This window comes from Lissotriton vulgaris, chromosome 5 (assembly GCF_964263255.1).
Source record: "Lissotriton vulgaris chromosome 5, aLisVul1.2, whole genome shotgun sequence".
Classification (NCBI taxonomy): domain Eukaryota; kingdom Metazoa; phylum Chordata; class Amphibia; order Caudata; family Salamandridae; genus Lissotriton; species Lissotriton vulgaris.
The window spans coordinates 1,119,927,821-1,119,999,909 of NC_141693.1; positions in this window are offsets into that span (position 1 = coordinate 1,119,927,821).

Consider the following 72,089-nt stretch of genomic DNA (forward strand, 5'->3'; position numbering starts at 1 on the left):
GCACCAGTTGGGTTACAGATGACACATACATTTTTTGTTGGGCACGAGGAGATTACATGATTTGCCCAGAATCACAGGAAGTTGAGCTCCCCTGCCGAGACTCGAACCCGGTTTCCCAGCTTCAAGGTCGATCGCTCTATTCATTAGGCCACATCCTCTCCCCATTGATGTGAGGCTGCTTTTTAGGATGTGGATGAACTGTACTTTAAGTAAGACTAGCATTTCAAGAACAACCAAGCCCAACTGGGCCAACGTCATACCCCACTGTACCCCCCAACAGTCCCCCACCCCACACTTCCACCCCTAAATTATCAAAATGAGCACCCAAACTTTCTAAGAACTAAAAAGGTGTCACTCTAATAGGTCTCTTTGGACCTCAATGCCCAAATTGTCAGTTTAAGGATACATTGCTGCTGACATAGTTAAAGCGGTAGGATGCACAATCGACAGGAATAACAACTAAGGGCCATATTATCAAGAACGGCGATTTAATTATCGCCGCTTTCGCGGCAGGAAACTGCTGCTGAAGAGGCGATAAGGGGCTTGATAATATGCCCTTGTGAGTTCTCATAGAAGCACAAATTCTGGTGTGAACCTGGGCTTCTATGGGAATTCACAAGGGCATATTATCAAGCCCCTTATCGCCTCTTTAGCAGCAGTTTCCTGCAACTAAAGCGGCAATAATGTTATCACCTTTCTTGATAATATGGCCCTAAAGTAGTTTACAAACCCTGAGCTAAGCCAACAGAATGTAGGTTAGACAGAGTGCAGTATTTGGGGGTTTTCTTCCTGGCCATGGGTTTTGTAAATCTCTGTCTGATTGGTCTTGGCTTTCCAGGTCCCTGGTCTCATTGGCCTCAGTATCGGAGCCAGAGGACCCTGACATCCCCATAGGGGACCTTCTTCACCACTTGAACCCTTGTGTTTGTTCCATCTCGGGGAGCCTGACAGGCCCTGTCCTCCGCAGCTGCTCGCCCTTTTTGGCTGAAGCAGGTTACACGATAAAGATGTCCCTGCTTCATGACCCATTCCAAGGCCGCACCTGAGTTGTCAAAAAAAAAGAATTTGAACATGTGCAGTACATTGAGCTTTGCAAGCACATAAACTTGTATTCAAATTTCATGGCCCATAGTATTTGCTTGATGGGTCAAATAATTTGCCATGTTGCTCCACCTGTTTGGTGTAGTCTGGGAACACAATAATCCTGGCTGATTCATAAGAGAGTGACTGTTCTAAGGTTCACAGCTCTGTCCCGGTAGTTCAGCAGGTTATCAATCAGACGTCAGGGGGAGCATTGGGTGGCGGCTGCGATGCCCTTCTGACGGTATTGGCGGATGTGATGCATTACTCTAGAAAATTTTCAGTAGAGGTCTCTCCAGGAAGCCTATGAAACATAGGTCGCTCCACCTGGATCAGTTTTCAGCATACTACACATGGTTCTCCAAACCTGGGATGCGCTTGTTAGTAGTGCCACCGTGGTCACAAGCCTGTGGACCATGTACTCCAGCTCTGATATCCTTCTCTCCACTCTAGTGAGTCTGTCCACCACATTTTGAAGATGCGGGTGCAGAAGGGCTGTATTAACATCCACCTCCTCAATTTCAGGGGCAGATTTACGTTTGTGGCGCATCCCTGCAAATTAGCAGGGATGCCCCAGGAAAGATGCGTTTACCCTCGCGCCACCACAGATGTGCTGCACTTCCAACCCACACAGAACGAGGATACGTACCTGGCGGAGATATATAGATGACATCTTGGTTATCTGGGAAGGAGATATGGCCACGGTAACAGACTTTACTGTTTGGCTCCACAATCAGATTGCTTTCTTGAAATTTACCCACCAGGCATCCAACCAGAATATGGTATTCCTGGATTTAAACATTTATCATGAAGCAGGGACCCTAAAAACTGAAACACATTTCAAGTCAACAGCCAGGAACTGCCTCCTCAGATTTGACAGTTTTCATCCACGTCATCTGAGGGAGAACCTACCTTATGGACAGTTCCTGCGCCTGCGGCGCAACTGCAGTGACATTGAAAAATATAAATCTCAGGCCAAGGACCTGAGTGTAAAACTAAAACAGAGGAAGTACCCAGAACCTGTGATCAGAAAAGCTTCTAAAAGGGCCAGGAACAATAATCGTGAAGCACTCCTAGAGGATAATCCCCGTAGGGAGGAGGCAGAGAAAAGAACAGTATGTGTTACCACATACAGCCCGGTAACCAACCAGGTGACCAAGTTGGTAAACAAACACTGGCGGACTCTAACAAGTAGTGGTCTATCATTGGAAAAACCTTTGTTTGCACACAGGAGGGGTAGGAACTTGAGGGACATGCTTGTACATACAAGACCGCCCCCTACGAAAAATGATCAAACGAGACTCCAGGGCCTACATGGTCACTACCCATGTGGTAACTGTAACAACTGCCACCTCACTAAAAAAAGCCTAAACTTAACTTTCACAAATGGGACACAGTGGGAGCAACGTAAGTTTACAAATTGCAACAGCAAGAATGTTGTGTATTTAATCTCGTGCCCCTGTGGAAAAGAATACGTTGGTATGACAACAAGACCTGTCAAGACAAGAATCAACGAACACAAAAGTAACATTAGGTGTAAGAAACTCACCACCAAAATGTCTACCCATTTCATTGAACATCAACACTGCGTGAATGAACTGCAGTGGACAGTCATTGAACAATTACCTTCAGAGGTGGGCCTTTTGGAAAAGGAACAGCGGTGGGTGTTCAGGTTGGGTACTGACGTCACGGGACTGAATGATTCAATCCCGTGGAACCTCTTGAGATAAACTGTGTTTGAGCATAATCACCTAGGCGTTTTGTAGGCCTATGAACTATTCATAATAACATCTCTTTGGTTCCTTAGCCTCCCAATTGTCACCACCTATGTGTTTTGTATTGTGACCACCCAGCACTCCTGATCCATCAGTGCTGTGTAGCCAACTCACTCCGTTTTTCAAAAACTGAAGGATAAACATAAGCCTGGCAAATGTTCCATCTTATTGCATAATATACACTTAATATTAAGACCCACGGTCCCGCTTTTCCATGTTCGAGCTAGTTAAACTGCAGTGGAGACATCGCCTCCCTGTGAGCGTGATGTTTCTTTTTTAGGCATGCGCGATCGCTTTTCTGACCGCGCATGCGCAGAAGAGAGGCAGTCTGTTGTAGCGGAGACATCGCTTTCTAGCGAGCGTGGTGTCTCTTTCCTGAGGCATGCGCGATCGCTTCTCGGACCGCGCATGCGCGGAAGACAGGCATTCTGCGCATGCGTGCAGATAGTGTACAGCGAGAGCGCAGTACCGGATCATCGGCAATGGCGTCCGCTATATTTGGGCATATACCGACTCTCATTAACCAATTAGTCAACACTAATTATCTCGAGGGATAGTATATTTAAAGGGCGTTTACCCCAGAGAGGCTCACTTCATCGGAGCCGCGTTGAGGGAAGGCAGGCGATTGGCACATGCAGTAACCGTGAGTTAATGGGTGACAGCAGACAGATGTTTCTTTCTCCATAGTTATGGTAAACTTTATACTTTCCCTTTTTCCAACTGAACCCGGATTACCAATGTTGTTTTAGGTCTTTCTGAGCAGGAAGGAGGGATCCCCAATATACGCTTAGGCTCATGAGGTTTCACATATTAGAACTCTAAGTAAGATTTTCTCTTATTGACTAGCTGCTCTCTTTTTCCATCAGAGTTGAGAGTATATTTGTGTTTTGTATGTTTTTGTGTGTGTCAGTACAGTGATGTACGTTAGTGTGTTTTTTTCATCACAAAGGTCCCAGCATTTTTTAGGTTTGACCACGTGATATTTTGAGAAGGCCTGTTCCTTCTTTTTCAATGAATCTGTTGGTATGTATTCAAGTATGCATTTCTCTTTACAGGTTCTCTCGCCAACTGGGCGCAACGACATTCACTAACACTAAATAACATTGTTAGGAACATTACACATTGTGGTAATTTTTAATGAAACACTTTTACATTTTACATGTGAGTAAGGTGAGGGTAAGTGCATAACCCTCGTCCTGAAGAAGGAGGCTGTGCCCTCCGAAACATGTTGACACTTTCACAGTGGTTCCAGATACCTTAACTCGTATCTACCCAACCACGCTCTGCACTTTTTTAATAATACCAGCCGGGGACTAATAAAATTCTGTTTTTCTCCCACGTGCCAGGTATTTTTTAACTTTTTTCACTTTTTTCACCTCACCTCACTCACACTTTGGTTCTATATACACACACACCCCCACACATAGTTCACTTCCAAGTGCTCCTGCGCACTCGCTAGTCGTAGCACGCCGCATCCCGTAGAGAGGTGCGAAGGCCCCGATGATGAAGCATGACACCAAGGGGCCTGTTGGTGTGTGAGGGGCATTTAAACAACACTGTGTGTCTCCCCATCACTTTTGGGATCACCACCTTGAGTGGATTCCACTTTGTTTATTTGCACTTCCAATGCACCACATCATGGCACAAGGATAAACAGATGCGCGTCGCATCTGCCGTGGTAAGGTTGGCGCAGTGCTGGAGTTGTGTCGCGGGCGTGAAGCAACTCCAGCACTGTTCCAACCTGGCCTATCCTCAACATGGTGCGTCACGCCTTACGCCCGCTTCAAGCAGGTGCAAGGTTTTGACGCAGCGGCGTCGGAAAAGTGACTAAGTGAAATCTTGTAGATTTCACTCAGGCACTTTTACAAGGCATTCCTGCGACGGAACGCCCCTCCCTTGCGCCGGAACACCCACATGAAACCTGACGCAGGTTTCATGTGGCGCAGGGCTTTACAATGTGACGCAGCTCCCTGGATGCGTCACTTTGCAAATAGGGCGCAACATGGCACAAGGTGTACGCCGCCGCTGCGTCACAGAAGTGACGCAACGGTGGTGCAAATGTGGTGCGCGGGGCTCGTAAATCTGCCCCCTGGAGCAGATTTACAAGAAAGTGACACATCTGTGAAGAAACATCACTTTCCCTGCGCCACTTGGAGGAACCCTTGCGCCACTATGGATTCGCCGTATTTATAATACGGCGCGCCATGGTCCAAGGACTGACAGATGGGTCAGAAATTCTGACGCATCTGTTGACGCAAAAGTCAAGCATTGCTGGAGTTGTGTCACAAGCACGATGCAACTCCAGCAATTCAGGGGGAGGCCTATCCTCATTGTGCTACGTCACTCCTTATGTCTGCTTCAAGCAGGGGTAAGAATTTGACACAGTGGCATCCTAAAAGTGGAGCAGTGAAATCTTGTAGATTTCACTTCTTCACTTCTAGGAGGCTTTTTTGCACTGGTACGACCACCCTGTTTACATTATACCTGACGCAGGTATAATGTGACACAGGGCTTTACAATGTGATGCATTTCCCTAGAGGCCTTTAGGGTTCTGCCAGCAACAGGATTGGGCTTGATACAGACACCATGGCTGAGAGCTCAGAGAAGGGCATCGTCATCTTAACCATTCAGGCCATACCCCCAGGTTACTTTAATGTTCTAAAGCCACACCAAGCAAAAGTGGGTGCAAGTGGGTAAAATTTGATTGAGGTGCATGTCTATATAATTGCAGGAAGATATTTAGATACAAATATGTTATTCTTTTCTTTTGCATTCTTGATACTGTGGGAAAGCTTTACAAAGATGTCATGCAACACTGTGCAGCAACCAAAGTTTATGCAATGTGTCCCATGAAAATGGGAGCGAAAGAAAGAGCCATATCTACTCAGATATAGCACCGTCCTGCCCTCTACCTAGCATTAGAGCACAAATAGGCTGCGTAGAGAAATGCACGCACCTTTACTCCATAGTACAGGAGTGAGTGTATGATGTCTACGTTTTGCATAGGTTTTGCACTGGAAGGGCACCTTTGCAGTAGAAAATAGTATGCCTAAACAATCTGTAAAACTTTTTCCACTTTAGATGCATGCTGTACCGTGTAGCGCACATGTAACGTCGGAAAAGTTTAGAGAAATAAAAGCATCTCTCGAAGTTAACTGCACTCTGAAAAAGGTGTTATTATTTAAGCAAAGCCCTGACTATAATAGATAGGACGTTGTGTCAAAACCCATGGGTTGTTGCATGGGAATGCACAAATACCAGCAATTGAAAACCCCCTAATTCAAGGAAATTCAAAGAAGTGCAATGTGCTGCTTTGCGTTAGTTTAAGGCAACTTTTCAGCACTGGAAAGTAAATTCAAAATAAACATTTTGTGCTGGTGTGAGTCACATTTGTGAGACAAACCCAGCACAAAATGTTACTAAACCTTTCCCAGAGTTTTTATCTTCTTTGCGCCCTTACTGCGTCTCTGTTTTCACATGTACCCCTCCAATGCTATGCCTGTTTAAAGAGTGATCTTCAGATTGTTGTGACATTCTGACAGTGTGCATATTTTGTTGGACTCAACTTGTGTCAGTGTTTCCTGGCTCATTCGTTAAGCCAGTACTGTTTTGCTGCTGCCACACCTCTGTGGTTCTCATGATCCTTTTTTTCAGGAAGTTGTTTCTTGATTTATCACGCACATATTTAAAAGTATTTTTATTACAAATTGTATGCCCTTAATACTTTATATGCCATATTGAGAAGTTCAGTGACAGAGCCAATCAAACTAATTATATTGCGCTCACTTGTTATGTTATGTTGTTTGAATTTATAGAGCGCACTATAGCCTATGGTGTCAAAGAGCTAGTGGAGAGCACCAAATACCAGACAGAAAGCAAAGAACTCCACTGACTAAGGAAGATGGAGATAGAAAAGCCATGTTTTCAGCAGTTTTTTTTAAATGTAACAAATGTAATAGTTTCTGAGATGTAGGTGGGCAGGGTATTCCACAGTTTGGCAGCAGCCACCGAAATGGACCGGCCTCTCCATCTGGCCAAGTGGAATCTGGGAACTAACACCTCCTTGCAAGAGGAAGCTCTGAGAAACCGTGGGGCACATTTACAATAACTGGCGCATCCCTGCAAATCAGCAGGGATGCGCCAGTTATTGCGCGCCCCAGCTCCGCCATCATGGATGCGCCGCATTTACAATGTGGCGCACCATGGGGCAAAAACGGCACGCGTGACGCATCTGTGCCGTAAAAGTGGCATATTGCTGGAATTGCATCGCAAGCGCGACGCAGCTCCAGCAATGCTCTGGGGGCCCTAATTATGTTAATGCTGCGTCAATCCTTACGCCTGCTTCAGGCAGGCGCAGGGTTTTGACGCAGCATGGGCCTAAAAGTGACTGAGTGAAATCTTGTAGATTTCACTCAGCCACTTTTAGGAGGCATTCCTGGGCTGGAACGCCCACCCCTGCACAGGAACGCCTAGAGCAGAGCTTTACAACGTGACTCATCTCCCAGATGCGTCACGTTGTAAGTACCCCCGGACCATGGTGCAGGAGTGACGCAACGGCGGCGTAAATGAGGCGCAAGGTGCTTGTAAATCTGCCCCGTACACGGGGAATACCACTGAATAAGGGAATTAAGTTGGCTGGAGTTTTTCTGATGAAAACCTAAAAAAAACATTCCGGAGACTTAAAAAAAAAATCTTTTTTGACTAGAAGACAGTAGAGGGACCAAATCCCTTCTCTGACTGAGTGGTGCCTCGGGGTGTTCAAGATAAGTCGAGAAGCCATGTTCTGAACAACTTGCAGTATAATGCATGAAATCATTTATATTGAGGTACAAAGAGTTTCAATAATCTAATCATAAGGTGATAAGGGCGATAATGTCCGATTGGTGAAAACCCATTGGAATATAAGGAAAATCATTTCTCATGGCCCTCATAATCAGAAAACATGTATTAGTTGTATGGCTGACTTGAGACTCAAAGCTCAAGGTTTTGTCAAACAAAACATCCAGGTTTCTGGCTGATCTGACCTGGGTGGAAAGCAGACCATAGTCCTCCAGCCACTTGCTGTTTGACCAAACAGACTCCTGAGTGCCAAAGACCAATACCTCTGCCTTGTCAGCATTAAATTTAAGGGCGTTGTCTTTCATACACCTACTAATGCTAGACATCAACCTGGTGGTGAATGCTGTCAGCAGCGACCGCAAAAGCAGATTTTGTGCTGTAGTCGCTCCTGAAGCCATTCTGCAAGGATTTGAGTATATCATGAGCCTCAATGAATTAAACAAATTCCTGGTTGGTAGACAGATCTTTTACTACTTTAAAGCCCTAATTGTTTCTGTGAAAAAAGCAGCCTTGGTGGATTTAATCTTATAATGCAGCAACAGGGCCTTGTGGTTTTCTTTTTCACCTGGGCTAACCCAATTTGCTTGAAAGTATTGAAGCAGACCATGCTCAGCACTGGATTATGCGTTATTAGAGGTTGTTATGAGTGCAGCACTTGATGTTTTTTTTCCAGGAGGTTGAATGTGTTTGAAAAGAGATATCTCAAGGACTCGGTTGGGCGTGAAAACTTTAGTAAATGCCCACAGCCTCCTAATTGTCTGTTCGTTCCACGCACTAACAATTCACATACAATTATTTCTGAGTCAGGCAGGAGTAATTGTATTCCTAGTGTGGGAAAGAAAGGGAACACATAGAAGTGGTTTCTCCACAGCGAAGTGTGTCTTCGAGGAGATAAAAGGAAAGAAAATTTAATAGAGAAAGTTCATGTATGTAAATCTAGGATTTGCAATTAATTTTACATGTACACCTGGGGATTCATGTGAATCCCCAAAAGGTTCGAATTTTACAGAACTTGTAAACCATTTATATGCCAGGCTCAGCATTTTGGAGTGAGTGAGAATTCTAAAAGAGAGCTCACCTAATTGCAATGTAGGTAGCCCACCATAGGGCATAGGTGTTGCACCTTTTATGAAATCTTTGACATTCATGCTTCGAGATTCCTTTAAATTATGTTCCAAAGTCATTCTTTGTATGTTTTTCAACTTTTGTGTACAGAGTGGTAGTGTTTTTTTGCTGCTACATATTCTTTGTTGCCTTCCCTTGGGTATTTATCGTGCACTGTGGTCTCTGCTGAAGGCGGACATTGTCAGAACCGTGCACCTGTGGACATATATGGTAGCAAAGAAGTCTACTGGTACCTTACGATTCAAAGTCCTCACAAAGTCTACTCACACTCCTATCAGTGGTGACTGTTGACTTTTATAAGTGGTGGGACATAACCACTTATCCTGAATTACACGGAGGAGCAAATGACTTTAGCGCTTTGCTCAACTGTTCTCAAGGGTGGCTCGAATAGGTTCTGCACCGTAGAAAGTTTTGGAAAATATAGGGCTAATGGTGCATTTTAAAACGCATGTGCTAAAGGAATTGGTTAACCATATTAGGCCTCATTGAAGCTGAACCAGAAACAGTAAAATACACTTTTTCACTTTAAGACAAACACAGTTCCAAACAGAGAGCCATATGTACAAAGAGTGGCGGAGTGAGGCTTTAGCCATCATGGCTTAACGCCTCTCTCCGCCACTTCTGAAATGCAAGGCAACATCATATTTACAAGAATATGATGCTACTTTGCATTTCCTCCTGCGCTGGTGCTAAGTTTAGCTAACGCAGGCACCCCGTTCTGCCTCTAGGTAAAGATTGTTTATGTGTAGGAAGGTGCCCCTTCCTGCACATAAACAATTTTTAAATGTTTTTTTGTCACTTCTATGTAGCTGCTTAATGCAGCACACATGGAAGTTACAAAATTTCATTTTTTTTAAGGATTGTTTATGTGTAGGAAGGGACACCGTCCTACCCATAAACAATCCAAGGAGATATACTTTTTGCTTGTGTGTTGCACAAGGCAGCACACATGGAAAAAACAAAAACAAGGAGAAATAGAGCATTTCTTTTCGTTTCACCAAGTTAAGACCAGGATTTCCCTGGTCTTAATTTTGACCCTGTCTCCTATATACACCACCCTTGTAAATAGGGAGCAGTGTCAAAATCAATGGGTGTTGTGGTGGACGCCCTCCGCAACAACCTCTGCCATCCCTTTCACGATAAGCATAGCATGTTAAGTGGCTTAATGCTTGCTTGTAAATAAGGCGAAGCCACAGGAACATCAGAAAAAGTGATGTTCTCATGGCGATAGGGGTTTGTACATATGTCCCAGAGTGTATTTAGTTTGAAACTCATCCTTTGTAAGATATGGTGTTATTGGCTGGTGGCATGGGTGAAAAGCCTTCTTAAGCAACCACCACAATCCTTGTAAGGGTGAACCACAAAAGTCCCTAACTTAACCTGTGCTTAACTTTCTGGTAGCTTGTACAAAAACAGCCAGACTTAGCTTAGAAGCACTGTGTAAAGTATTGATGCAGAACACCAACAGAAATAATGTGAAAACACAACAGAAGAAAAATCTCAAACCAATTAATCAAAATAGAGAAACGTTTGATAAATAAAATTAGAACAAAATGACAAAAATCTAATCAGTAGAACTGGGTATATGCAATTTTAAAGTTTTAGTTACGTATTGTGCCTAAAAGCACAAAGTGCCAATCGCTGTCATCTGGTCATGCTAGACCAGGGGAAAGTCACAAGTTCAGGCCGACCAGGATGGCCGTTGTTAGTTCCACTGAAAATTTACCTTCTCAAAGTCCGGCATGAAGAGTGTAGAACTTCAGGATTTCTCCTTTTTGTGTAGAGGAGTGCACACTGATGCCAGCCAAGGTTCCAGGACCCATGAATGTGCCTTTTGGGGATCAGGGGCTAACTCTTGCAGAGGCCAGCAGGGCTAAGGCAGGTCAAGTTGCAGGTCCAGTAAGGTTCCGTTGCAGCAGATTAGCTGGGCAGTTGAAAGGAGGCCTCTGGAGCTTGTTGTCTCACTGTAGCTCAGAACAGGAGGTCATCCAACTGACCCTTGGAGTCACTCAGGCAGCCTGGGATGAAGAGAACAGGTTCAGTCTTCCTTTGCAGAGAGCTGGACAGGCCTCAAGTAGCAGGACACTTGTTGGACTTGGCCCTTTTGGCAGGTTCACCCCAAAACTTTTTGCGTTCTCCCAGCCTTTTTCTGTAACCTGGCTATTCGAGCAGTAGCAGCACTCCACCCCCCCCCCCCCACTAGCGCCTTGAGACCCTCCGGGTAAGTGGTGCGCTATATAAATGCCTGTGATTGATTGATTGGTGATTTTAGGCCTCTGAGCACTTTAGCACTGGGGTCCAGTGTAAAGTGCGTGCACTCTCTATGTATGTGTGGTGAGATGGGCCTGCCCTCCCATAGGATTGCATGGGGGATTTGTGTGTCCCTTGTAATTCCTGATTTGAGAGGAGTGCAGGGGCGAGTTTAATATGTGCGCACTCGTGAGAATAAATGCTGCGCAATGGTGTGCGCAGATTTATGGTGACTGGTGGAGAAATGCCACTTTTAGAAGTTGGCATTTCTGTTTACTGTGTGTCTGCCTGCATGATGTGAATTGCATGTCTGGCTGGTGATTGACATGTGCTGGATGATGTGGGTGGCTCCAGGAGCCAGGATGAGTCTGCCCAGTGTTGAATAGGGAGATCTGCATGTAGATGGGCGTGAGGAGTTGCACCTGGGACCTGAATTTGGCTGTGCCTTTCCTCCACAATGCTGGCTCCGCCCCCTATGGTGCGTCTGAGTACCGAGCCCTCACCTGACAATGGAGAGAGGAGCAGAGCACAACAAAGTGCTCCAAAGCTCCCCCAAACCAGATGCATCTGCTTTTTCCCACAGCCCTGTGCTGTGTCACAAAGGGAAAGTGTTGTATAAATATAGGGGCTGTGTCCCCATAAAATGATCAGTACTTGTTCATGTGCTTGAATCCGCGGGGCGTGCTACTGCTGGGGTCCAGGAGGTCTTGCCTCCCTGAGTCCAGCCTTGCCCCCTTGCTCCCTAGAGGACCTTTTGCTGGACTGGATACTCTTTATTCTTTTAAGGATTCTATGGATCACTGGCAACTCGTGTGCGCTTTCCTTCATTGCCCCTAGGTGCCTTGCAGTGTCAAGCTGCCCATCGCTCTCGAGGGAATTCTGCTTGGTTTTGTGTTTTTCTTGCAGGTGCCTACCCCACATGGACTCTTATTTTTATATTTTTATAGCAGGAGCCCACCCTGCTTTGTCTTTTGATTCGCGAGGGAGCCTGCTCCTCATTGCCGAGCCGAAGTTGCCACCGCGATCCGCGGCCCACCTAGTTGTGGGCAGGGCCTGCGGAAGGAAGCAGAAGAGTCCAGAGCATGACTGGCATTGGAAGACCTGGTCTGGAGCCTACCCCGCGCCGGGACGTACTGGAGAGGACGGGAGCCTACCCCGCCGCTACGTGCCCCATTAAGAAGTCCCAGGTCCCAGGGGGGGGCCCAGGTGAAGGGAGGAAGGTGGCGTCTCTTCAAGCAGGGCTCCTGTGTGCTGGTGGGAGCCCTGCATGTGCCCGTGAAGCCCACAGGGGTCTGTGTCAGCGAGTGGGCGTTGGTGGTGCTGCATGCCTGCAGCCTAGGCAGCCGGGAGCCTCGGAAGCTCCATGTCGAATTCCCAGTCCCAGGAGAGGGACCGGGCGAAGAACAGAGCAGAGTCCAGCCTCCAGAACAGCCCTGGTGAGTGGGGGCTGCAGAGGGCGCACAAGGGGGAGAGTGTATTGTGCTCAGGAGGAGCCTGTTGAACGGGGCCCCTCAGGCACACATGGTTCAATTGCCTATTTCTCGAGCGGCCCGCCTGATAGAGGGCCGCTCCAACATGGGGGCAAAGTTTATTTAGAAGACCGTGGGGGCCAGAGGGTACCGGGTGCCAACCCCCTACTTTAACTTACAGCTGCCCCACTGGCTAGAGGGCAGCTGCCACGTTTTGCGGGCACATGTGGTTTTGAGCGCCAGTGTGCTCCAAATATGGGCTATGTGTTTTTAAGAAGCCCTAGTGAGGCCCCGAGGGCACAGCCGTGCCAGAGCCCGTTTGGCCTAATTGGTCAGAGGGCACAGTGAGTGCCAGGTCTTCAGGTGTGACCCACAGATGCGCCATTGGCGTCCCTCCCTGTCATTTTCTCTCTTCTGCCACTAAACATAAAAGTGCAGAAAACACCATTTAAAAATGACACTCTTGAGGAGAAAACACAATCATCAACAATAATCCCCAACATGTGACTATCTAAAACGCAGAGTTTTGTAGTGCAGCTAGTTGTCACTGTAGTACTGCGCAAACCAAGTCCTATCCTCACCTCTGACAACCAATGTTAGAAATTGGATTTCTGGTTGGCTAAGGCTTGCGCCAAAGCCATACAGAAACCACCACTCTAGTCAGGGCAAGGGAGATACATGCCAAAGATACCCCCTGCTCACCCCCTTGGTAGCTTGGCACGAGCAGTCAGGCTTATCCCGGTGGCATGTGTAAAGCATTTGTGCATGCACACAGCAACAACATCCCAGGCACACCATCTGCTCCGTTTAGGTCCTCGTTTGATATCCCAATTATTGGGCAGCTGCAACGTTTAGGTCTGCGCAGATTGCACGACATTGATTTTCGCTGCTTTGGCAGCGTGCCCTGACTTTTGAAACATAGGGCATTTGAGCCCCTGTTTGAGATGGCCAGGGGGGTTGTTGGGATTGTAGGGCGCCAGGCCCTAATGTGATGTGGTGCAAGGAAATGTAATGTATGTAGTATGATTACACACCCTGTGTTTGATACCACTAACTTTGGTTTATGATTATGAGGTTGTTTTGCATATTCTGGTTTATGCTAGTGAGATTATGTTTCACTGCGTGATTTATGTCCCTAATGTGAGTTATGCTTAGGAGGTTAGGGTTCCAAGGTGTTTAGACTTGCGAGAGGATTGCATAATGTGTTAATGCTGGTGAGGTTGCCACAGAATGTAATTTGCGCCTGATGTGATACTGTGCATAATGTAGTTTATGTTACAGGCTAATGCTAGGGGCAGTGATAACTGGTTATACGTTTATGATCTGTTTTACTTTTACTTAGTTCACTTTGTGATGGTTCTGACAGTGGTCCATGTGGCCCTGTCATGTATATATAATCCCTTGTAAATATTGCCCACTGCCAGTTGGCACAGTGTATATTGTGTGATTACCATTCTAATGTGTTATGAGAATACAAAAGCTATTTTAAATATAACCTTGTGTGGAGTTCCTTTTGTAGTGTGCCTGGGATGTTGTTGCTGTGTGTGTGGACAAATGCTTTACACATGCCACCGGGATAAGCCTGACTGCTCGTGCCAAGCTACCAAGGGGGTGAGCAGGGGTTATCTTTGGCATGTATCTCCCTTGCCCTGACTAGAGTGCTGGTTTCTGCCTGGCTTTGGTGCAAGCCTTAGCCAACCAGAAATCCCATTTCTAACATCGGTTGTCAGCGGTGAGGACAGGACTTGGTTTGCGCAGTACTACAGTGACAACTGGCTGCACTACAAAACTCTGCATTTAGATAGTCACATGTTGGGGATTATTGTTGATAATTTTGTTTTCTCCTCAAGAGTGTCTTTTTTAAATGTTTTTTTCTGCACTTTTACGTTTAGTGTCAGAAGAGAGAAAATGACAGGAAGGGACGCCAGTAGGTGAGGAGGTTCCCATAGATAGGGAGTCCCTTGCTGGGTCCAGTGCCCAATCCCTGTTCCTGACCCCAGAGGTGTGGGTAGACAGGAGGAAAGAGAGGGAGTGTGGAGGAGAAACAGCTAGCTCAGGAGGGTGGTTAACCCCATGAGTGTAGTGTGAGTGTCTGGATTCACCAGTAGGGTGGGATCCAGTGGTGGCAGCAGAAGTGTGTCCAGTGCGTGAAGTCCCATTCCCAGTTCCCAGAGTATGGTACCTTGTGCTCAGTAAGAGGGGTACAGGTACAGAGTTAGGGGCAGCGAGGAACTGTCTCACCAGTCTGGGGGGGGGGAGGCGTGTGTGGATGAGTGATGTTTTGCACTGGAGGAGTGGGTGTGAGTTCTTTTGGTGATAAGGAGTTTGAACGGGATGTGGACCTCTGGCTGTGTGCTGGAGGTCCTGCAGATGCATTGGGGCATGATTCCAAAAGGAGTGGCTTGGGTATCTTCTGGTCCTATGTGGGGAAGAGCTTCAGTGTAGCCCAGCTAGTTCCCAGTAGAATGGGAGGGGTGTAGGGGCTCACGTCCTGTCTCAGTGGAGACAGAGTGAGTGTGGGACAGTGTGTCCCATGATGGCCCAAAACCCCATCTCAGGGCCTGGAGGGTTCCCAAAAGGGCGCTCCAGGTCGGGGGCCTAGGCTGTACTTGTAAGTCATTTGAGGATCATCTTCCCGTGCCTAGAGGACATGGAGTGTCTGTAACCAGAGCTCCAGCAGTCCTGGTGTTGGGCAGTACCGCACCTAAGTGGAGGTTGCAGAATTCCTGATTGAGGGGTAAGAGGGGGAAAGAGTCCCCAGTGGAAGAATCATTGGGTCAGGGGCCTGCCAGAAGGGCTGAGCAACCAATGAGTGACCATGGTGATGCCACTTCTGTCCTGGGGGATCTCTGCGCCCTGTCAGGTGGACAGGAGTTAGCAAGATTAGAGCCAGGCAGAATGTCAAACAACACATTAGTTATGTGTCACCCTCAGGGGGGGCATGCGTGCTCCCCGTGAAGTCCTGGTTCGCCGGGCATCTGACCGCCCAGAGTGCTTGATCCATTTGTGGGGCCTCTGGAGGTTGTTCCCCAAAGAGGGGAAGGCCCGGTTCAGGTTCAGCCTGACCTGGAGGGCAGGGCATGTGTAATCAGTGTCCTGGCCAGGTTGCCTTCTAGGTGGGGCCCATCTGAAAGTAGAGGGAACCTATGTTTCCAAGAAGGGGTGATGCAGGCCTTGCTGGGATCTTTAGCTGGATATGGTAGTACTACCCTGAGAGCAGGTGGGGCCTATCTTAAAGGAGAGGGACCCTGCTCTTCAGTGGGAGGGTGCAGAACTCTGGAAGGGGGTGCAGAGGGAGGAAGTCCTTGCATCTGACCCCTATGCATCCTGTAAATGTAGATTCCAGGTGGTAGACCAGTCGAGGGAGAGAGGTTCTGAACAGTGGGAGAGTTGTGTTCTGGAGGGTGCTCCCCTGGGAGGGTGCGGAACCCCAGAAGTAGAGGTAGGGTGAGGCACTCTTGCCCGTGACCTCTGGTCAGCTTGAGGGTGCGGACCCTAGGTTGAGGATCAGTGGTAGTTTGGAACTACACTGAGAGGGAGAGTTGGAGAATGGCTATTGTGTGCCAGGGATTACTGTCCCCCACTCTGTGGATTGGCAAGGACCTGTGACATCTGGATGGCCTAGGGCCTGTCCTGGCTGTGGACGACTAGGGAGTACCCGTGGGGTATCCTAGTTGGGCCGGAGAGTTCTTCTTCAGAGGAAACCAGTGGTTCAGAGTGGTGTAGAACTGGAGGTTGTCCCTGCCGTTGCAGCCCCGCGTCCGTGTTCTGTCGACCAAAGCAGGAAAGCCCATCAAGGGTGTGATTGCTCTGCCCTGCGTTTTGGCTGGAAGGGGATTGTGTTAGACTTGGCCCTTTTGGCAGGTTCACCCTGAAATTTTTTGCGTTCTCCTAGCCATTTTCTGTAACCTGGTGTTGGTGATTTTAGGCCTCTGAGCACTTAGCACTGGGGTGCAGTGTAAAGTGCATGGGCCCTCTGTGTATGTGTGGTGAGATGGGCCTGCCCTCCCTTAGGAATGCATGGGGATATGTGTCCCTGGTAATTCCTGATATGAGAGGAGTGCAGGGGCGAGTTTAGTATGTGCGCACTTGTAAGAATAAATGCTGCGCAATGGTGTGCACAGATTTATGGTGACATGTGGATAAATGCCACTTTTAGAAGTTAGCATTTCTGTGAACTGTGTGTCTGCTGCATGATGTGAATTGCATGTTCGGCTTGTGAGTGACAGGTGCTGAATAATGTGGGTGGCTCCAGGAGCGAGGATGAGTCTGCCCAGTGTTGAATAGGGAGATCTGCATGTAGATGGGAGGAAGGAGTTGCGTCTGGGATATGAATAGGGCTGTGCCTTCCCTCCACAATGCTGACTTTACCCCCTGTGGTGCGTCTGAGCACCTAGCGCCCACCTGACAATGGAGAGAGGAGCTGAGCACAACAAAGTGCTCCAAAACTCCCCATAACCAGTTGCATCTGCTTTTTCCCCCAGCCCTATGCTGTGTCACAAAGGGAAAGTGTTGTATAAATATAGGGGCTGTGTCCCCATAAAATGGTCAGTTCTTGTTCGTGTGCTTGAATCTGTGGGGGCGTGTTACTGCTGGGGTCCATGAGGTCTTGCCTCCCTGGGCCCAGCCTTGCCCCCTTGCTCCCTAGAGGAAATTTTGCTGGACGGGCTACTCTATATTATTTTAAGGATTCTATGGATCACTGGCGCCTCGTGTGCACTTTCCTTCAATGCCCCTAGGAAAGGGAAACGTGGGTGCCTTGCAGCGTCAAGCTGTCCAGCGCTCTCGAGGGAATTCTGCTTGCTTTTGTGTTTTGCTAGTGGTTCCCTCCCCCTCATGGACTCTTATTTTTATATTTTTATAGCAGGAGCCCACCCTGCTTTGTCTTCTGATTTGCGAGGGAGCCTGCCCCTCATTGCCAAGCCGAAGTTTCTGCCGCGATCCATGGCCCCCCTGGTTGTGGGCGGGGCCTGTGGAAGGAAGCAGAAGAGTCCAGAGCGTGACTGGCATTGGAAGACCTGGACGGGAGCCTACCCTGCGCCGGGACGTACTGGAGAGGACGGGAGCCTACCCCGCCTCTACGCGCCCCATTAAGATGTCCCGGTCCAAGGAGGGGGCCCGGGTGAAGGGAGGAAGGCGATGTTTTTTCAAGCAGGAATCTCGTGTACCGGTGGGAGCCCTGCGTGTGCCCATGAAGCCCACAGGGGTTCGTGTCAGCGAGGAGGCAGTGGCAGTGCTGCACAACTGCAGCCTGGGCCGCCGGGAGCCTCGCAGGCTCCATGTCAAAGTCCTGGTCCCAGGAGAGATACCGGGTGAAGAACAGAGCAGAGTCCAGCCTCCAGAACAGCCCTGGTGAGTGGGGGCTGTGGAGGGCACATGAGGGGAAGAGTGTCTTGTGCCTAGGAGGAGCCTGTTGAACAGGGCCCCTCAGGCACACTTGGTGCAATTGCCTATTTCTCGAGCGGCCCGCCTGGTAGAGGGCCCCTCCAACATGGGGGCAAAGTTTATTTAGAAGCCCGTGGGGGCCAGAGGATCCCGGGTGCCACGCCCCTACTTTAACTTACAGCTGCCCCGCTTGCTAGAGGGCAGCTGCCACGTTTTGCGGGCACATGTAGTTTTGAGCACTAGTGCCCTCCAAATATGGGCTATGTGTTATTAGGAAGCCCCAGTGAGGCCCGAGGGCACAGCCGTGCCAGAGCCCATTTTGCCTAATTGGTCAGAGGGCACAGTGAGTGCCAGGTCCTCAGGTGTGACCCACAGCTGTGCAGCACTTAGTGCCAGCTGCTCCATTTAGGCCCTCATTTGATATTCCCAGCTGCCCAGCAAGTAGTGGGCAGCTGCAACGTTTAGGTCTGCGCAGATTGCGCAACATTGACTTTTGCTGCTTTGGCAGTGCGCCCTGACTTTTGGGACATAGGGCATTTGCATAGTTGCATAATATATGTTCTGATATTTAATAATTCGGAATTAGCTGTGAGATGGCTCATTACTTCTCCCACATAAGTTGTGCTCTCTGTCTAGGGTATGTAACAACTTTGCAAACTAGTATGCTAAGCTAACTCTTTCTCAACTTATAGGGATCATGTGTCTCTATCTCTGATCTTCTATTTAATAACTCATAGTGTGGTGTCGCAGTGGGTCAGCAGTGTCAAGGGCGAGGGTGGCTGGCGGCCTTACCAGTAGGGCACTGTGGGGCGACGGGTCCATCTATTTGATGGGGTGTTATTTCACTAGTGCGCTAAAGGCTGAGCTGTGGCATCCCCTTCATCTGTTGTTTCAAATGTCATCCGTACCTCGATCCATTTATCCAGCAAGGCCATCCTGTGGTAAATAAATTTACCGGACTATTTTTCTATACATTAAATGACAATAAGGATAGCTCAAAAATGAGAGGCAGAGTCCGTGGTATCTGAGTCATACGGGCTTTAATTAAGTATCTCGAGATACTGGACATCGGGTTCCATCACCACTAAGGTTCAGGAAGGGATATTCAACATTTTATTAACATCACACATTATATATAGTAAAACTGTATAATGGAAATGAATGCAGTAGGCGGAACGAGTGAAAAGAGAGAAGATAAGAACACATGTGCGTAAAAGAAGGCGTGTACAGGGGCGTACACGGAGGTGTGTACTGGAAACATCACAGAAGTGTCATAGGTGGGTGGATGCATAGAGAGGTTCTGCAGCGTCAGCAGAAACCTTTGTCCTGGATGCGTGCGCAACTGAGCATGACGTGTGTAACTGGGGAGAGCTGGGGGCTTGACTTTAGCACTAGTAGAGGAGTCTGGTGTCTGGGGTGTCAGAACGACCTGCACCTATAACATATCTGGTATCTTATGTTTGGAGGATGTGTTGTCTGAAGTAAAAGGTCTCTCGGGCAGAGGCCGTTCAATACTGTATGCTAGTGCGTGCATATGGTTCTTCATGCAAAGTGCGGGGGCCATGGGTCTACCATGGTAACGGGTGCAGTAAATTACGTGCAAGGAGACAGGAAAGCTAAGCCCTTTGCTCTGCAGGCTGGAATATGTTTACCTATTTCACTGAACTGGAATGTGTTTTTGCGGAGGCTGAGCAGATAACTTGTAGGCAAAATACCGTCTTGGCAGGCAGGCCAGGCCGAGCCGGGCACCGCTCGTCTGAGCAGGAAGTTAGGTAGAGGTCAGGAATGCATACCTAAACTGTAGCTTTCAGAGGCAAAAGAGACTCGGAGCCCAATTAAGGGCCTGGCTCGACTGAGCCAGAAAACGTGAAGAACATGTGCTTTGCGATATTTAAAAGTGCACCATGTAAAGACGTTGGCACCATAGGCCTAAAAGCCAAATTAACGTGGTTTTCTTGGAGAACTGAATAACTGACATGTTAACGTTGGACGCAAATGCATATGCGTCTTCATGGCAGGCACGGGAAGGGAATTACACAACATACATGGATCACGGGTGCATGGTTGGGGTGCGAGTGGGGGACACATCGACTACCTAAAAATCTCTATTTCCTAATTCCCTCCTTGGCCCCTACTGCGCCCTTCAGGATATATCTATTTTCATGAGACCATCGATCTGTTCATATAACATCATTTGCTCATCTTTCTTCATTCGGGAACGGGAACGTGGACTTGGACGGGGAATACATGACGAGGCGCACAAGCCGCAAATCGCTGGCCCACATTGCAGACAGAGACAACAACTGAATACTATGAGCAGTATTATTCCTAGGAATGACAGTACTTTTCATCCCCAGGCTGATATCACACTCCAGAGCCAGCCGGACCATGTCAAAGTGCCTGGATTCTGGTGTATCTGGTGAGCTATTTTATGAAGCCCTGTTATTGCTTTATATACTGATGGTGCGTTATTAGGAATAAACACACAACAACTGGATCCGATGACTCTACAAGCCCTGCCCCTATCGGCCAGGATGACGTCAAGGACAAGGCGGTTTTGAAGAACAACAAGTCTCATAGCAGACTGTTCCTCCGTTAAGTTGCCTAAGGCAGAAGTAGTCTCATTCACTACTGCTTCAAGAGTTCTGGTTAATCTACGTATTAATTTACTATTTTGGATGGGGCCTATAAAGAAAAAGAATCCTTTATTAAAATCGGTATATTGCTCCATTGTTGTTTTAGTCTGATCGACAATTGGGGACTCGATCTCCCTCTTATGTCTTATATGTACAAGGTGTGAATTTCGATGATAATCAGATGGAGCTCGAAAAACAGGTGGTAATAGGAATGCAATATAACATGTTCCATCCCAATCTAAGGGCAGACGTGCATAAGCTGTCTGACCACAAATAAAATAAGAATGGCGGGAAGCTTTGAAAGTAGACTTTCCTTTATCACTGAATTCGACCACAGTATTACAATCACTGTGTCCTAGATGTACTGAACCATTCTTTCTAACGCATAATTCGCCTGTTACTGGTAATACTGTTATAAACGGCAAGTCCGAATTAGTCTCGGACTGAACGTTCAGAATCATGAGGTTGAGGGTAAAATTTCCTAATCCATATACTTCATTTTCTAGATCGGTCTCTGTCCTTTGGGGAAGACCGTCCTTGTCTGGGAAACATGCTTTATTCATAACTGTATTCAGATCTCCCCATATCCAATTGCCTTGGGAAACTTTGGACTCACTGTCTAAGGAGGACATTAAAGTAAACCATGCACCGCACGAACCATTATGTGTAAACGGGAAAGGATAGAGGGGCAGAGCTCCCTTGTATTTCTGATAAGGAGGGAGTCGTCCGCATACCCAGCAATTCGTGGCATTGCTGGTCTGATGTGAATGGTGTAACATACGGATAAAAGTGTTGTTGCGCAGTGCTAAACGATAGGACAATTCGTGTGGTGGCAGGTCACTGAAAGTGTGCTCTATGGTGTCATTGGAAGAAGAATGTACATGTGAACCAAGAGGAGGAAAGAAAACATGTAATGTCCAGCTTATACATATGATTGTAATACTCAGAAAAAACATAAAAAGTAATGTCATGATGCATCTGCTTCGTAGATTTTTGCAGTATTTCATTTTCTTGACTTTCTGTCTATCTCTCTGACTATTTGGGTCTATCTCATACATGTCAGAAACCTGTCTAACCGCTTCACCCGAGGGGGACTTAAACAATTAAACGCTGTCTGACTTACTAGACCTCAACTTTAATTTATACTCCTGCTGCGGAGTTTTCTCTAACAGAGGGAGCTTAGAGTCTGTGTCGAAAACGGGGCAGTCCTTAGGTACAGTCTCTGGATTCAGTCCATGAAAACGTTTGATGTGGCTGGAATGGATCCAGCCTTTCCTTCCCTCGATCTTTACTGCGGTCCTCGTGGTCATCAACACCAGTTTCGGTTCCTTCCACCTGGGCTCCAGAGGGCTTGATCCATCGAAATTTCTTATATGCACCAGGTCGCCAGGAACGATTTCATGCGGTTTCACTTGGGTGTTGTCCGGGAAGGCAGCCGCGACCTGTGAACGACAAGATAGTAGTGCAGACATCAAGGAAGCCAGGTAATCTGTCAGCATGTTACTGTCAACATCTGTAATCTTACGCGGCATAGGCGTCCCCCACATATTCGGTGGTCTGCCAAAGACCACTTCGTACGGGGATAGCCCTGTTCTGGAATGTGCTACCATTCGCATGTAAAAGAGGGCAACCGGCAAGGCTACCATCCAATCTACACCTTTTTCTGCACAGACTTTCGCTAAACGTGTTTCCAGGGTCTGATTATGTCTCTCAACGAGACCTGCTGCTTCAGGGTGTCGTACACAGTGAAATTTCCACTGATATCCTAACAGGAGTGATACCTGTTTCATGAGCTCGGACGAGAATGGCTGTCCATTATCTGAGTACACGACACGGGGCAAGCCGTATCGCGGGAAGAATTCACGAACCAACTGCTTAGCAGTGGTTACAGCAGTGTAATCTGGGACTGGATATGCTTCTGTCCATATGGAAAGGGAACATACAACTACGAGGACATACTTGAATCCTCGGCATCTGTCCATCTGGATATAATCCATCAGGAGGACTTCAAAAGGATGGTCAGGAGGATGAAATCCACCTTGTTCCACAGGAATGCCTTTGCCTGGATTGAACTGACAACAGATCATGCAGGTACGCACTTTCTGTTTTGCTGCTGCACGTAAATGCTTGTTGAACCAAATATTCTGGATACTGTCTAACATGGCTTTTTCTCCTAAATGTGCTGGACTATGTGCTGTATTAATGATAACTTGAACCATAGAGTCGGGGAGAAACTATGTGGCTTTTCCCTTCGTCACCCATCCCTGATCTGTCTGGACCCCTCCTTGTTCAGTCCATTTCTTCATTTCGTCCGGAGTGGCATGTGTCTGTATGTTGAGTACATCTTGGGTGGGATCCCTGACTGTCATGCAATGTGTCAGTGGAGTTACTTCAGTCTTTGTCATGTCAGTCGATGTGTCTGTTTGAGTCTGAGCTGTAAGCTTGGCTGTTCGATCTGCCAGGTCATTACCCTGGGAAATAGTGTCTGTAACCTTAGTATGTGCTTTGCACTTCATGATGGCTATGGCTGTAGGCAAATGTATTGCTTCTAACAGAGCTTGAATGAGGGGACCATGCTGTATCTTGGCTCCGTGGGAGGTCAAAAAACCTCTCTCTTGCCAGAGAACGCCGAAGTCGTGTACGACTCCGAATGCATACTGTGAATCTGTGTATATGTTTACTTTCAGGTTCTTGGCTTGTATACAGGCTTGGGTCAGAGCAATGAGTTCTGCTGCTTGAGCAGACAGTGTGTCAATACGATGTGTTTCTATGACTTCAGTTTCATTGGTCACTGCATATGCGGCCACTAACTCTCCTGTGCTTGTTCTCATACATGAACCATCCACATAAAGTGTCAGGTCCGGGTCAGGTAATGCAATGTCTGTCAAGTCTTGTCTTGGTTTTGTAATTGTGTTAATGACTTCCACACAGTCATGTGGTGTAGGGTCTGTTGTGCTCGAGGGTAACAATGTAGCAGGGTTTAATGTATTGCAACGTCTGATCTCTATGTGTGGCTGAAACAGTGTCAAATCATATCCTGTTAATCGTGCTATGGTCAAGTGCTGAGTCTGTGTCCTGTTTAGGAGGACTTCCACGGCGTGTGGAACTTGTACTGTCAAGGGATGTCCTAATACTATGGAATCACTTTGTCTGATTGCTAGAGCTGTTGCTGCAACTGATTTTAGGCACGCAGGCAGAGCCTGGGCTACTGGATCCAATGTACTAGAAAAATAAGCACAAGGCTTGTGTTATCCTGCTTGATCTTGTGTCAGAACAGATAATGCTGTGCCATCGCGTTCAGTAACAAAAAGTGTAAAAGGTTTGCTGTAACATGGTGTCGCTAAAACAGGTGCTTGACATAAGGCTTTCTTCAGTTCGTCAAAAGCTTGTGTATGGTCCTGAGTCCAAGGGAGGACAGTCGAAGTCGCTGCCTCCTGTGTTGTCAACTGTATGAGTGGCTTTGCTAGATATGCATACTGAGGAATCCATTGTCTGCAGTAAGAAGTGAGGCCAATGAAGGCCCGTACTTCCTTTTGTGTCTTGGGCTGTGGAAGATGTGTAATTAACTGGATACGGTCAGGTGTCAACTGTCTACCCCTCTTGGACAGCAAGTGTCCAAGGTATACCACTTGCTGGGCACAGAATTGTAGCTTGGAAGGGGACACTTTATGCCCCTTTTCGGCCAAGAAATACAAGACAGTCAGTGATGCGCGTTCGCAGTCACGTTCGGTCCGTGCTGTAATTAACAGATCATCAACATATTGGAGTAGGGCAGTGTCAGTAGGCATGTGAATACTGTCTAGTTGTCGTTTCAAAGCTTGGCTGTAGATACTAGGGCTTTCTGTGAATCCTTGAGGAGCACGTGCAAATTTGAAGCTTCGGCCATTTAAACAGAATCCGAAAAGGTATTGGCTTTCCGGGTGGATGGGGACACTAAAAAAGGCGTTCTTGAGATCGATTACAGTAAAGAACACCGCTTCTGAGTCAATAGCAGTCAATAGTGACGAAATGTCGGGGACCACAGGGTACTGCGGTATGATGCATTTATTTAATTCTCGAAGGTCAATCACCAGTCTGTAGACCGGTGGTGCATTCGGGTCAGTTCGTTTAAGAATAGGAATGATAGGGGAATTACATACATTGGAGTCGGTTTCTACAACCACTCCTTGTGCAATGAGCTCGTCAACAATTTTCAGTAAAGCCTCTACAGCATCAGGTGGTAACTTATATTGTCGGATTCGGGGTAGTACAACTCCTTGTTTGAGAGTAACACGGTATGGTGTAATGTGCATACAACCTACATCAGTTGGGCCTTGCGCCCATAAATGCTGTGGAACATTCTGAAGTCTGGGATCAAAATTTCTCAACACATAATGACCTTTAAAATCACGTAAAAACAATCTCACTCCTTCCGGAGAACAACAAATCACTGCACCTAGTGCTTTCAACGTTTTTATACCAAGCAAGTTTTCAGGACATGCTTTCGTAAGTAACAAGTCTGTGGTTCGAGATAATGGACCAACTTCTAGGGAAACTGGCTTTGACACTTCGTTAACAATAGGCTTTCCTGAAAATCCCAGGGAAACATTCTGTGAGCCTGAGAGGGGTGCCCCTGGAACCTCGTCATGACTGATGGTAGTTCTGCTCGCCCCTGTGTCAATCAAATATTTTCTGTCTTTCCCTAATACCTGACTATGTACATAGGGACCCTCTTGATCTACAGGAACCTCAATAAGGGGCAAGCCAACCTCCCTCTCTAGGCTGTTTCATGAGTACTGCTGGTAATCTGGGTAGTCTGACTGAGCATACTGGTACATTTGTTGCGTGACATGTTGTGTGGCAGCTATGGGTTGAGGCTGGGGTACTGCTACTGTCTGTTGTGGATTCTGTGGAGGTTGCGTGTTCTGCGGAATATTTTGTGGAACATGTTCTTGTCTAGGTGGACGCGGTCTTTCTTTCGTTTTGCCTGTAGCTATATTATGTCTCAGAACGGCACATTCATTTATTTAGTGACCTGGCTGTTTACAGTAGTTGCAGTTCCCTTTAACAGGAGCTGCAGGATGACTGGACGATGCCACACCCCTCTTCTGACCGTCAGCTGGGACAGACTGAGCAACTAGTACTTTCATTTTCGTGTCTTTAATACGTCTCTGTTCATGTTCGTGTTCTTCTCTAATTCGGTTTTGATGGTACTGTAACATTTGTAACATTTGGGAAGGGGTATTAGCTTGCCAGGTACTCTCTACCTTTAGTACTCTATTTTTAACTTGTGGTAAGGAATTCTCTACTAATTTGGTCACAAAAAGATGTGGGTATGATTCACTACTTGTCTTTAGACCGCTATTAATAATAAAACATTTCTCAAATCTGGAATAAAAATTGCTAGTGTCTTCGTCTTGTTTCTGTTTGCAGGCTGAGATTGCATCCCAGTCTTCCTTTTTAGTTGTCAATAACCTCGGCAAGACCTGTACTAATAATCTTGGTAATGCTTTGGCTTTGTCCCCAAGACCAGTACCAGGGACTCGCGTATTTCCTTCGTCTTCTAATTCTGCCCAAACAATCTTTTTCTCTCCCACCTCCCATTCTTTCTCTTTAAGTTTTTCGTAAATGCCAGCAGGCAACAGAACTTTCAACATTTTAATGATATCAGGATACGTATACTCCCCCATGTGGAGCATGTCTTTTAATTCACGGTGAAACCCTGTTGGATCTTTATCGTGACAGGGTACTCATTTTTTCATTTCCAATAATTCCATTTTCGTTAAGGGTGTGTATACGAATACTCGTTCAAGCGTATCATCTGCCCTCCGGACTGGATGAACTTCTCGTAAAGGATTCTGTCTGTCTATGTAAAAAGTTTCTCGTACTGGGGGTGGAACGGGAACAAAATGTGGAGTCAGGAAACTCCTGTATTTGTGTCGCTGTTCTAGAATGACATTAATTAAATCGGTACCTAGGCCTCTCCATCTACCTAGGAGTAACTCGTCCAATATATTATATAGGGGACCTGGATCAGAATGCTGACTTTCATACAATGTAATGAGATGTTGAATCATGTACATACCAGCTAATCGCTGTTCGTCTGGGGAAAGATTCAAAAATGTTTGCGCTACTGAATCATCTTTATATACGCTAGTATTGCCAGCCCATTGTACTGCTGACCGGGCTAGTTCCTGTTCATGCATGGAGGTAAGTTCACTATAACCTATTCGTTGTTTTAGTACTTTATCAGTGGCTTGGAATAAATGCTCAAGAGAACATTGTTCTGGTATGGGAGAAAGAAAACGTTTCTTGCTTTCTAGGCGTATGGGTTTGTCAAAGGGCCTTGCCCTACCTACGTACGCTATTTTATCCGGGTTATCGGGGTTTTCAATTTGTATATCATCGTCTTCTGAAACTACATCATCAACCTCTCTATCGTCCTCTCTCTCTGCTCTTTCCCTTTCGTGTATGTCTATAATTACCTTACGAATCTTTCTGTACATGGCTTCTATACAAGCCTGTCTACTATGTTTGCCATCGGCTATGTTGTCACTCCATTTTGTCAGAACTCTCATCTCTTCTTTATTATAACCGGGCTGGTCTTGTTTCCTTATCAAACAATTTATCAAAAACTGTAAGATCATATTTTGAGTCTCCACCTTCCTGTGCGCCATGGCCTCTTGAATACTGTCTGGTCTCTCCCCTGTTCTGATAAAATGGTATATGTTATCTAAATGTTCTTTCATATCTGGAAAAATAGTCAAATAGTTTGTAACCCGTCGTAAACGTATTGAATATAGGATCATCTGGTCTTCGCCAGGTACTGGATCATACCTACAATCAGTAAGGTACTGTTTAAGGGCTGCGTATGTAGTTACTTTTGGTGTGCGTTGTAATGCTGCTTCTCTGAGTGTGGTTCGTTTTACTTGAGGCGGGGTGATAGGGAGACCTCCTACTGCTCCTCCTGGAGTGTGATCGTCAACTAATACTGGTTGTGCTGTCGGTGGTAGTAATGGAACTGGTAAAGTAGGTGTAGTAGTAGTAGGTGTAGGCAATGTAGGCTGGCCCTGGGTTGCTGTCGTAAAGGGATTGCCAGGACCAGTGGCAGGAGGAACAGTAGGGGAAGAAACAATGGGGGAACTCGTGTCCTGAACAGGGTGTTGGGGATTATTAATAGTAGGTGGTACACGTGCATTAGCATACTCTGGAGCAATGTCATTTAAATAGGAAGAAAGGAAAATGTCCGTTGCGGTCTGTCTATGACGGAGTTTAGTCGGGACCAATGGTGGCGGCAAATTACGGGGTACTTCCGGGGTCGCCTTGGGTAGGCCCTCGGTGAGAACAGGATACAGACCTGTAATAAGGGCATTTCTTTGTCGGTCTAATTGTTCGGCTCTAACTCGTTCACCTTCTTCTAGTAATTCTTTTTCTTGGGCTTTTTCAGATTCCTCTCTACTTTTCTCTGCTTTTCTAAGTTCTTTCTCTGTTCTTCTATGCGATTCTTTACACCATAATTCTATGGCATCTTTCTGGGATTGTCTGGCTTTCTTTTTCCATAGTGCTTCTTCTACTCTCATGATGCATTCAGCATCCCATGTCCCTGAGACAGGCCATCTATACTTCTCTTCCAGATCCTTGGTGTAATCAACCCATAAGTCTAAGTACAGTATGGCATCTAAGCCATGCTTATGGTACATAAAACGTCCGGGAGTGTCCCTAGGCGGGACGGGAACTGCTTCTTCGAGTATCCCTTTCCTGGTTCCTATCTGACGTAATTTCGAAAACAGCGGCATAGTTGTACTTTACTTGAACGTGAACACAAAAAACACAGTAATGAAGAGCAAACAATCACTCATACCACGACATTAAACACATTAAAACATTTCAGACTGATGCTACCTGGTACATAAAAAAACATAAATTCTGAAAATCTCGAGAGACAATACTAGAATACTGGATTACTAGAATACTGGATCACTAGATGCACTGCTAAAACAGTACAGACATACCGGTCCCATAAAGAGACACGTCATACCGTATCCACCTAGGTGAACACGTCTTGACCGGATCTGTGTACCCAGACCCGTCTTGACCGGGCACAAATTAATGGACCCGTCTAGATGCTCCCCAGCAACGGTACTCACCGGGAAAACAGAACTGAAGGCCTCGGAAACTCGACACTGGACTGGACTGGACTGCTACGGCGTCTGGCTACTACTACGCATGCGCTTCGGAACAGGTGGGCTTCCAGACACCTCGGACCTTGCTCTCTCGGCTTGGGCTCTGGAAGGGGAGGAGTCCCTGTTCGGGCGCCAGGTTATGTGGTAAATAAATTTACCGGACTATTTTTCTATACATTAAATGACAATAAGGATAGCTCAAAAATGAGAGGCAGAGTCCGTGGTATCTGAGTCATATGGGCTTTAATTAAGTATCTCGAGATACTGGACATCGGGTTCCATCACCACTAAGGTTCAGGAAGGGATATTCAACATTTTATTAACATCACACATTATATATAGTAAAACTGTATAATGGAAATGAATGCAGTAGGCGGAAAGAGTGAAAAGAGAGAAGATAAGAACACATGTGCGTAAAAGAAGGCGTGTACAGGGGCGTACACGGAGGTGTGTACTGGAAACGTCACAGAAGTGTCATAGGTGGGTGGATGCATAGAGAGGTTCTGCAGGGTCAGCAGAAACCTTTGTCCTGGATGCGTGCGCAACTGAGCATGACGTGTGTAACTGGGGAGAGCTGGGGCTTGACTTTAGCACTAGTAGAGGAGTCTGGTGTCTGGGGTGTCAGAACGACCTGCACCTATAACATATCTGGTATCTTATGTTTGGAGGATGTGTTGTCTGAAGTAAAAGGTCTCTCGGGCAGAGGCCGTTAAATACTGTATGCTAGTGTGTGCATATGGTTCTTCATGCAAAGCGCGGGGGCCATGGGTCTACCATGGTAACGGGTGCAGTAAATTACGTGCAAGGAGACAGGAAAGCTAAGCCCTTTGCTCTGCAGGCTGGAATATGTTTACCTATTTCACTGAACTGGAATGTGTTTTTGCGGAGGCTGAGCAGATAACTTGTAGGCAAAATACCGTCTTGGCAGGCAGGCCAGGCCGAGCCGGGCACCGCTCGTCTGAGCAGGAAGTAAGGTAGAGGTCAGGAATGCATACCTAAACTGTAGCTTTCAGAGGCAAAAGAGACTCGGAGCCCAATTAAGGGCCTGGCTCGACTGAGCCAGAAAACGTGAAGAACGTGTGCTTTGCGATATTTAAAAGTGCACCATGTAAAGACGATGGCACCATAGGCCTAAAAGCCAAATTAACGTGGTTTTCTTGGAGAACTGAATAACTGACATGTTAACGTTGGACGCAAATGCATATGCATCTTCATGGCAGGCACGGGAAGGGAATTACACAGCATACATGGATCACGGGTGCATGGTTGGGGTGCGAGTGGGGGACACATCGACTACCTAAAAATCTCTATTTCCTCAATCCTACTATGCCTTCTTGTCTCTTCTAACGGCAGGGCCCCTCCCTCCACTACAGCCAGAGTGACAACCTCTGCTCACCACCTGTTATGTGGCGGGCCTTTCAGGGTATTCCAAAGACGTGATACATCTCTACGGACAATGCCAAGGGCAAGGTCCAGGTGCCATTCTCCAGTCTATCAAGGGTGCTTTCAAGATCCACCACTACTCTTCCCAAAAGGTGGCTAGGACTGCCACACCACTTGCATAAAATCAGAACCTACCATTTGGCACCTGGGGCAGGTATGGGTTTGAGTTTTCATTGTTATAGTGAGCCTGCGACAAGTGAGGTATGTCATATGTAAATAATTAAATTAAGTGTATTTAGAATCTTGTGTTTCTTGTCAGAGTGTACGACTGTTTCAGTGTCTGTGCCCATTCCTTTTCTTGCAATGACCTACCCAGGAATCCCTTTCATCTTGCTCAGTGTTAGAAATGGGGGTCTGTAGTTGGCAGAGGTAGGTACCTTTATTCAAATAGGGACACTTGATTCTAGTCAGTATAAGGGGGATACACACTTTAGATAACGCCTGCTCACTCCTTGGGTAGCTTGTCACAAGCACACAGACTTATCCCAAATGCAAGGTGTAAAATATTTGTACTCAAAACACACAGTAAAACAGTGATAACAACAGAAATGGACACCACACCAGTTTGGAGAAAGCAAAGTATCTTTATCTAAACTCAACAAGACCAAAACAACAAAAATCCAACATACATGTAATAAGAATATGACTTTAACAAGTTTTCAAACAACATGGTCCATTGGAAAACTATGGATGCGTGATTTCTCACAAAGTACCTGTAGTTGCGACAAAATTAACAAGGCCAAACAGCCACAGACAACCACTGAAAGACAAAGAGATGCACCAGTTCCTGAGACCATGGATGCAACAGTTCTGCTGCACCCTGTAGAAGTGATGCGTTGAATCCGGTCTGTAGTGGGAAGTGATGCGTTGATTCCAAACCGATTCTGGCCCGTAGGTGATGCATCAGAAAAAACTTGCCGCAGAGGTACGATGTGTGGAAATTGGGATGTGTTGATGATTAATGTGACTACGTTGAGTGGCGCTGCGTTGGCTCCTTCAGGTGCGATCCCTCAGTGCGTTGGTTCTTGCAGAAGCAACAGGCTTTGGTAGCGGCACAAAGTTGTGTGGAGATTTATCTTGCACAGTGGTGATGCTTAGGAAAAAGAGCCCCAAGAATTGGGATGCATCCATTTTCTTGTGGTTGCATTGCTTTTCCAGCTCCCAACAGCAGAAACAACCTCCAGAGTCTCCACACAGTCACAGGCACCTCTTGGCAGGTCGGAACTCTCAGCAAGGAAGTTCAGGAGAGCTGGGGGTTAAGTCTTTATGTCCCTGAGACTTTAGAACAGAAGGCAAGCTCTACTCAAGCCCTTGGAGATCTTCCACAAGAAGGGGGGACACAGAACACAGCAAAGTCCTTGTCTTTGCCTTGGCAGAAACAGCTACTGCAAGCCAACCCCAGATAGCACACAGCAAAGAGGCAGTACTCATTCTCCAGTTTCTCCAGCTCTTCTCCTTGGCAAAGGTTCCTCTTGATTCCAAGAAGTACTCTAAAGTACAGGAGGTTTGGGTCTAATACTTATACCACAAAATGTCTTTGTTCCCTTTGTACAAGGCTCTCTGAGCCAAGGCCAAACCAGTTCTGTCCTCACTGGTGCAGTATGACCTCAGGTGGTGGAGACAGCATTGTGCAGGGGAGACAGGCCATCTTCAGGTGCAGGGAAATCTCCTCCCACTACTCTACATTCAGCCAGGATATATATTAAGCTCTGAGTCATCCAGGAAGGCCCAGGCACACCTCAATGCCACCCGTGGATGTCTACAGTGAATGCACATCCCCAGCCCCTGTCACTCCAAAACCAGACGGTCAATACACAAACAGGCAGAGGCACACAGAATGGTTAAACAAGAAAATGCTTACTTTCTAAAAGTGGCATTTTCAAACTCACAATGTAAAAACCATCTTTACTAAAAGTTGTGCTATTAAATTTTGAGTTCAGCGAGCCTAAACTTTATTTCTCTATCTTGTCGCAAGGATAAGTTATACTTGTAGGATGTTACAAAGCATTTCCCATTTTATTCTATGTGGAAAGATAGCTTTTCAATAGTGAAAAACAAAATTGGCAGTATTTCATCTGGACATGTCACCCACACCAGTACATGTCCTACCTTTCACATACACGGGACTCTGCCCAGGGTGGTACCTTGGACCTACCATAGGGGTGCCTTACATGTAAGAAAAAGTATGGTCAGGGTCTGAATGTAGGTGCACTTGCCAATTCGACATGGCAGCTAACAACTGAGCACAGACACTGCAGTGACAGGTCTGAGTCACCTTTTCAGAACTACTCATGTGGGTGGCATAATCAGTGCTGCAGCCCCACTAGTAGCATTTGATTTACAGGACCTGGCACAGTTCAGTGCACATTACTAGGGACATACCAGTAAATCAAATATGACAATCAGGAAGAACCAATTGTAACAACAATTTACACAGGTAGCACTTGCACTTCAATGCTGATCAGCAGTGGCAAAGTGCCCAAAGCATCTAAGCCAGCAAAAACAAAATCCAGCTCAGCATCACATATACAGGGGGTGGAGGCTAAACGTCACCAAAGATGCCAAGTCTAATACTCAAGCACTATGTAAGTTGTCAATGTGCGACGTATCAGCATCACATACAGCCAAGAAATTAACCTACGTCCTTCTCTGAATGTGAGCAGTGTTTGTAGTGTGTTGTCTGTTTGGGGCTACGAGTCTATGTTTCGCAGTGAGCGCACGATCATGCTGTAGGTTTGCAACTACCACTAGGCTATCTAGGCCATTGCAGGCTTCCTCCTAGTATAGGATCCCCAAACTGGTGAGGCCTATCTCCGTCCAATCTTCAATTCTCATTGCCATGAGGAATCCTCTTTGTAGGAAAACCCACCAGTGGCAAAGCCGGTGCGTATGGTTGGTCCCATCTGCTTTTGTGAACTGTCCATCTTCAGCAGCTCAGACCCATGGCCAGGAGTTTAGGCTTTCGTTTTGGACTTACTTTAGCTCCTATCAGGAGTGCCACCAAGACACCCTCTCTAATCAGTTCTCCCAGTTTGTCCAATTCCTTAGTGTTACAGCCTGCCGGCCACCCAGCCAGCCACTGCAGTTGCGCCTCTAGATAATAGAGCTCACAGTTGTGCACTCCCAGTCCCCCTTACCTGTCAGACATTGTAGTATGTGAAGCACCACCCTGTGTCTTTCTGCATCCAAGATCTGCTCCTGCAATAGCATGTTCAAAGCTCGGAACCCTTTTTGCAGAACACTGATCAGCAGATTGGCGAAGTAATACAGTACACGGGGAGACTGATAATTCTGGTAAGGGCGATCTAAGCCATGATGGACAACTGTAGGGTGCACCAAAATGTCACGTAGCCGCATAGGCTCTGGAGTATCCCTTTCAGGTTGCCCCCCAGTAGGTCTGCGTCTGAATGATATATTTTGACATCCAGATACTTCAGGAACCTCGGTACCCATCTGATATCTGCCCTTCATTACTGTCAGAGACTCTGACTGATTGCACCTTACTGGGAAGGCACATGTTTATTTCCAGTTGCTGAGTAGTCCAGAGACATTATTCCATGTGTAGGGAGACCATATTTTCTTCCACCCTCAGTGGTATACCCCTACCCAGGTCTGTGATTCTATGAATGCTAGACAATAGCTCCTCCACTACGGCAAACAAGAGAGGGGACAAAGGGCATCCCTGCCTTGTCCCACAGTGGATAGTGAATGCTTCTGATATTAGTATGCCCACCTATACCCACACCTGCATGCCTGAGCATAAAAGCACAACCCATCTGTCCTATCTCACCCCCAGGTTCATCTTACGCATGACTGCCTGCAGGTAGTGCCAATGCAGTGTGTCAAAGGCTTTGCTTTTGTTGATGGACAATGGCATCATATCCAGATAAATGAAATGTTTGTTTCTTGCAGGACACAGTAGAACCTCCCAAAAATTTGTGAGATACTGCGCTAATGACTAAATCAGTGTTGGACAGGGATATGAGGCACTGCATATGGAACAGTAGGCAGCAGGTGGCCAACACCTTGCTCAAAATCTTACAGTCCAGATCCAGCATGGAAAGCACAGTCAAGGCCCATCCCCAACTAAAGTGGTGGGGCAGGACGGAGGAGGGAGCTAGAGGGGGGACAGGGGACAAAATAAAAAATAAAAAATATAAACGTACCTGATCACTGCCGCCTCCGCCGTCCACTCCATCCCACTCTTCCTTCTTCTGGGACAGGCTCCCAGACTGCACTGTGGCCAATCATGATGCTGCAGGAAAGCAGCGTCAGGAATGGCCTGAACACCACAACTTTGCGCTCCCAGGCAGACTGGGAGCCTGTACCTGCTTTCTCCAGTCCCAGCAACATAGCTGGGGCTAGAGAAAGCTTCACTGTGCATGAGGTGTTTGGCCGGCCTGAAATGGCCAGCCAAACACCTCATGCTCACTGAGTGGATAAAGGTGCACTAGCGCTCCCCCAGCAAGGTGTGATCCCCCTAGACCCACCCCCAAGACTCATCAGAGTCCTGGGGGTGGGTCCAGGGGGATTAAAATGAAAGGAAAATAAAATGAGTTAGAAACCCATTTTATTATCATTTTTTTTGCGGCTGGTGGCGGGGGGCGGCACTCCCCCACCCTAATGGATGGTCCGCCACTGGGAGAGCGGTCTGTTGGCCATCGCCTCCTACCCTTCATCAGTTGGTTTGGGTATGGACACAATGAAGACCTCTCTGGTGGTCTGGTGGTATCCAGGAGGGAACCACCATCCAGAGCCTCCACGTACATTTCTACCAGCTTCAGAGGCTAGCAAGTATGCATATGTCTGAGAAATCTCTGTGAGGAGGCCGTCTGTGCCCAGCATTTTCCCATGTGCAAGCTTCTTGACGGCTGTGTGTATTGCCAACTCCATTACTGGTCCTCCCAGCACTTTGCTATCAGCCATAGCCAGTCACTGCAGTGTAACACGGTCTACGTAAGCTTCAACTTCTTCAATCCCCCTAGGACCTGGGTCTATGTATAGCTCTCAGTAGTGCTGAGTAAACACTCTGCCAATAGACTAATGTGCCCTCCTAATCAGCAATACTTGTGATGGGTTTCCCCCTACCCGCTGGTTGCACCAGCCAGTATAGCACCTTCCAGCTTTGCCACCATCTGTCTGTGCTGAAGTAACGTATTCTGGCCAGATTAGGGTTTTCAGTTGCTCCACAGTAATGTCATGTTTCTCTTTCTACACCACCAATCTATGCCGGAGTGCAGGGTTGCTCACAGAGTCTTTTTACAGCCCCCATATTTTGTCTTCCAAAGATGATAGTTCTCTTTCCAGGGTTTTAAGCACAGCCAATGACTGATAAATGTAAATATCCCTCACCACCGCCTTTAAGGTATCCTGTTCTACATTTATGTTTGTCACCGTGTGCCATTTGTGATGCAAATAGTACTGATTGCATCTGCCAGCGAATTGCGAAACAGGGCTCCTGTAGATTGGTCACTGGAAGCCTCCTAGTTAGGATGGGAGGAACCTTTCTGTCCTAGCTTTTGCACTTGAGTAATGGATTGAGATCCCGGATTGTACAACCTAGGGTCTCCATGTGTGATAAGTTCAGTAATTCCCAGGGAACAGAATATCCTTTTCAGGCCGACATGTAATGCATGTATGGTTGAGTAGTAAGGGTACACCCTCCTCTCTGCATAAATTTGGCATCACAGTTATTACATAAGTTTTCATTGCAATCATCATCACCCCCACTCCACCGAGGCATCAAGTCTTCACGCTTTACACACGCCCCTCCTCCGTGATCATAACTCTGCTTGTGTGACATTTTGTTTTTCACTGCCATATAGTGGTTCCCGGACCTCCAGTGTGCTTGTGTGGAGACCAGCGATGCGGATCAGTTCGAGTGGGTGAGTGGACAGAGGTTCTACCACTCGCTTTCTTGACATGTTCGTTTGAAACGCTTTCTACTAACAGGTGGAATGTTATTTAGTAACTCTAGTAACTTTAGACTCATATATTCAGTTGTAGCATGCTGTGGTGTTCTGAGGCACGGGCCTAGTTGGTCACAGAGAAACAGGCACACGTGTGGTAACTGTAGTGGCCAGTTACAGACTGAACCACGCCCAGGTCCCTGGTCTTTTTATTAAACACTTTGCCTGCTGGCCGAGCGCACGCTGGGCCTGCCTATTCTGGTGGCGTTATCGGGGTCCGCTATGACCGCACTCCTCACACCAGGTGTGAGGTGGGCTGCTCCGCTAATGGCAACATTACATTCCTCCTTTACCCAAAGAACTAACAATCAGAACTAACTGAACATTTCAGAATAAAAAATCAATAAGCATCAGTCTCTGGCAGATAAGGTACTCGAGGAACAGTCTTACTTGATTTGCGGGGCTCATCTGCTGCCAGCTTACAGGGGTCGACAGCTGGATCCAAAGTCCTGGTACTTCTGGGACGGCCGAGGATGGGGCCGCAGGTTGTACCGACCCTTACTGCTTCTGGCTGAAGGGGTCAGAGGTACACCGGCTGAATCTTCAGTCTCTGGCACTGACTGGCTGATCCGGTGTTCCTGGCTTTGGAGTTCCTCTGGAGCTGGGGTGGCTCGTCCGTCATTTCCACTGGAGACGGGTTGATGGGTACTGGCTTCCTCTGGTTCATGGAGGCTGTACAGCGCTGTAGTGCTGGGTCCGGGGGGCATCAGGAACTCTTCAAACCCATCAGCGGGGATCCTCTTGAAGAATGACACATTCCAGGTCACCTTGTCATTACCTCTGGAGGCTGTGACCATGGTGGCTTTGACTTCTGTCACCGTCCGCGGGTCCCTTTCAAACGGCATCCTGAACTTTCCACCTGGGTGGTGGTCTCGTACAAGCACTTGGTCACCAACAGCGATGGGACTGTCCTCAGCACGCCTTCTCCGGGATGCCTTCTGGTTGGCCTTCATCCACCGTGCCATTGACTGGTTCAGAGGGTTCGGGAATTCCACTGTTCTACCAAAACAGAGGCGGCTCGGGGAGATTCCGGTGGTGCAGTGAGATGTGAGGCGATCATCCCGAAGGAACTGGTACAGGGCTTGCTCAAGGATGAGGCCGTCAGCAAGGGCGATTTGGATCGTCTTATTCAGTATCTGTATCAGTCGCTCCACTTCTCCATTTGCCTGGGGCCACCTGGAGGTCACCCGGCGGTGCTTGATTCGGTGCAACAAAAGACACTCTGACAGTTCAGTGCTAGTAAAGGGGGGGCCGTTGTCCGTTCATAGTTCTCCAATCAGGCCATGGGTTGCCATGACCTTTCCTCGATTGGGGATGACTTCTCTGGCTGCTGTGGAGGATACGATCTCAACTTCTGGGTACCGTGAAAAGTCATCTACGATTACCAGCATGTACCTTCCTCCAGGGAGGCTGCCGAAGTCTGCGCTGGCTCTTTCCCATGGAGATGTGGGATCGGCTTCCATGATTACTGGCACGGGTCGGCTGGGAAGGCCAGCTGCCAGACACACTGGACAGAGTTGGATGATTGACTCGACTTGTTGATCTAGGCCCGGGAACCAGACTTTGCTCCTGAGGCAATTCTTTGATTTCACGATGCTTTGGTGTGCTCCGTGTGCTAGGAGGGCAGCTTGGTGGGTCAGGCGACCTGGCAGAACAAGGCGGAGGCCTTTCAGGAGGCAGCCATCTGTGGACACTGACAGTTCGTGGCGTACCTGGTATAGGGCCTTCAAGGTGAACTGTGCTTCTGTGGTGCGAAATGATGTTGGGCTTTGAAGTTGCCTCCAGTCACCTGAGGAGATTGCTTGAATAGCTATCTGAAGGCAGTCATCTTCCTGTGTTGCCTGTATCACTTCTTCCAGCGAGATCGGGAGGGGGCTGGACCTTTCGATGATCATCCGCATGTATTCTTCCATGGCCATCGCCTCTGCCGCTTCCGGCTCCGTGACCGGTCTGGCGTACCTGGATAGGAAATCGGCCGGGTTGCGGGTGCCTGGTCTATACTCAACTGTGAATTGGAACTCTTGAAGTTGTAATAGCCATTTCCCTATTCTGGGAGGAGGGCATGATGAAGATCCCTGGAAGAGCAGAATGAGAGGTTTGTGGTCTGTCACTACCATAAATGGATGCCCATACAGGTAGATGTGGAAGTGGCGGCAACCCCACAAGATCGCAATGGCCTCCTTCTTGATTTGAGAGTAGCGTTGCTCTGTGGGTGTGAGTGTTCTGCTGGCGTAGGCGACCGGAGCCCACTCTCTGCATGCTTGCTGCTGTGCCAGGACTGCTCCCAGACACGTCGGACTGGCATCAACAACCAACTGGGACTCTTCACTACTAGCTGGTGTTGGTGCAGACTTTGAACAAAGGAATTATTAACAAATTCCAATCTCCTAATGGATTCATGTTCAGGCAGAGGGTGAAAAGAATGCGAGGAAACAGTAGGAGGAGGCATAGGTTGTGTAGTGGGTGCAAACGTCACTTGTAAAGAGAATATTATATATCCCATCAAAAACATCATTAAACTAAATAACATCAACAAACATAATATTAAAAAACATTTTCTGCTCATCACTGTACATATTTTGCTCTTGAAGCTCATTCTTTCAACAGGTCTCTCCATCTCGAAAAACTCTATCCTCTAACCGTGCTGTTCGCGGCGGTTGGGTCTTCCATGCTAAGGAATGCGTCTGTCAGTCCAGGGAACGCCCTAAGACCAACCAGAACCTGTCGACCTAGTGTCTTCGGCTTGCACTCCCAAGTCTTTGCACCGCGACCTTACAGCTGAACCAGGATGGCGATTCGAAAAACAAAAATCAAAACAGTTCCTCGGAGGAGAGAACACAATTTCAAAAATAGAAAAGAAAGAATTTCATTTTGTTTGTCCCACGACTCTTGGTCGCAAATTATAACGGCCTTTGCCAGGCAATGTCTGATCACGAAACAAAAGTTCAAGTTCGGAAGTGTCCAAACGATTTGACGGTGGCACAGCTTCTTGCAGAAGATCGTCGCTTTTTTCGTTCAGAGTTCGTCCCAATCAAACATGCATCGCTAAAAGGCAGAAAACGAGGCACGGTTTCAATTTCAGAGTCAGGAATACCATTCTGGACCCGCTGGTCGTACGGCAGAGGCAAAGGGGCCCTCTTATAATGTACGCCGTGGATCCAGTTCTTTTTCCCGCGCACTTGCACTGCTGATCGCGTGGACAGTAGCACCAAGTAGGGTCCAATCCAGCGGGGCTGATCGTTCTTAGTCCGCTGGAAGTTCTTCTTCACAAAAACCGAAGATCCAGGTTCGATAACATGTCCTGGATCTCCAGATGCGTGTGGCAATGTATCATGAACCTGTTGATGCAAAACATGCAATTTAGCCGTCAATTCATAAAGGTAATCAAGCAATACAGGGTGCTCTATTTCACTAAATTTGGTCGGCCACGGCACTCTCCATATATTTGCCGGGCAACCAAAAACTACTTCATAGGGACTAAGTCCCATTCGTGAATGCACAGTTATTCTTTTTGACAGAAGTGCTAATGGCAAGGCATCGGGCCATTGTAGACCGGAGCTTGCCTGAATCTTGGCCATTTTCAGATTAAGGGTGCCATTATAGCATTCTACCAAACCAGCAGATTGGGGGTGATTTGCAGCATGAAATTTCTGACGGATTCCTAAACCATCACACACTCTCTTCATCACTTGACCCACAAGTTCACTCCCATTGTCACTCCAGACCATTCTCGGCAAGCCAAATCTAGGGAAAAATTCTTTAACAAGGGCTTTAGCTGTAGACAAGGCAGTGTTATCTTTCAGGGGATATGCTTCTACCCATCTCGAAAAGGCACAAACAACCACAAGCACATATTTTAAATTGTTGCACCTCTCCATGTGGATGAAATCTAGATGCAAAACCTCAAACAGATCTGTCGGAGGCGCAAAATGACCAGCTGGAGTTGGAGTTCCCTTACCAGGATTGTACATCAGACAAACCATACAATTCTTAACCAAGTTCTCCGCACACTTAGGAATTCCTGCGTTTTGCCATACTGGAGCTAACAACTTACAAATCCCTTTCACACTGATATGAGCCATTACATGCGCCATCGTAACCACTGGAAGCACATACGCATCGGGTAACAACCATCGCTGATGCTCTGACAACTCAACCCAACAACCATTCGAATCCAATTTACCCTTTCTTTCTCTCCATTCATTCAACTCTTTCTCTGTAGCTTCAGTTTGAATAGACTTCACGCTCTCTATCGTATCTTCACACATACTTCTATCCGGAACCCATCTCGCCGGACCCGCAACATACATTCGACTCATCACATCTCTTGCCGTTTCTTTCGCAACTTCATCTGCAAACGCATTACCACGACCAACATCATCAGGAACTTTCTTATGCGCACTGCATTTCACGATCGCAACTTGCAATGGCAAGGTAAGTGACTCAAGAAGTTCATTCACCAACTGACCATGCTGTATCTTAGCTCCATGCGAAGTCAGGAACCCACGCTCTTTCCACAAACGTCCAAAACTATGAGCCACACCAAACGCTTACTGGCTATCAGTGTACACAGTCACTTGTTTCCCTTTCGACAACACACACGCTCTTGTCAATGCAATCAACTCTGCTGCTTGCGCTGAATTATGTGGGATACGTGCAGCTTCAACAATCGTATGCAAAGTCGTAACAGCATATGCCACAGTCGTATCACCATTCCGAAGCTTGAAGCACGAACCATCAACCCATAAAATACCATCACACTCTGGAAGAGGAGTGTCCCTAAGGTCTATTCTCCCTTTTGTTTCTTCCTCTGTCCTAAGAAAGCAACCATGCTGTTCAGAAACATCTGCCTCAACTGAAATCTGCAATACCGTAGCAGGATTCAATGTGTTGCATCTCTTTATATGCACATGACTCGCTAAGAGTGTCAACTCGTAACCTGACAACCGAGCACTAGTTAAGTGCTGTGTCTTTGTCCTATTCAACACGGTATCCACTGCATGTGGAACCATCACAATCAACGTATCATCCATCACCAAACCAGCAGACTGTCGACTAGAAACAGCCGCTGCTGCTGTACCTCTCAAACAACTCAGCAACGCTCTAGCTACCGGATCCAAAGTCGACGAAAAATACGCACATGGACGTTGCTTATTGCCAAACTGCTGTGCCAAAACTGACAATGCACATCCCTCTCTATCGTGAACATAGAGTGTAAAAGGCTTACTGTAGTCGGGAGTACCCAACACTGGAGTCGAACACAACGTATCACGCAATTCTGAAAAACTCTTCTGACATTCGTCAGTCCAAGGAATAGGATTCGGAGTATCCGTAACAGTAAGAGCTATCAAAGGCTTCGCAAGAAGCGAAAAATTCGGAATCCACTGTCTACAATATGATGTAATACCCAGGAAAGCACGCACTTCTCTCTGTGTCGTTGGCACACTCATTTTCGCAATCGCTTGAATTCTTTCTGGGGTCAATCTTCTTCCCTCCTTCGATAAGAGATGACCTAAGTAGGTCACTTCTTGTCGACAATACTGCAACTTCGAAAGAGACACCTTATGATGGAAATCAGACAAATGACGCAACAACAACAGAGTAGCCTCTTTACAAATCTCTTCATTGTCAGCAGCAACTAACAAGTCATCAACATACTGAATAAGAGCAGCACCATCAGGTAAAACAAACGTATCAAGCTGTGTTTTCAAAGCCTGACAATAGATTGATGGACTCTCACAATAGCCTTGAGGAGCGCGCTTGAACCGGAAACTTCGGCCTCCCAAAGAGAAGCCAAAAATATCCCTGCTCTCCTCGGCAATCGGGAGCTGAAGAAAGCATTCTTCAAATCAATCACCGAAAACCAGGTAGCAGAAGCTGGAATCAAAGTCCGTAAAGCAGTGATATCTGGCACAACTGGAAATTGCGGAACTACAATCTTATTCACCTCGCGAAGATCGATCGCAAATCTATACACAGGCGGTTGCGAAGAATCAGTACGTTTCAGAACAGGCAAAACCGGACTAGTGCACACATTACCTCTCGTTTCTTCAATCACTCCTTTCTCAATCAGATCATAGATAATCGCTAAAAGTGCTCTTTCACCATCACTAGAGATCCGATATTGGGGAATATGTGGTAATCTAGCATTTGCTTTCAGCATCACAACATACGGTGGAATCTCCAAAAGACCCACATCATTAGGACCAGTAGCCCAAAGAGTATCAGGAAGAGAAGACAATTCAGCTGGAAGTCGATCTTTAGACAAGTACATCGGAGAGATCACTCTCTTACCTAATGTAAGCTGTACTCCTGAAGGAGAGCAATGTAACGTTGCATACAATCTTTTCAACAAATCCAATCCCAACAAGTTCTCACCACTAAGTATGGGCGGAAAATCCGTTCCGCTCCTGGATTTTGCGGATTTTCGGTAAATTCGCAATCCGCGAGATTCGCGAATTTCCCGCAAAATCCGCAAATCCGCGAGCAGCGGATTTAATGGCTTGCTCGCACTGTTCGCGTGAGTTCGTGGCTTCCCAGTTCAACTTCGCGCCCCGCGAATAAGCGCTAAATTGCAGAAAAACGATCTTAGCAAAACTGAAACTACTTACCAGGTTCAAAAGTTCAAGCTCATCATTAGTAGCCATTTCCTGTAGTGCTTCCTGAGGGGCCCCTCCAGAGTTCAGTTGCCTACTTGCAACTATTATGTGACCCTGCTCTGACCCTCAGAATAGTTACACATATGCCACAAAGGTCCTGAATTACAGCTAAGGGAGACAAGCAGGAGCCAGGCTGGAAGTTCAAATCCAGTGACACATTAATCAGCCCCTAATTCATTATTGTCAGTTGGGGCAGGGCAGGTGTTGTAACTAATTTTGCAACAATGAAAGCACTTAGCAAGTGCAAAAGATCACTAATCAGGAAGCACTAAGGAAGCAGGTGCCAGCTAAAAAAATATTCTGTGACACATTAATCAGCCCCAAATTAATTCAGGTCACTTGAGGCAGGGAAGGTGTGCTTTGCTTTGCCACAATAATGTACACTGGACAACCGGAGGGTGCTGTGATGAAACAGAGGGTGGCATGGGTGGGCCAGAGGGTGGCATGAGTAGTCAGAGAGTGGCAGTGGTGACAGAGAGTGACAGTGATGAAGAAGAGGCTGGACACGTAGAAACAACAAGTTCGCAAAACTTGCGACCCGACAGGTAAGTTCGCGTTTGCGAAATTGTACAAAACCCTCGCGAACTGGCAGAAACCCGCGCGAACACACACAAAAAAAAAAATCCGCAAATTCGCGAGAATTCGTGGATTTTGCGGATTGCGAGTTCGCAAATCCGCAAAATTCGCGAACGCGAGATTCGCAAAATTCGCCCATGCTTACTCACCACAACCTGGCGTTAAAATAAGGGGTGCTTCGAATTCACAAGGTCCAACAGAAAGAGACAACGGACTAGAAATCGGATTACTAACTGGGGCGCCAGAAAAACCTACAGAAACATTCGTCAAGCCAGTCAAAGGTGCACCAGGGAGCTTAGAGTGCATAATAGAACTCTTCGCAGCACCAGTCTCCAACAGAAAAGGCTCTGACACACCTGATGCAATCACTTCAACATAAGGTCCACTCTGATCTACTGGAACTGAAACAACTCCCTCTCTTTGTCTATGGCTGTCCTAGCAATCATTACCATCCATATTCTCACCTTCGACATAATAGTCGTCCGCATAGTACTGAGCCGTCCTACCAGGTGCACCATTCTGTCGATCAAAACTATTCATCGAATTCTGTGGAGGCATGGAACGCGTATTCTGAGGAAACACACCACGTCCTCTACCTCTAGGAGCTTGCTGAACACCTCGACCTCTCACACCAGAAGCACCATTCGTGCGCTGTAACAGAACCGGACAACTATTCTTGAAATGACCCTCTTCTTTACAATACGCACACTGATTAGGGCCTACTGGAAAATGCTGTTGAGAAGACTTGAACCTTTGCGAGTTTCTCTGATACTGCTGAGGTTGCTGATAAACACGCTGATTATTACGAGACGGATACGCTTGCTGCAAAAGAACCTTCGTCTTTAACTCTTTAGTCTTCTTGTCGGCTCTATCTTTCTCGTAGTACTGTGCAGTAGCCAATATCTGTGCCGACTGAGAAACAGCCCAAGAACTCTCAGAATCCTTCAACTTAGTGCACAAATCTGGAAGCAAATTATGCACGAACTTATCGACAACCAATCGTTGACCACCTTCCGTACTCATGTCCTGACCACTATGGTCGATAAACGTTTCTTCAAACCTAGTGAAGAAATCAGACACATTTTTGTCTTCTTCTGCTTACATGCAGACAATTTGTCCCAGTTTACTCGCATAGCAGGCATCAACGTCTTCATGTAATTAATAATCCTACCAGGGAGTTCTGCAACTAAAGGCTCAGGTTTAGCACCACCAACTTGTCGGCCATCTGCAGCACCAATATTAGCCCATGTATCACCTAACTCTTGCGCATGATCCGTATGACGAATCAATCCCCATAAAAGGCTGTGGAACTACATTCCCAAACATCATGTCTATATCAGCTAAATTCATAATACATGAATCTGCAGTTTGTGATAATTCCTTATAGTACCCTGCAGGATTTATACGTGGATCAGGCAAAGTCTGCTTAAGGGCCAAAACTTCGCTTCCATGGAACATGTACCCAAACACGCTGAAAATGTGGCGGAATAGGTGGATTAGCAGCTACATCTCCCGCTCTCCAAACTGGGGGAACCTCTCTCATCGGATATTGACGCACTGTCCTCCTAACTGAAGAATCAGGCTCAAACAACCGTTGAGAAGGAGACTCACTCCTAAACGACAACAACGTCACAACTGCTCTTTCAACTTCGAAACCCACTATAGTTCCCTTCGCAAACTCGGACTGTACATGGAACAACTCAGGCGGAGTCTGTCCCAAATCACCATCTTCCCATTCTTCACGAAGGAAAGTACACATCTTCTCGAAAACATATCTCTGATTCTGTGCTTCCCATTGACGGAAGACATCCATAACAGACTCTAAATCATATCATAAAGGGATAGTAACCCATTTACGTGCTAAATGATCCAATACTTCCCGCTCATCGGGACCAGGCAGTTGGCTACGCAACTGTGTATGCGCCGAAACAGGGGTCATACCCAATGACCCAAAGAGAGGAGAAAAGAGACCAGTAAGAGTATCAGTCATTCTCTGTCGAACAGAAGGAGAAGTTGACAAAAGGACAGGAGGAAAAACAAAATGAGACAAAGTATACGTAGAAGTAGTATCAGAAGAAGTATCGGAAGTAGTAAACAATACAGGAGACAAAGTCGTAGGAACTGGAGACGTAGCAGGTAACAAAGTCGGCGGCCCTTGAGAAGGCTGCGCCAAAGGAAAAGGAGCCAACTGAAGAGGAGCTGGCGGTTGTACAATCGCAGGAGGCAAAGCAACCGGAGGTTGTGCAACTAAAGGTTGCGGAGGTGCTGTAGCACTCTGCACATAAGGGGGTGACAAACTCAACAAATGTGACATCAAAGGATCTTTCTCAAGGTACTTCGTTGCACCTTGCTGTTGAGGTGGCAAAGCTGGATAACACTTATCAATCGCCATTTTACGTTGCCTGTACAACTGCTCACTTGCTTGTTCTTCTTCGTTATCTTTAAACTGAATAGCAGCTTGCATTATCGAAATACCTTTCTCTCTTTTATTTCTCTTCGCTAACTTAATCTCTTTCTGTTTGGCTTCCTTTCGCCAGAGGCGGAAAGAGTCAAACATCGCCGGCCGGGCTTTCTTCTTGAAAATTTAACTTCCAAATTATCTAAAATCTCCGTGTCATAACTACCATATTGGGGCCCCTTTAGGACACCATCCTTCCTAGTATATCTAATCCATACTTCATTATACGTGATAGGGCCCACACCATGTTTTAAATAGAGCTCATAAGTCGGAGTTCCAATCGGAGGCACCGGACACGAGTCCTCCAATCGGGAATCCTTATTACAACCACAACAAAATATCTTTCCAAGTCTGCTAAGACCAGGCATCTTCGCTCACTAGTCTAGCTTCAAACTTCAAGGGAATATCGAATACAATAGCCTCGTGAATACACAAGTCCCTCGGCTTTGGAGCTTGCAAGTCCCAAATCAAAGATCCCAAGGGGATACCCAAAACAAAACTAAGGACTGGGAGACGCTCCACTCATACTTAACTGAAATATCGATGATGTCGCCAGAAGACCCGTCTATTGTCTCGCTCTACAAATCATCAAAAGGCTCCAAGACAGGGCGACAGTCAGGGCAGCAGTCCTTCGTAGCCGTCGGAAAGTGGGGACCACGACGACATACAGAGGTCGATGAAGTGGCAGGCCTTCCTCCAGAATTTTTACACGAAGCTCCTCACGATTTTCAGGCTTGGACCGGTAACAGTGAAGTCGCCCTACGTTGGGCGCCAACTGAAGAACCGGGTTTTAGAACCCAGCGGCGCAAGGGGCACGCCCAAAGTCTTGGGGTTCACCTGTCTTAGAATACAGAGACACGGGATACTTCTCGGTGACGTCAAAGACCAAATTTATTAGCTGCAACCAGGAACAGAGGTCTTCGAAGCACAACACGGGTGGTTCGTCAGAGATTGTACAATTTTCGTATTGCGAGACATCGTCTTTTATGCTAAAAATCACATTCCTGACTAGCATCAATTACTTACGAACTGTCCAATCACACAGTGACATTTCAGAGGATATCCCATGACAACAAGCCCACTTTCAGTTGTCCAGCCGCCCATAAATGACAAGGCAAAATCCAACATTCTTGCTCGGACAGGCCGGACGAAACCCATAATAAAAGGACCTCAACCCAAACCATAAATAGGCCATAAAAGAAGGAACAGAAACAGATGAGAAGCAAGATAGAAGGGTGTGTGCATGTATCATAAACTCAGCAATGTCCTGCTCTTTGATCTCTATCTGACCAGCTGCCTAACAAGGAACTGGCTCAACAGGGTCAGCTTCGGGCAATGGAGTCAGTTAATTCAGGTCACACAGAAGTCAGCTAAAGGTGTACGTGTCCCAAAGACTCGCTCGGCCGCAGTCATCGGCCTATGTGAGGGCAACCACAAAATGGCTGTCATACACAAAATGGAATCCGAAGGTTCGAATAAATCCCTGAATACACAGTGTATCCATCAATCGATCATGACAAAAACACTTGTACATACCGCACTCGTCATTTGCGGTCCGCTGATACTAAAATCGTCTTGATACGATGACATTTATTGAACGGGTTCAGAATCACGGAACCTCAATTCTTTGGAGTGCTTCTTCCTGTTCCGCTTCCCACACCCAGTGGCTGGTGGTCTTGGTGAGGTCTCGCAGTGGACCTGTCAGATCTGACAGGTTCTTGATGAAACGTCCGCAATATGTGACCATGCCCAGGAAACTGCGGACTCCGGACACTGATGTCGGGGCGGGAGAATTCTGGATGTCCTTTACTTTGTCCGGGTCTGGTCCAATGCCTTTGTCTTGAGAAACAATATCCAAAGAAACTGATGTCTCTCCTCAGGAATATGCACTTTTCGCGGTGGAGGGTGAGTCCGCTGTCCCGGAGTTGGGTTAACACGGCCTGTATGCATTGGATGTGCTCTTCCAGAGTGGGTGCGTGCACTAGAATGTCATCGCTGATGTTGAGGGCACCTTCCAACCCTGGAGGACGTTCTTGACTATGTTCTAGAAAACCTCGGCAGCGCTGGAGATTCCAAAGTTGAGGCGAGTATAGCGCCAGAGGCCTGCATGGGTGGAAAATGTTGTGACAGGGCGAGACTCTGGATGGAGAGGGATCTGGTGGTATCCCGAGCGGAGGTCCATTTTCGAAAACCACTTGGATCCGGCCAGTTCTCCAATGATGTTGTTTACTGTCGGGGTCAGGTGACGATCGCGCTTGATGGTGAGATTAGGGACCCTCATGTCCACACAGATGCGGACCGCATCGGGCTGCTTTGGTTTCTTTGCAACAACAATGGGTGACACCCAGGGGGTGGGGTCTCACACCCGTTCGATAATTCTGGCTCTCTCCAGAAGACGCAGCTCTGCTTCTACTTTGAGGTGCAGATGGAATGAAATCCTCCGGTGGCGGAGGGTGATTGGGGCAACTGACTTGTCAATGTGTGGGCGAACTGCAGGCCCCTCAGGCATCCATTCCCTTTGAACAGATTCTCAAACCCTTGCAGTAGGTGATCTAGGTCATTGGCATGCACGGTGAATGCAAAGTGAATCAGATTAAGATCCTTTGCAGTCCTGCAGCCTAGCAGAAACCCGGATCCTTCCCTGGATACATACTATTTAGCCTGCTTTTGAGCAGCCTCGTGAGATAGGTCGGTGTGGAATACTCCGCACAGCCTGAGCGGGGACTTGGTACCTTAGGCGTAGACCGGTACCCTGGTGGGGCGGAGTGCCGGGGGGTTTGGCAGAGTCCGGTAGATGCTGGCTGCCTACCAGGTTGATGGTGGCTCCCTTGTCGGTGAGGGCTGCAACCGCTTGGTCCTGTACCTTGACATTACACATGGGTGTGGCAGGCCGGGCGGCAGATAGAGTGTTCAGCATCCTGAAAACGTGAACGGTGGCTTCATCGGCTTCATCGTCATCCATGTCACTGCTGGTTGGACCATCAGGGGATGGTTCCAGTGTGCATACTCTCCGAATTGGGCCACTCTGTCTTCTCCTCGTGCAGACCGATACACCTTCGAGAAGTGATTCACCTTCCCACAGGCACTGCAGGACTTGCCTTACGCCAGGCAGGCACCGTCGTGTGGTGATGGGCCACTGCACCATTCGGATGGGCGGCTCTCTGACTGCTGTGCTGGTGCAGTAGTTTTCGGTCGGGTGGCTCTGGGCCGTGGTTCCTGGGCATCGGTACGAAGGGCGCACACCGGTTCCTCCTTGACGGTGATGGCCAGTTTAGGGTCCATGTGCGCTGCCCTGGCCTTCAACAACTCTTTGGAGTGGCAGAGCGTTAAGATGTCCCTCATAGACATGTTATTCTCCTGTAGGACCCACTCACGCAGCTTAGAAGAAGCAAAAACCCTGAACGAACTGGCCGCGGACCTCATCGTCCTTGTCTGGGAGGGTGCAGGTGCTCGCTAATTCCTTCAGTCTGTCATAGAAGACATCCACCGATTTGGGGTCTTAGTCGGGGATGGCGAATGGTTCAAAGTAAGCCGTGATGGCGTCGCAAAGTGAGGCGTAGTTTCTGGGTGGGTCGGCTTCCCTGATCCATTTGGATATTTTGTGAATGTCTGCCCGCCGAGATGGAGCAGCATGGGCCTTCGTCGCGGGGCCGCAATCTCAGTGGCATCGAAAAAGTTCTCTTGGCGCTCCACCCATGCCTTCTAGCATGCTGCATGGGAGGGCGGTGGTCGGGACCGCAGCCATGCTTCCGTGGGCGACCGTGCAGTTCGGCTGTCCACCTATCGGCGTCCAAATGGCCTTTGGTAGCTTCAGTGGCTAGACTCAACACTGACCGGGGGTGACGCAGCGGCAGGCCTGGGCTGCAGCTGGCTGGTATGGACGAGGTGCAAGGGCACTCTGCTGGTGGTGGCTCAACAGCGTGTGACCGACCTAGGACAGCACTGATGAAGGTGTGAACAGCGTGAGCCTGCTGTGGCCTGGCACTCTATGGCACCGCAAGTGCTCCAGCCGGCCAACTCCCGGTATCCTGAGGTGGTGCAAGGGGCCAATAGAGCCTCAGATGAGCGTGAGGTATTCTGGGGGCCCCAGGTGCTCTGTTGTATGGCGCACGCCACAGCGGACTCACTGGAGCAGGCAGCAGGCTGGCTGTCTTCCGAACGGGAAGCCGAGGAGTCTTTGAAGGCCGCAGGCGAGAGTGCGCATGCGCGTCCGGCTCACACCGCTGCAGGGTCGGCCGCGGGCCACACTGAGGTGATGGTCGCACAGGGGCAGGAGCTCGAGCTCACCATAGCGGCACCAGGAGCTAGGGCAGAACCACACAGTGGCAGTAGGCAGGATCCGGGCACGTTGCGGGTTTCGCGTGTGCGTCAGCGAGCATACCAGAGGTGGGGAGTGCAGATTAGGATGCTCGGCAGGGGCGCTCCTATGTAGAGAGTGTCAGCAGCAGGCAATTGCATGGCAGCGAGGTTCGGCGGGGTGGGTAGACCACCTCGTCGCCAGTGTGGTGTTCTGAGGCACAGGCCTAGTTGGGCACAGAGACACAGGCACAAGTGTGGTACCTGTAGTGGCCAGTTACAGACTGAACCACGCTCAGGTCCCTGGGCTCTTTATTAAACACTTTGCGTGCTGGCCGAGCGCACGCTGGGCCAGCCTATTCTGGTGGCGTTGTCGGGGTCGGCTAAGACCGCCCCACTCACACCAGGTGCGAGGTGGGCTGCTCCGCTAATGGCAACATTACAGATGCACCATCCCCTCATTTGGGGCTAGATGTAGGTAATTCCCATTTACAGACTCTTAAATACCGAATTTTACCGAATCAGTATTTAAGAGTCTGTAAATCGGAAGGGGCAGATTTAGATAATTCCGAATTTAGGAATACCGAATCTGTAAGATTCGGTATTTACCAATTCGGTAAATACCGAATTGGTATTGCCCATTGATTCCTATGGGCCTTGAAGCCCCTAGGAATCAATGGGAAATACCGATTCGGTACCGAATTCTGCAAGGGTGCAGGGGGTGTCACTTTGACACCCTCTAGCACCCCAAGTACAGGCTTGTGTGACATGTGGCACACATACATGCCCTAAGGGCATGTCTGTGTGTCACATGGCACAGGTGTGCATGCACAGATGTGCATGCACACCTGAATTGTGTGGTAAAATACCGACTCTTAAGGGCCTGTGGCACTCTTAGGAGTGTCAAATACATATGGATTTACAGATTCGGTAAATATACAGATTTGGTATTTTACCGAATCGGTATATTTACCGAATCGGTAAAATTACCGATTTGGTAAAATTACCGATTCGGTAGGCCCCCTACATCTGAAAAGCCTAATACCGGTCGGAAACGGCCGAAATCGGCTGTTTCCAACCAGTATTAAGGCTCCTACATCTGGCCCTTGATGATTTACACCCATTTGTAAATCTCCACTCAGAAATTGTTCATCACAAAAAAGTGGCGAGTTAAACCTAAGTGTAGGAATAAACATATACATGGGTAAATATAAATATGCACATTTGCCTTTGTGAAGCGTGTCCAATATTTGCATATTAATATACTAAACTCATTACCTGATTTCATGCGTCGTAAATGGAAACAAGTCTCATCAAAGACAGTGTATTACCAGCAGAATATATGTTCACAGATCCCATCACAAAAAACTACAGAAATGCTGGCAAAAGGGTAATTTTTGTAAAACTTGGTACGAATATTAAATTATGGCATCCTGGAGAGAGGGGTTAGTTGTGACATTGTATTATACACATCAGAACCTGCCTACAAAGGGTGTGGTGTAAAGGCAAGACAAAGACAATGGCAGATATTACACGTGCTGCTGCAGTGGTGGTTTACCAGAATGACTTAACTGTAGTTTTTTAACTGTAAAAGTTCATGTTGCGCCAGGTGTTGGGTAATTTTGTATTTGAGTTCCTGCCACAGTGAGCTTATTTTATGATTCTTTGATGGCGTTTTTATGTTTGGAATCCCTAAATATTTTATTTTCTATTTGCTCTGATTCATGTAAAAAGTATGAAAAGATTACATTAGACATGTTTGCTATTGTGTGGAAAGCTGAAATTTGTGTTCAGCTCACATTTTCAGTCAATGTTTTGGTATCAGGAAGTAAAAAGTGAATACACATATAAGAAAACTAAGGTAAGAAAAATAACCTAACAGAGGTCAATTCCGACCTTTTTAGGACTAGGTTGACAGCACAGCTGTCTGCAAGACCTTATTACAAATTCTTTCAAATATACAAGGATTCTGCTTTGGCCCCGTTTCTAGCTTATCTCACGCTATTGGCTGTTTGGTGTGTCTTTCTCCCTCCTATGTGATGCTTGCATTGCAATGCAAGAGGTACACTGAATCATTAAACAAGAAATTCTTTAGTCATTGATGCATGTGTTTTTATGTTTTGTTCTTCATTGTAACAGGCTTTTATTCATATTTTAGTTAGGACTCTTAATGCAAGTCAGAACTATTGAATCGCCCTATGCTTGTTTTATCTATCTGCCTATAGAGCGGGTTATGTTTTGTAGAACTGTGAAAAACACCAATGTCAGACTGGAATGAATGCGCAAAACCTGATTGGAACACAAAAACTGTTGGTGATTCGGCAGTCCGCACACCAGACGGCTACAAAACAGCCCAAGGACGTGAAGTATGTTCATAACTATCCTGGTTGGCCATCAGCCAAACAGATGCGACTGCATCAGGCTGCTTTGGTTTCTTGGCAACAATAATGGGTGACACCCAGGGGGTGGGGCCTCACACCCGTTCGATATTTCTACCTCTCTCCAGAAGACGCAGCTCCGCTTCTACTTTGAGGTGCAGATGGAATGAAATCCTCCGGTGGCGGAGGGTGATTGGGGCAACTGACTTGTCAATGTGTGGGCGAATTGCAGGCCCCTCAGGCATCCATTCCCTTTGAACAAATTCTCAAACCCTTGCAGTAGGTGATCTAGGTCATTGGCATGCACGGTGAATGCAAAGTGAATCAGATTAAGATCCTGTGCAGTCCTGCAGCCTAGCAGAAACCCGGATCCTTCCCTGGATACATACAATTTAGCCTTCTTTTGAGCTGCCTCGTGAGATAGGCCGGTGTGGAATACTCCGCACAGCCTGAGCGGGGACTTGGTGCCTTAGGCGTAGACCGGTACCCTGGTGGGGCGGAGTGCCGGGGGGTTTGGCAGAGTCCGGTAGATGCTGGCTGCCTACCAGGTTGATGGTGGCTCCCTTGTCGATGAGGGCTGCAACCGCTTGGTCCTGTACCTTGACGTTACACATGGATGTGGCAGGCCGGGCGGCAGATAGAGTGTTCAGCATCCTGTAAACGTGAACGGTGGCTGCATCGTCTTCATCGTCATCCATGTCACTGCTGGTTGGACCATCAGGGGATGGTTCCAGTGTGCATACTCTCCGAATTGGACCACTCTGTCTTCTCCTCGTGCAGACCGATACACCTTCGAGAAGTGATTCACCTTCCCTCAGGCACTGCAGGCCTTGCCTTACGCCAGGCAGGCACCGTCGTGTGGTGATGGGCCACTGCACCATCCGCATGGGCGGCTCTGTGACTGCTGTGCTGGTGCAGTAGTTTTCGGTCGGGTGGCTCTGGGCCGTGGTTCCTGGGCATCGGTACGAAGGTCGCACACCTGTTCCTCCTTGACGGTGATGGCCAGTTTAGGGTTTCGCGTGTGCGTCAGCGAGCATACCAGAGGTGGGGAGTGCAGATTAGGATGCTCGGCAGGGGCGCTCCTATGTAGAGAGTGTCAGCAGCAGGCAATTGCATGGCAGCGAGGTTCGGCGGGGTGGGTAGACCACCTCGTCGCCAGTGTGGTGTTCTGAGGCACAGGCCTAGTTGGGCACAGAGACACAGGCACAAGTGTGGTACCTGTAGTGGCCAGTTACAGACTGAACCACGCTCAGGTCCCTGGGCTCTTTATTAAACACTTTGCGTGCTGGCCGAGCGCACGCTGGGCCAGCCTATTCTGGTGGCGTTGTCGGGGTCGGCTAAGACCGCCCCACTCACACCAGGTGCGAGGTGGGCTGCTCCGCTAATGGCAACATTACAGATGCACCATCCCCTCATTTGGGGCTAGATGTAGGTAATTCCCATTTACAGACTCTTAAATACCGAATTTTACCGAATCAGTATTTAAGAGTCTGTAAATCGGAAGGGGCAGATTTAGATAATTCCGAATTTAGGAATACCGAATCTGTAAGATTCGGTATTTACCAATTCGGTAAATACCGAATCGGTATTGCCCATTGATTCCTATGGGCCTTGAAGCCCCTAGGAATCAATGGGAAATACCGATTCGGTACCGAATTCTGCAAGGGTGCAGGGGGTGTCACTTTGACACCCTCTAGCACCCCAAGTACAGGCTTGTGTGACATGTGGCACACATACATGCCCTAAGGGCATGTCTGTGTGTCACATGGCACAGGTGTGCATGCACAGATGTGCATGCACACCTGAATTGTGTGGTAAAATACCGACTCTTAAGGGCCTGTGGCACTCTTAGGAGTGTCAAATACATATGGATTTACAGATTCGGTAAATATACAGATTTGGTATTTTACCGAATCGGTATATTTACCGAATCGGTAAAATTACCGATTCGGTAAAATTACCGATTCGGTAGGCCCCCTACATCTGAAAAGCCTAATACCGGTCGGAAACGGCCGAAATCGGCTGTTTCCAACCAGTATTAAGGCTCCTACATCTGGCCCTTGATGATTTACACCCATTTGTAAATCTCCACTCAGAAATTGTTAATCACAAAAAAGTGGCGAGTTAAACCTAAGTGTAGGAATATACATGGGTAAATATAAATATGCACATTTGCCTTTGTGAAGCGTGTCCAATATTTGCATATTAATATACTAAACTCATTACCTGATTTCATGCGTCGTAAATGGAAACAAGTCTCATCAAAGACAGTGTATTACCAGCAGAATATATGTTCACAGATCCCATCACAAAAAACTACAGAAATGCTGGCAAAAGGGTAATTTTTGTAAAACTTGGTACGAATATTAAATTATGGCATCCTGGAGAGAGGGGTTAGTTGTGACATTGTATTATACACATCAGAACCTGCCTACAAAGGGTGTGGTGTAAAGGCAAGACAAAGACAATGGCAGATATTACACGTGCTGCTGCAGTGGTGGTTTACCAGAATGACTTAACTGTAGTTTTTTAACTGTAAAAGTTCATGTTGCGCCAGGTGTTGGGTAATTTTGTATTTGAGTTCCTGCCACAGTGAGCTTATTTTATGATTCTTTGATGGCGTTTTTATGTTTGGAATCCCTAAATATTTTATTTTCTATTTGCTCTGATTCATGTAAAAAGTATGAAAAGATTACATTAGACATGTTTGCTATTGTGTGGAAAGCTGAAATTTGTGTTCAGCTCACATTTTCAGTCAATGTTTTGGTATCAGGAAGTAAAAAGTGAATACACATATAAGAAAACTAAGGTAAGAAAAATAACCTAACAGAGGTCAATTCCGACCTTTTTAGGACTAGGTTGACAGCACAGCTGTCTGCAAGACCTTATTACAAATTCTTTCAAATATACAAGGATTCTGCTTTGGCCCCGTTTCTAGCTTATCTCACGCTATTGGCTGTTTGGTGTGTCTTTCTCCCTCCTATGTGACGCTTGCATTGCAATGCAAGAGGTACACTGAATCATTAAACAAGAAATTCTTTAGTCATTGATGCATGTGTTTTTATGTTTTGTTCTTCATTGTAACAGGCTTTTATTCATATTTTAGTTAGGACTCTTAATGCAAGTCAGAACTATTGAATCGCCCTATGCTTGTTTTATCTATCTGCCTATAGAGCGGGTTATGTTTTGTAGAACTGTGAAAAACACCAATGTCAGACTGGAATGAATGCGCAAAACCTGATTGGAACACAAAAACTGTTGGTGATTCGGCAGTCCGCACACCAGAGGGCTACAAAACAGCCCAAGGACGTGAAGTATGTTCATAACTATCCTGGTTGGCCATCAGCCAAACAGATGCGACTGCATCAGGCTGCTTTGGTTTCTTGGCAACAATAATGGGTGACACCCAGGGGGTGGGGCCTCACACCCGTTCGATATTTCTACCTCTCTCCAGAAGACGCAGCTCCGCTTCTACTTTGAGGTGCAGATGGAATGAAATCCTCCGGTGGCGGAGGGTGATTGGGGCAACTGACTTGTCAATGTGTGGGCGAATTGCAGGCCCCTCAGGCATCCATTCCCTTTGAACAAATTCTCAAACCCTTGCAGTAGGTGATCTAGGTCATTGGCATGCACAGTGAATGCAAAGTGAATCAGATTAAGATCCTGTGCAGTCCTGCAGCCTAGCAGAAACCCGGATCCTTCCCTGGATACATACAATTTAGCCTTCTTTTGAGCTGCCTCGTGAGATAGGCCGGTGTGGAATACTCCGCACAGCCTGAGCGGGGACTTGGTGCCTTAGGCGTAGACCGGTACCCTGGTGGGGCGGAGTGCCGGGGGGTTTGGCAGAGTCCGGTAGATGCTGGCTGCCTACCAGGTTGATGGTGGCTCCCTTGTCGATGAGGGCTGCAACCGCTTGGTCCTGTACCTTGACGTTACACATGGATGTGGCAGGCCGGGCGGCAGATAGAGTGTTCAGCATCCTGTAAACGTGAACGGTGGCTGCATCGTCTTCATCGTCATCCATGTCACTGCTGGTTGGACCATCAGGGGATGGTTCCAGTGTGCATACTCTCCGAATTGGACCACTCTGTCTTCTCCTCGTGCAGACCGATACACCTTCGAGAAGTGATTCACCTTCCCTCAGGCACTGCAGGCCTTGCCTTACGCCAGGCAGGCACCGTCGTGTGGTGATGGGCCACTGCACCATCCGCATGGGCGGCTCTGTGACTGCTGTGCTGGTGCAGTAGTTTTCGGTCGGGTGGCTCTGGGCCGTGGTTCCTGGGCATCGGTACGAAGGTCGCACACCTGTTCCTCCTTGACGGTGATGGCCAGTTTAGGGTCCATGTGCGCTGCCCCGGCCTTCAACAACTCTTTGGAGTGACAGAGCTTTAAGATGTCCCTCATAGACATGTTATTCTCCTGTAGGACCCACTCACGCAGCTTAAGAAGCAAAAACCCTGAATGAACTGGCCGCGGACCTCATCGTCCTTGTCTGGGAGGGTGCAGGTGCTCGCTAATTCCTTCAGTCTGGCATAGAAGACATCCACCGATTTGGGGTCTTAGTCAGGGATGGCGAATGGTTCAAAGTAAGCCGTGATGGCGTCGCAAAGTGAGGCGTAGTTTCTGGGTGGGTCGGCTTCCCTAATTCGTTTGGATATTTTGTGGATGTCCGCCCCGCCGAGATGGAGCAGCATGAGCCTTCGTCGCAGGACCGCGATCTCAGTGGCATCGAAAAAGTTCTCTTGGCGCTCCACCCATGCCTTCCAGCGTGCTGCATGGGAGGGCGGTGGTCCAGTGACTGCGAAGGGCTCCAGCGGGGGCACCGCAGCCATGCTTCCGTGGGCGACCGTGCAGTTCGGCTGTCCACCTAGCGACGTCCAAATGGCCTTTGGTAGCTTCAGTGGCTAGACTCAACAATGACCGGGGGTGATGCAGCGGCAGGCCTGGGCTGCAGCTGGCTGGTATGGACATGGTGCAAGGGCACTCTGCTGGTGGTGGCTCGACAGCGTGTGACCGACCTAGGACAGCACTGATGAAGGTGTGGACAGCGTGAGCCTGCTGTGGCCTGGCACTCTATAGCACCGCAAGTGCTCCAGCCGGCCAACTCCCGGTATCCTGAGGTGGTGCAAGGGGCCAATAGAGCCTCAGATGAGCGTGAGGTATTCTGGGGGCCCCAGGAGCTCTGTTGTATGGCGCACGCCACAGCGCACTCACTGGAGCAGGCAGCAGGCTGGCCATCTTCCGAACGGGAAGCCGAGGACTCGTTGAAGGCCGCAGGTGAGAGTGCGCATGCGCGGCCTGCTCACACCGCTGCAGGGTCGGCCGCGGGCCACACTGAGGTGATGGTCGCACAGGGGCAGGAGCTGGAGCTCACCATAGAGGCACCAGGAGCTAGGGCAGATCCACACAGTTGCAGTAGGCAGGATCGGGGCACGTTGCGGGTTTCGCGTGTGCGTCAGCGAGCACACCATTGGTGGGGTGTGCAGATTAGGATGCTCGGCAGGGGCGCTCCTAGGTAGAGAGTGCCAGCAGCAGGCAATTGCGTGGCAGCGAGGTTCGGCGGGGTGGGTAGACCACCTCGTCGCCAGTGTGGTGTTCTGAGGCACAGGCCTAGATGGGCACAGAGACACAGGCACAAGTGTGTTAACTGCAGTGGCCAGTTACAGACTGAACCACGCTCAGGTCCCTGGGCTCTTTATTAAACACTTTGCCTGCTGGCCGAGCGCACGCTGGGCCAGCCTATTCTGGTGGCGTTGTCGGGGTCGGCTAAGACCGCCCCACTCACACCAGGTGCGAGGTGGGCTGCTCCGCTAATGGCAACATTACAGATGCACCGTCCCCTCATTTGGGGCTAGATGTAGGTAATTCCCATTTACAGGCTCTTAAATACCGAATTTTACCGAATCGGTATTAAAGAGTCTGTAAATGGGAAGGGGGCAGATTTGATTTAGGTCATTCCGAATTTATTTACCGATTCGGTAAATACCGAATCGGTATTGCCCATTGATTCCCATGGGCCTTGAAGCCCATAGGAATCAATGGGAAATACAGATTCGGTATTTACCGAATCGGTAAATACCGAATCCTGCAACGGTGTAGGGGGTGTCACTTTGACACCCTCTAGCACTCCAAGTACAGGCTTGTGTGACATGTGGCACACATACATGCCCTAAGAGCATGTCTGTGTGTCACATGGCACAGGTGTGCATGCACAGATGTGCATGCACACCTGAATTCGGTATTTTACCACACAATAGGATTGTGTGGTAAAATACAGACTCTTAAGGGCCTGTGGCACTCTTAGGAGTGTCAGCTACATATGGATTTACCGATTCGGTAAATATACCGATTCGGTATTTTACCGAATCCGTATATTTACCGAATCGGTAAAATTACCAATTCGGTAAAATTACCGATTCGGTAGGCCCCCTCCATCTGAAAAGCCTAATACCGGTCGGAAACGGCCGAAATCGGCAGTTTCCGACCGGTATTAAGGCTGCTACATCTGGCCCTTGATGATTTACACCCATGTGTAAATCTCCACTCAGAAATTGTTAATCACAAAAAAGTGGGGAGTTAAACCTAAGTGTAGGAATAAACATATAGATGGGTAAATATAAATATGCACATTTGCCTTTGTGAAGCGTGTCCAATATTTGCATATTAATATACTGTGGACGTGGGTGAAGGGACGACCGTGACACCAACTATAGGGTTTAAGGATGGTTTTATTTTTAAAGCTCTTGAGGGTTTAGTGACAAACGTCTTTCGTGTCCTGAAGGTTAGTCTCACCCGCGCAAAGGTACTGGGATCCGTGGCGCTGCTCGTCTAGGGTTCTTTCCCAGGAAGATGGTTCTTCACTTCGGGTACCAGGGGTCTCGCCACATGAAATAAAGAAGACCAACAAGGCGGAAGGCCGTTAGGACACAATCCTCAAATGGGTTTGCACCAGGGGGCCCAGGGAGTGATAGATATACACCCAGTGTAACTAACTATCAATTGCCGTGCTCAGTGCGGAGGGTATTGGGAAGGAAGGTAAAGGGGGGTAGGGGGAAGGAAAGGAAGGACTAAAGGGATAGGTGCAGCGGGAGCAGAACACACAGTGGCGCTCTAAGCACTAGCGTTACGCTTGCCTATCCAAGCCGCCAAACGCCGCCGTACCTGTGTCAGCCACACTCCTCCCTCGGGAGTGTGGCACGGCGGTCCGCAGGGTCGTTGGCCTCCTGGCTCGCCTCGTGGCTTTGCTTCCTCTTCGGCTCCTCTGTAGTCTCCTGCTTCGGTACGTCGGGTCACGTCTTCTGTGGAATTCCGATTCTCCGTCTCCGCCGGTTCCGCCTCCTTCCTTGCGGTGTCTCCACCCCCGGTATACAAGACTTCCTCTGTTTTAACCAATGCAGTCTCAGTGACGTCACGGAGGGCCGGGGCTTCCCCCGCGTATGTTGACGCCCACTTAAAGGGCCCGTCTTCCTCGAACTCGCTGTCAGTCTCGTTTCCGTGCTCCCACTCGGGATTCTGTGGAGAAGCCGGAAACGATAAATCAGTATGGGTCGGGCTCCACCATTCCCGACAGGTAGGGACGCCGATTTTACATTCCTCCCCCCCTGCATTCTCCCGATCGGGGAGAATAGGCATCCTGGAGAGGAAATCGGCATTCCCATTGTCCACCCCCTTCCGATGCACAACTTTGAAGGCAAACGGTTGCAGCAAGATAAACCAACGCAAAATCCTAGCATTCTGGGATCGATTTCTTTGCATCCACTGAAGGGGTGCGTGGTCTGAGTATAGGATGAAAGCTTTACCTTCTAGGTAGTACCTCAGCTTGTCAACAGCCCACCGGATGGCGAGGCACTCTTTTTCCACCGTGGGGTATTTCTGTTCCCTGGGGTGGAGCTTTCTGCTGACAAAGAGTATGGGATGTTCCACTCCGTCATCTCCCTCCTGTGACAGCACGGCCCCAATGCCGGTGTCAGAGACATCAGTGGCCAGGGAAAAGGGTTTCTCAAAGTTTGGTGGTATGAGGACTGGGCTTGTGGTGAGGGCTGTCTTTAGAGTCTGGAAGGCATTGAGGGCTCCTTCTGATGGAGGATTCGGCAGAGCGTTCTTTACGTGTTTCTGCAGAAGGTCTGTCAGGGGACTTGAAAGGTCTGCAAAGTTCTTGATAAATCTCCTATAGTACCCTATAAGACCTAGGAATGCACGTAATTCCCTTTTTGTGGCTGGAAAAGGAGTACTGGTGATAGCTTTGATCTTTTCCTCCTGAGGGGCTATGACTCCCTCGCCTAGCATGAATCCCAGGTATTTCACTTTTGGAAATGCGGCCCTTGATTTCTTTGCATTCACATGGAGTCCGGCTGCCTGTAATGCGGTCAAGACATTGGATACGTGTACTAGATGTTCTTTCCAGGATGAACTAAAGATGACTATATCATCCAGATACACCGAACTGTATGAGGTGTGGTTGGCCAGTACCCTATTCATTAACCGCTGAAAGGTAGCTGGGGCTCCATGGAGTCCAAATGGTAAGACAGTAAATTCAAAGAGCCCATCTTCAGTAGCAAAGGCTGTTTTGTGGCGATCCTCCTCCCTGAGAGGCACCTGCCAATACCCCTTGGTCAGGTCAAGGGTGGTAATGTAGCGAGCATCCCCTATCCGCTCTATAAGTTCATCCACCCGGGGTATTGGAAATGCGTCAAATGACGACACAGCATTAAGGGCTCTAAAGTCCATGCAAAAACGGGTAGACCCGTCGGGTTTAGGGACCATGACTATGGGAGAGGACCAATTGCTCTTAGATGGTCTTATCACCCCGAGTCGAAGCATGTCCTGCACCTCTTTCTTTACATTCGCCCTTTTTGCCGCTGGGATGCGATAAGGTCTTTGTTTTACTATTTGCCCTTCTTTAGTGTGTATCTGATGCTCTGCCATATGAGTGCACCCAGGGGTGTCTGAAAAGATAGGGGAGAAGGGAAATAGAGTTGACATCAACTCTCCTCGTTCTACCTCAGACAATTCCGTGTTCATTGGTAGTTGTTTCAGGGTAGACCCGCTCCTATCTTCTGGTAAGGTCAAGTTAGCCTGACGGGGATATGGACCAATCCATTTCTTGAGGAGATTAATGTGGAAGGTTTGTCTCCTATTCTGGGACATTTGTAAGCTGTATGTGGTACGCCCGTAGGTATCTACAACTTTATAGGGACCTTTCCACTCACTCCGAAACTTTTGGGTGGATGAAGGTAGAAGCACCAGAGCCCAGTCTCCCTTTTCCAGGGTCCTCCATTTTTTTCCTTTATCATAGTATCGTTTTTGAGCGGCTTGAGCTTTTTCTAGGTTTGAATATGCTAAGTCCCTCAATTTGCCCAATCTAGATCTTAACTGCTGGGTATACTCCAACAGGTTTCTCTGTTCAGCAGCTCCCTCATTCTCCCATGCTTCCCTGGTAATCTCTAACAGGGACCGTGGTTGACGGCCATAGAGCAGTTCGAATGGTGAAAACCCCAAACTACTTTGTACTTGGGCTCTTATCACATACAACGCTAGGGGTAGCACTCTGTCCCAGTCCTTATTCTCGGTATTAAGTAGCTTTTTAAGGGTGGTTTTTAGGGTCCTATTATACCTCTCAACGAGGCCATCCGTCTGAGGATGATAGGCGGACGTTCGGATGTGGTGTAGATCAAGTGTTTTGCACACCTCTTTCATCATCCGGGAAACGAATGGTGTTCTCTGGTCCGTGAGAATCTCGCGAGGGAAACCTACCCTTGAAAACAACTCCACCAACTTGTCTGCTACGTTCTTGGTAGTCGGAGTACTGAGTGCAAAGGCTTCAGGGAATCTAGTGTTGTAATCAACGACCACCAGAGCGTAGGTATGGCCACGTGATGTACGTGGTAGGGGCCCAATCAGGTCCATACCAACCCTATCCCAGGGATTTCCAATGATTGGCAGGGGTTGCAGGGGTACTGCGGGTGGTCGAGTTAGGTTCTTTTTTTGGCACACCTCGCACTGTTTACAGTATGTGTCTGCCTCTTTGTATATCCCAGGCCAATAAAAGAGACGTACAATGTTCTGAGTTGTTTTCTCACTACCACTATGCCCAGCTGTTAGGTGTGTGTGTGCATAGAAAAGAATCTGTTCTCTGAATTCCTTGGGCACTACTAATTGGGTGGGTTCTCCCTCTTTATTTTCCCTATAGAGCAGGTCGTTTTCTATCCTGAACCTGGGGTAACTCTGTGATGGAGAGTTTTGAGAGTGATGGGCTGCTTCCCAGGCATTCAATAGAGAGGGATCATTGGCCTGTGCAAACTTAAACCCTCTATCTAGTACCCATGGATCTACTGACAGGTAAGCTTCCGCGGTGTTGTCTTTTAACTCCCTCTTGAACAATGACAGGAAGTCTGGGTTGTCTACCCCTAGTATCAACTCTTCGGGTAAAGACCTTACTACCCCCACCTTCACTGAGCAAGGCTCTCTACCTATGGGGTGGATGGTTATTCGGGCTATTGGATAGGGTTTGACATTGCCATGGACGCACCTGATAAGAACAGTACCTTCCTGGCCTATTTGGTCAGGGTGTAAAAGGCGTTCCTGAACAACTGATTGACGACACCCCGAATCAAGTAAGGCTTTCACTAATTTCTGGTTAACTCGTACCCTTACGTAAAAGGATGGGCCCATTTCGGAAGTGTACATGACTGTCCGCGGGATGTAGCCAACCTCCATGGGTTCTTCCGGGAGTCTTCGTTGGGGGCACATTCGGGCTATGTGGCCCCATTCACCACACTCGAAGCACTGTGGCCCCTTCACATGGGGTCCTTCCGGTTTGAACGGGCGTGGTTTGATTGGGTCAGGTACCGTTTTTTTCTTCTCGGGTTTGGATGTAGGAGTTATGGACTTGGTGGTTTTTTCACTGTCCCAAGGAAATGACCGGGGTGAGGCTCTATTATAGTTGGCCGCCATCTCTATGGCTTGGGCCGCCGTTATTCCGGAGTGTTGTCTTAACCACCTCTGTGTGCCGTATGGTAACACTTCCATGAACTGTTCTAGTATGATACTGGTCATGACCTCTTCTTTGCTCCGGATATCCGGCCTGAGCCATTTTTCGGCAGCCATTTTTACCCTCAAATACATGGTCTTTGGATTCTCGCCTGGTATTCCCTTCTCTTTTCTAAACCGTAGACGGTATGCCTCTGCATCCATCCCTAGGTGGTCTAATATCACCGCTTTTATGTCTGCATATGAGGATGTTCCTGTATGATTTGCCACCTGGTAGGCAGTTTGTGCCTCTCCTGAGAGCAATGGAGCCAAAAAGAAAGGCCACTTCTCTTCAGGCCATCCACAAGCTCTCGCTGCGCGTTCAAAATTCAGTAGGAACGCGTCGGGATCTTCCCCATTCACGTATTTTTGTAAGGCGACCCCTGATGGGTGTGGGCCTACGGGCCTTCTGTCCAGTGTGGATGAGGAGATGGGAGTTTGTACAACTTTTTGGATAGTGTCCAACTGTTGGGTCAGAGACGTTCTGAATAAGTCCCGGTCAGCATCAGCGGTGCTTATTTGTTGGCCTATAGCCCACTCTAGTTTTTGTTGTCCATCAATGAGCGTTTGAATCACTTGTTCCATTGCCATGGTCGTTTTGGGAGGGGAGGATCCCACTTCTGACACCAGTGTGGACGTGGGTGAAGGGACGACCGTGACACCAACTATAGGGTTTAAGGATGGTTTTATTTTTAAAGCTCTTGAGGGTTTAGTGACAAACGTCTTTCGTGTCCTGAAGGTTAGTCTCTCCCGCGCGAAGGTACTGGGGTCCGTGGCGCTGCTCGTCTAGGGTTCTTTCCCAGGAAGATGGTTCTTCACTTCGGGTACCAGGGGTCTCGCCACATGAAATAAAGAAGACCAACAAGGCGGAAGGCCGTTAGGACACAATCCTCAAATGGGTTTGCACCAGGGGGCCCAGGGAGTGATAGATATACACCCAGTGTAACTAACTATCAATTGCCGTGCTCAGTGCGGAGGGTATTGGGAAGGAAGGTAAAGGAGGGTAGGGGGAAGGAAAGGAAGGACTAAAGGGATAGGTGCAGCGGGAGCGGAACATACAGTGGCGCTCTAAGCACTAGCGTTACGCTTGCCTATCCAAGCCGCCAAATGCCGCCGTACCTGTGTCAGCCACACTCCTCCCTCTGGAGTGTGGCACGGCGGTCCGCAGGGTCGTTGGCCTCCTGGCTCGCCTCGTGGCTTTGCTTCCTCTTCGGCTCCTCTGTAGTCTCCTGCTTCGGTACGTCGGGTCACGTCTTCTGTGGAATTCCGATTCTCCGTCTCCGCCGGTTCTGCCTCCTTCCTTGCGGTGTCTCCACCCCCGGTATACAAGACTTCCTCTGTTTTAACCAATGCGGTCTCTGTGACGTCACAGAGGGCCGGGGCTTCCCCCGCGTATGTTGACGCCCACTTAAAGGGCCCGTCTTCCTCGAACTCGCTGTCAGTCTCGTTTCCGTGCTCCCACTCGGGATTCTGTGGAGAAGCCGGAAACGATAAATCAGTATGGGTCGGGCTCCACCATTCCCGTCAGGTAGGGACGCCGATTTTACATATACTAAACTCTTGACCTGATTTCATGCGTCGTAAATGGAAACAAGTCTCATCAAAGACAGTGTATTACCAGCAGAATATATGTTCACAGATCCCATCACAAAAAACTACAGAAATGCTGGCAAAAGGGTAATTTTTGCAAAACTTGGTACGAATATTAAATTACGGCATCCTGGAGAGAGGGGTTAGTTGTGACATTGTGTTATACACATCAGAACCTGCCTACAAAGGGTGTGGTGTAAAGGCAAGACAAAGACAATGGCAGATATTACACGTGCTGCTGCAGTGTTGGTTTATCAGAATGACTTAACTGTAGTTTTTTAACTGTAAAAGTTCATGTTGCGCCAGGTGTTGGGTAATTTTGTATTTGAGTTCCTGCCACAGTGAGCTTATTTTATGATTCTTTGATGGCGTTTTTATGTTTGGAATCCCTAAATATTTTATTTTCTATTTGCTCTGATTCATGTAAAAAGTATGAAAAGATTACATTAGACATGTTTGCTATTGTGTGGAAAGCTGAAATTTGTGTTCAGCTCACATTTTCAGTCAATGTTTTGGTATCAGGAAGTAAAAAGTGAATACACATATAAGAAAACTAAGGTAAGAAAAATAACCTAACAGAGGTCAATTCCGACCTTTTTAGGACTAGGTTGACAGCACAGCTGTCTGCAAGACCTTATTACAAATTCTTTCAAATATACAAGGATTCTGCTTTGGCCCCGTTTCTAGCTTATCTCACGCTATTGGCTGTTTGGTGTGTCTTTCTCCCTCCTATGTGATGCTTGCATTGCAATGCAAGAGGTACACTGAATCATTAAACAAGAAATTCTTTAGTCATTGATGCATGTGTTTTTATGTTTTGTTCTTCATTGTAACAGGCTTTTATTCATATTTTAGTTAGGACTCTTAATGAAAGTCAGAACTATTGAATCGCCCTATGCTTGTTTTATCTATCTGCCTATAGAGCGGGTTATGTTTTGTAGAACTGTGAAAATCACCAATGTCAGACTGGAATGAATGCGCAAAACCTGATTGGAACACAAAAACTGTTGGTGATTCGGCAGTCCGCACACCAGAGGGCTACAAAACAGCCCAAGGACGTGAAGTATGTTCATAACTATCCTGGTTGGCCATCAGCCAGTGAAGACTGTTCATAGTTTGATTGGCCATGCAACACATCAGAATGGTGAAAACATTGGCTCATATTTGTTATTGATTGAAGTCCAGCCAATCAGTATTGCTTAAAAGGAGATTATTTCAGAAATCTTAATTGGTCACCTTTCAATTAAATCCGAATTCGTCTTTATGATTCAAGCATTCACATTGGTTACAGAGGTGAATAGTGCTGGCACACCAAACACTGACTTTCAATGAGGGGGGCATATTGGCACTCTCTCAGTCTTCTATAATCGAATGTTGGATATCGTCTGCTATTGCAATGAGTTTTCCTGTCTGCAAATTCAAAAGAGGCCTCGGACAAGACATATTGGCATGGGGATTCTCTTTCCTACATCATGAACAGAAAAAGATCTTTAGGCAAAACCTGCCCACAGAATTATGGAAGTGGTCTTCAGTAAGTGTAACACCTACACAAAAATCCAAACATTTTTTTGTGTAAAGCTGAGAGTCAATTTTATGGCTGACTAAAATCTTCATGGCTAAATAAAATACATACATTTCATAATCTTTTATTCGGTTATCACTTGTTTTGCAACCATAAAAAGTACATAAAAAAGAACAATTAGTTAAGAAAAAATTTCAGCAAAAAATACAGCAAAAAGTAAAAGTACCCAATACGTAACATGTCAAAACAATAATGCTGACAAGGTCAAAATCAGGAGAATAAAATTAAATTGATAAAAAAATATACTGCAGAAACAAATATAAAACTTGAAAATAACAATTTCTTACATAAAAGTAAAATATAAAATATGTGGATATAAAGAGAATTAACCAAGAGCATGACGGATCTTAATACTAGCTTTTAAAAAGGTAGCTATGCACTTTGCAAAATATTCTGAGTCCAGGAGCTGTAAAGACATAAATGCTGGATAGCACGACCTTAGGCCAATTGAGCGGAGAAGTGGTAAAATCCAGGTTTTTCGAGGTAACTTATAAAATTTACAAAAGAAAACAATATGGATTGTTGACTGGATGGATACACCATCACACAGACAGTTCGTGATGGCATTCGACCAGCTCTGTGTTTGAGGAAAGGAAACTAAACGGAAAAAAGAGTTAAAACGAAATCTTGTCAGAAGATATTTCTCATAATTGGACAGGTAAAACGATAAATATGGTTGCATACCTTTATCAGTCTGAACTGCACAAATTTGGGAATTAGAGGGTTTTAAGATCTCAGTTGAGCCACGGAGTTCTCTTAAGTGACCCAAACAGATCCTCTTTAGCTCCTTTCTCGAGATGTCCTCCATGCTAGGTGGATCCTCGAAGAAGGAGCTGCGACCAAGGTCTTTAAAGAAATTCCCCACATAAAGTAGCCATGGAATCCTTCGCCAGTTTGTTAGATCCATACAGTCCCAGATCAAAGAACGTGTTAAGTGGCACTCAGCTTTTGTCCATATGCGGTGCCATAAAAGAATTGGTTGGGATCGTATGGTATCAATGATATGGTCCATGCCTAGCTCATTATGGGAAGCAAAAGTCGGGGCGCTTTGTGGAAGCGCCAACAAATACCTGATGAACCCATTCTCTATCGTCTGGATTGGATCTATTGGGCCATAACCCCAAACTCCCGCGCCATAGGTGGCCACACTGTGGCACTTTGCATAGTAAATCTTGAGCAGTACCGTAGGAGCTGGTTTGCCAAGTTTCCTGGAAAAGGAGACCAGGGCCGTTGTTGCTCGTTGGAAGAGAAGTTTTCTGCTAGCCGTGGCCTGTCGCCAGCTTAAGGAGTCGTCCACCAGTATGCCTAAATACGGGTAAACTGATGTTTTTTCCAGCCTTGTTTTCTCAACAAAAATTGGTTTGGGATTCCTGACCTTGGGGCCCATATGCATAATAAAAGTCTTTTTTATGTTGACTTTAAGGCCAAGAGAGCCCATAAAAGAACAATATTTATTAAGTTGTTTTTGAAGTTGGTTCAATGTTCTGGCAAGGATGACCGAATCATCTGCATATAGCAGTGTTGGTATTGGGCGATGATTAATCTGGGGTAAATCCTGACTCCCTTCTAGCATGGCCGCTTTGAGACTGTTCGTATAAAGATTAAACAAGAAGGGAGCCAGTACGCATCCCTGCCTGACTCCTTTTCTGATGGAAAAAGATGGGGAAAGATCACCGTTGACCCCAAATCTGACACACGCCGTTGCATCGGAATAAAGTTCTCGAAGGAAAACAATGAGGGCTGGATCCACCCCAAGGTCCCTAAGGATTGCCCAGAGTTTGGAATGCAGGACGCAGCCAACGCTGCGCTGAGGTCAACGTACACGTGAAAGATGTTACCTCCTTTGGCTCCCGCATACTTCCCGATCAGGAGGGCAAGATTCAGGGCCTGCTCCACAGTCCCAAGGACCTTCTGGAAACCATATTGCAGGTCGGTCATGATGTTATTGGTTTGGGCCCAGACTTGAAGTCGTTCCAGTACCACCCGACCCGCAACTTTACCCATGGAGTCCAGGAGGGAGATAGGCCTGTAGCAGGCGGGATCGTTACGATTGCCCTTTTTAAAGATAGGGAGCAAGATGGATGTCGACCATGATTCTATCAAACCAATTGTTGTTGCTGCAGCCAAGACCTGGGTAAGAAGTGGAGACCACAGTTCAAAGTTGTGAAGAAAAAAGTCCAGCGGGACACCATCAGGCCCGGGTGCTTTACCGGGTTTAGACGCTTTGAGGGCTTTAGCAACCTCCGCATGGTTGAAGTGGATGTTAATCGGGTAGCTGTTACTCCCCGACTTACTTCCTCCGCGCCGGTCTTCCCCAGGAGGGTCTGGTTGAGAGTTCCCAAAGATTTTTGAGAAGTGGGTGACCCATTCATCTGCTGTCACTGCAACATCTAAATGCTGCCCCGTCGTTGAGTCAGCCAAAAAGGGAGATCTAACAACTCGCCAAAAAAGGACGCTGTCTTTGCTATGACTGCTGTTGTGTAGCTGTGACCAAAGGTTTTGCTTAATTTCTCTCCTGCGTTCCACTTGGCTAAGTTGTAAAGTTTCCTTAAGTTGGATATTTTCGAAATGTCCCTCGTGGTTCTACGGAGGGCTGCCTTTAGATTGGAAAGAGCCTTACGACACTTCGTGTTGAACCATCTTTCGGTAGTACACTTTTTGTTTTTATGCTTGCCTATGAGCTCCTCTCTGATTACCGCCAAGAGTTTCTGGAAGCTAGCCATGATTGTTTGGGGAGTGGAATCTGGTGTTAAACAGTCAAAAACCCAGGGTCTAGCTTTTTCAAGAACCCTCCCAGTGATTACGGCTGGATCTATCTTTGCCCATTTAGCAGTGTAACCATTCACCTTATTCATTGTTAATGGATTTTGTGCTAACAAGCTGGTGATGTTAGATTGTAAGGAAACATTTCTAGGTACAACTGTAACACTAATGGGAAAATGATCACTACTAACATCAGTCCCGGTTTGAAAATTTGCCACTTGGCCCTTCATACTCTGGGAGGACATGATGTAATCAATAGTAGTTGAGGACCCCCTACCGTGAAAAGTTGGTGAAAAGTCAATTGGAGGTTCTACAAGATCATTAGCGAAATCAAGCTCTAATGAAAAGAGGGACTCATTTAGTTTATTTCCGCAGATAGAGTGTGCAAAGTGGGACAGTGGACTACCATGCTCATCCAGTAGGCCACAGTTTCCATTTTTGTAATTAGTGCATAATGGGAGATTAAAATCACCACCCCAGACCACATATACTGGGGTTGTCTGAAGCTTGTTGCGCATGGTTAATAAAAAAGTGGTAATTTCATTAACGATATTTATACAATCCATTGTTTCAAGGTTATTATAAAAATTTACCAAGAAATAAGTACTATTTTTATTAAAATGTAATTGTAAAATTTGCTAGCTCGGGTCTTCTTTGGACCTGCATATCGTTATGGGAGACAGAGTATTGGCGACATAAACTACCAGTCCACCCTTTGGTCTACCCAGGACACCCTGACTAGCTGGGATGTGAAATGTTTTGTAACCCACTAGATGATATGGGGCAGTTGACCACGTTTCTTGAAGATAGACTATCTGATGTTCATTTACCGTGTCTAACCACGGCTGGAAAGACTTTTTAGTACGTAAACCTGCAACATTCCAATACAAGATTGAGAAGCTCAGATTTGTGGTGAGGGGAAGGTCATTTGGCTGAGATGATGGGGTTTCAGCTAGCAAGAGGTCGGATGCTCGCATGAGCGAGCACACCGAAGAGGCCACGGTCTCTGTCCTGTTATCAGAGTCCTTAATCTGATGGAAATTTAGGACGTTTATACCGGTAGGAGCCATCGGGGGTCTATCCATCGTTGTATTGAGATAGACAGGAGAAGTTTCTTGCGTAGTTCTGACCTCATTAGCATTTGGGATAGTCGGAGTTAATTGTGAAAAGGTATGGCATTCAAGCAGGTTTAATTGTGTTTCGGGACTAAATGAAACACCAGAAACTCTCGGGGCCTGATTCGCGCTGACTGAATTCACTAACGGTCAGTCAACCATTTCCAAGCAGTCATAACGATTTCTAGTTGGGAAACTCTGCCAACCGTCCATAGGAAAGTGGGTCCTGCCTGGGTACCAAAACTGTGTCTGCCAGTCCCTGCTCCCATTTCTATAACTGTGACCCACATGACTCCAGGGCCCTTCTGATGCTTGTTGCCAATTTGGAGTAGGGAAATATTGATAGGTATTCACTGGGGGGTAGAAAAAGGAGAAACGTTGAGCATCAATTCCCCCCCTTTTTTTCCAGTGTTGGCCAAGAACAAATATAGTCAATTGTAGTTGGATCGCCACAGTTTACTATAATGCAGTCACCTTGTATTGTTTTACGTTCATCCCCGATCCAAGTTACTCTACGGACTGTAGAGATTCTACTTGAGTGACGGGGTTGTAGAGGCCTATTTAAACTGAGCCACTGCAAAACCTTGTTTTTAAGAGACCAAGAAGGTTCATCAGTGCCATCAGATAGCTCAGGAACCCCAGTGAGAATGACCGTATAGGGGGATGCCTCGGGTGGAAGATATATGGGGCGTCTAGGCAGCGCTCCCCTTTTTGCTTCCTCCAAGGATTTTAATCCTGGCGCTTTGGGTGGGAAAGGTGTCTGTTTTTTATTGGCCGCTTGGTCAGAACCTTTCACAGATCCTGAGGGAATCTGGGACGGGACAATGGCCGTTCTGGTCATGTCCGAGCCTGCATCAGAGTTTGACTGGGGAGGGGCTGATGGTGTATTGGACTTAAGTTGCGTGGTAGAAGCCGTAGCAGCTGTAATCGGCTTACCACTGGGACCTGGTTGGGCCGATTGAGGAGCTATTATTGGACGTTTAGACTTCTCCCTCCCCTGTTGTATTTGAACTAAACTGGACTGAGTGGGTGGCGTGGCGGAAAGCATTGCTATCTGTTTTTCAAGGTGCCTTAAACTAGATTCCAGAGGTTTTAAGTGGTGAATAAGAAGCTTCCCGATGCTAGCTAATAGGAACGGGGTAGTGTTACATGTCCTACAAGGACCCCCCGCCTGGCCCATGATGGAAGAATTATCGGGTAGGTCATCTAAATTAATCGCTGGAGGGTTGTTAACCTTTGGAACACTTAAACTAGAAAGAACAGGCTGCCCCCCTCTGGACTCTAAGGGGGCACCAGATCTAGCTAGACTAGCGTTTATCTTGCCATTCCCCCGTTTTGGAGCAGCGCCCTCCCTATCCCCACGAGACTGCTTGTCTAGAGCTGTCTCCTGCGTTTGGCATACCTCTAAATCTGGGGTGGTTTCAAGGTCCTCTGACATGAGGGAATCAGACGATGATTGAGTCGCTGAGAGATCCACCGAACAGGGGACTGAGTGGATTTTTGCTACGGGT